Raw genomic sequence first — 72,089 nt, 5'->3', positions numbered from 1 at the left:
ATTGTTGCAAGACAAAACGGTAAGTTAGTGGTTATAAACCTGTCCTCCATATAAATTACCTAATCAAGAGATCCTGGTGGTAATATAAATTGGGGCAGTCATTTGTCTTCAATGGCCTGTATGTACATATAAACCCACAACGACAGTCATATACTTCAGTGGAACAGAGACCTGCATCACTGTTTACAGAGTTCAGAGAGAAAATGGATGACTTCTTGCATGCTCAATCAACTGTGAAATGTACATTTAATCATCCTGAGAAAGCCCCTCGGTTTATTTGTGTTGCAGCAGGGATTTACATTTCCAAACATCCCCCATATTAATCATTACTTCATCACTTCCCCTGTGTGACAAGGCGAATAAACTCCTCAGTGTGTGAGGCCTGAATGTGTGCTTAATCACACCCAAGAAAAAAAAAAATGCTGAACTTTTATTCACTTCAACCTTCAGTCAGACCGACAGAAACACAGCATTATGCAGACAGAACTCGGCTCGTTCATTCATGATTTTTTTTTAACGTAGCACTTTTTGAAATATCTCTTTTTAAGAGAAGCCAAACACCAATCGTTCTTTTCAGATGGAAATGTTTTAATGTGGGAAGGTCTGTTCTCTCATAAGGACTGGTGTCACCTGGAAGTTCCTCCCAGAAGTTGAATGATTGACGACTTCAGAAACACATGAAACAGAAGATGAAAAAGCGCTTTCACTTGAACTGTGTAAGAACCATATATCTTCCCAAAAACTCCTTGCCGTGTTTTGAAAATAAGTCAGAAGCTCATATAAAAAAGACAAGGTGAAATTGAGCGATCCTTTCTGCAATGACACCCGTCCCAACCTGCTGTTGACATGTACCGTTCACACCACAATGAGATCATGAGTGATTCCTCCAAGGCAGACCTGTTTTACATATTCCACTTTGCTCATTATAATGATTTGCAGAACATCTTGCCATCAACAATGAATTCTTCATAAGAGTATGAAGTGTAACTTTGTCACCCCGGATGAAGAACATGCTACACTTGCCAGTTTAAACAAGATTAATGGGTCACTCAGACATTTACATCCTCATACATTTTTATGAATGCACCATGAAGTGAATTTGATGTATCAGTAACAAGATAAATGATGGGTAAAAAAGCTTTGGCAGTCCCAACTTTAAATAATCTTTCATTTGATGCCACATTTTTTTTTTTTTTTTTTTTACCTTTATGAGAAGTTCAGGAACTCTTTGACGTGCCAGAGCTATTTGCCAGGAAGGCCTGTCAGGCTAAGAGCTATTTGGTTCGTGTTGTGTCAGTGCTTGAGACACACCTTAACCTCAGACTGACATTTCATGTGTATTTTAGCACTGATTGGCAATCACGTCCTCAGCATAACCACAAGAACATTTTTCGCTCCTCAGTCAGTCATTAAATTGCCAAAATCTACATTATGCACAAGCATGAAAAGCAGCTGAAAGCTTCTCTTTGCAGTTGCCAGGCCTGCTCATGAATTTCTGGAGAATGAAGCATGCATTTTGGCCAGGCGTCTCAGCTGAGAAGGGATTGGGAAACAGAGTCAGTGGCAGGAAATACTCCCTGTCATAGAATAATCAGGAATGGTAAATTGATCTGTCAGAGTCCTCAGAGTGATTGGGGCTGGGAAGACTTTGCCTCTCTGCTGTAATAGATTTACAACTTGCACTAGAGGTAAGTTCAGAAATATTTCAGCCGACAAATTTATCTGCAGCAGACAGGTAAACGGACACTTTTCCTCATCTCTAGTCCGGATTAAAAATGTGCAGGTTGGGACTTCAGGAGACAGATCCCTATGGAGGCCTCCGTCTCAATGTCATCATCGGCTCATGCAGCTTTGTGCTTGTGGGTTACAAACAGAAAGCCATGCCAACACTGCCCACTGATGTGTGTTTTGAAGTGAATTTATTCGACTAGCTTATTCATATATACCTATTTATATCCCATCTTTTCACTTCGAACAAGTACAAAACAAGGGCACTTATACTGAGGAATGTTCCTAGATCTGGCTGGGTTACTGCACAGTATCACAGAATTCTAGCTGCCTGCATGACATGACATTTTGAATTGAGTGCCATGCAGACAATGCACCCAAATGCATGCATGTGTGTAAGCTTTGTTTAAGGGGTGAAGTCATCTTTTGTGGAGCAGGGTTTAGGGAAAGACCAACAGGGAGCTGAACAGTGGGCCCTTGTCTGTCAACCCCATGACAAGGCCTTTCATTTCCAGCCTAATGGCCAAGAAAGGCAACGCCAGACCACGCTCGAACCCTTCACGGAAAACAAAACTTTTGTTTCCAAATGTCTTGGATGGAGCTAACCACTCCAGACTCCTATGATTAATGACTCATGGCCACATTGTGTGGAAGCTGCTAATTAACTGCAGACTGATTAAAGACATGTAAACTTTGCTGATAACCTGCATTTTCTCTCCCCCTCTTGATCCCGCTCTCTCTCTTTCCCACTTATTTTCTCTCTCACACAAACTTGGCATGTGGAAGCTCTTACTGCCAAAGTGGTTAGAAGCAGACCAAAGCTGAGTATGATGAATGTACTCTCCAACAGGCATATACAGGCTCTAATTTAGAACTATTTAGTGTGTGACATACAGACATGGTCTTCTCATTTTCACTTTACTCATACTTTTGGTTTACAAATCATATTTTTGGCACTGTTGGTTCTTTTTTTTAGATGTGGATTATAAGTAGTACAATTTTAAATATATAAGCTATGCCTGTGTCAAAACAGTGTATTGCTCAATGTACCAGTTATAGCTAGTGTCAAACTGTAACTGTACCTCAGTCATCAGGTACAAAGTTACAAATAGCCTAGAGATCTGTCACCAAGTGTCAGTTAGGTAAATTATGAGAATGACACATTCATTTGGCAGCACCACAAAAACACATTCCAGTGACTGATTATCAACTTGTCATGTCTGTGCTATTAGTTATTATTTACTTTTTTCTTTTCACTTTTATTTATCAAACACATGCCATGACAATTTTGTCTTTGCAGTTAGCATAAAACTGTAACAACAACAAATCAATCATATTCTTCTTCACTAAATCCTGATAAAGCAAGATGGCTGCAAGTACTATCCTATACTGTATAGTGGGCATGATGTAAAGGAAACATCAGACTACTGGTACAAATGTAACACTAATCTTGCTGCAAAGAAATATTACCAGCATTATACTGTCTACATGGGTGCGGCAAGTCTGCCTTAGGGACTTAATCAAATAACTAAATCTGGGCCAAGTGAAGAATGAGCTGTGAAATTCATGTATTTGTGAGGTGAAAGGAGCGGTAGAGAGAAAGACAGAGAGAGAGAGAGAGAGAGAGAGAGAGAGAGAGAGAGAGAGAGAGAGAGAGAGAGAGAGAGAGAAAGAGAGGTGTAGGGTGACAGGAGTTCTTCCCAATCCAGTCGGGTCAGCCAGCATAGACGATCTTGTGATCAGCCTGAGGCGCCTCCTCCTCTCCTCTTCTATAATTAGGTTGGTTAACTTACTGCCATGTATGCAGACATGTTGACTGGGAACTTAATCAAGTTACTATTGAGTTCTTCTCGCCTCTTGCCCTGGGTGACGGTTTTAGTTGCAGAGTTATAGCAGTGACCTATAAGAGGAAATTAGCCACAGATACAAGTTTGTTCTATTCCTCCATTCATGTATAAAAATATTTAGCAAATTGGTGACAAGAATGAAAAATAGAAGGAAACAATTCTTGTACGTTATTATGAAACATAAAAAATGTAGCAAGGGCACATAGTGGTTGGGCATGTTTTTTGTGGGTTGGCAGTCCATTAGGTGAGAGAGACATTTCACTTACCTAAGTCAAATATAAGAGTCTAGTATTCATTAATATAAGGAGGGGGCTGCTGAATCAAACCTACCATCTGGTTAAAACGACAGAATAATCTACAACTCATGATTAGGTCTAAGGAGTGGAATTTCACTTTAATCTTTTTCAGGGTTTGAAATTTCCATCTGCACAGTACGGCACATCATTTTTCTTCAAGACAAATGCGCTGTTTTTCGTGTTCCAAAATTAGATCAGAAGAGAACGATTAATCATGTCATGGCCTGGGAAAGGAAACAAAGATCTGATTTTCTTCCTCTCTCTCTCTCCTCCCTCTCTGTTTCTTGTTCCTTCTCCAGCTTCAGCCTGTGGTGCATGCTCCTTCCATTTTTTTGCCCTTCTGTGTTGTCATGGTTTTCCTTTTCGTTCAAGCTGACTTCAAAGATAAGATACGTGGTCCGAGGTGATTAATATGAAATGACAATGTGTCTTCAATTAGCCCGGTCACTTCTTCCTTTTCTCTGAGCCCCTAGCACCCAACAGCAGATGGTGACCTGTTTGTATGTGACACCATAACCAAATCTAAACTCAGGGAAAGCAAGTCACCGGGGCTGCAAATTAGTGCGACCACACAACTGTCAGGTGCTGGCCTCCTCTGACAGTTGTAGCCCATTACAGGGACATTGATGTTTTCACAGTGTGACAAAAAGGAATCCTTTTTTTCTGTACCAGAAGAACTGTCTGTCAGCTGGCTCTCAAGTCATAACAAATCACTGGCACTCAGCTGAGGCAGAACACTCTGCGCGTCAGGGGGAAGATAAATGACCTGCAGGCCTTTGAAGTGCTTTGGCAGTTCAGATGGGTCCGCGGCGCTGACAGAGAAATATACACAACAGCGCAACCAATAATGAGAACATTAAACATTCCTGCCTCCTGACAGGCTGACAGGATTGCCTGGCCTGACATCAATCATCTTCTGAGGCTTAACCTTGACAATTAGTCTCCTTACTGATATTGGGCCTAACTCCACCCAGCACCTCTCTTATACCTAACAATCTAACTCACATGTGCTGCAAACAATCCAGTCGATACAATGATTTATTCAGGATTTATTCATACTCTTTACTGTACAAAAGTTTGACGTGTGAATAAGGCTTACTTCAGAGCCTTGTGTAAGTTTTACATTTATCATTATTTCCTCTCTTTATTTAGCCAGCTTTTTTTTTGTCAGCAGGAGAAGAAGAAAAAAAAAAGGTGTCTCTGAGCAATAAGCAACAAGGCAAACATAAAGTCATTAGCCTGAGAAAATATGTAGATGCCTAAGCACTGAAATCAGAAGTGCGCCCTGCATATATTTTAGATCTCTGAATATGGGCATTAATGATGCCCTTCAGGCATTTTGGAACCATATAAATATTTCCATTTGAGACACCCTTCACATTTCAGTGCTAGTGATTCAAAAGAAGGGGGGGCAAGGGGTGGGCGCAGGCAGGCAAAGCTGCAAAACATAATGTGTCACGAGTCCTAATAACTCTGCTTAACAAGACTTCATGCATTACAGACTCAACTAAATGGTTCCTCTTAATTTGACATTAAATCACATGGTTTCAATCGGAATGGATACGCAGGGGAAAACACAATCATTTTTTATAGAGATGATGCTAGTAAAACAAGTCACAACTTATAACAAGCACATTCATCCCTTAAATTTATAATCACAACCATGAGCCACTGCAAAAAAGGGGAAAAGAGAAAGAATAAGAGAGCAAGTGAGGAAGGGAAGAGAGAAAATGAAAGCTTGAATATTAAGTTTAAGGAAGTTTTACTCTGCAGACTGTGTTTTTCTGGACCATGTTTGTGAATTTTGCAAGTTAATGTTATGAAAAAATTACCCCAGAATAACTATCTGATGCAGAAATTATATATTAATAGATGTGAGGAATATACACAAGATTTGATAATTACTAAAAATTACAATGCATAATATCATCAAGAGGTGACAGTAGTGTATCTCTTTTTCTTCACTGTGTTCACTCCTCCTCATTCTGTTTTGTCCTGGCATTAACTAAGCCACAGTAAATCAATGGAGACAAGCTGACCTCCGCTATGTGTCTCCTCTCAGGTTTCCAGCACTTGTGCAGAGGCTTTTGCTGAACGCTTCGTTACAGCATGAAAAATGAGTTATGTGGAATGAAGACATTTCCCCTTTGACTAGCACATTTGCAAAAAGGTATGTCAGGGATGCGAGGAGAGGGCTGTGGGCAACCTTTCAAGAGAGTATTTTTTACTTGCTTATTGGAGGAGCAATAAATATCAGGCCGACAGGCCCTTCTCACTGTTACAAAGCCCTACCTGCAACTGAGCTGGATAATTAGCAGCCTTGAAGATGATATATGACTTTCATTACCCTTTGGGACTGGAGAGACTAAATGAGGACAGAGCTAATTGCCATGCAAAGCAGTTTGGCATGAATGAAAAAAAAATGCATGGCCAGATTCCAGCCAAAAAAGGACCCTGTTGCCGCGCTGGTCTCCAACTTGCTTTTTTGCCTGCAGGAGTTCACTTGGTGTCCATAAATCATGGGCTGCTTACAGCCGAAACTGCCCTGAGTCATCAACATGCAATAAGCTGAGTGACAGATTCCATCCCCACTACATTAGGGCCCCACTTCAAACATAGCTCTTTTTCTCTTTCTTTATCTCTCTGCTAAGCTCACTCAACTCTTCCTATTCCACCTTCTCTATATATCCCTCCCTCTTTCTCTCTCTCTCTCTCTCTCTCTCTCTCTCTCTCTCTCTCTCTCTCTCTCTCTCTCTCTCTTTCTCTCTCTTTCTCTCTCTCTTTTTTTTCACTGCTATAAGTGCACTCTGTGTATATCCTGCAGTTAACTGTAAATGAAACCCAGATGGTCCAGGCTGGATTACAATGTAAAACAAAAGCTGCTAGTCACGTGACTATCATAACTGCCAACTGAGCAAGAGAGATGGCGGGCCAATAAAGAGAGAGGGGAAAAGGGGGAGAATGTACCAGGGGCAACAGGTGGGGGTGGAGAGGTGCTTCCAGGGCTAGTTTTCTCATGAGTGCCAATGCTAGTAGCTAAGGCTTTAAATGGTAAGGTTAAGTATGCCGGCATCCAGAACAGGGACAAAGCATTGCTCCCCTGCTGACATGTCAATTCAATTTAAGCAGTGCTCTGCTTGTCAGGATAAAGTGAGGGGAGGGCTTGAGGCTCACAGCTTCACAAGGCTTTTTTCGACAGAGCCGGGATACTAGGAAAAAAATTCCTGGTAGGATTTTTCGACAAAACCACTTGACATTGGACTTCCTTCCTAGGCTTACCAGTGTCTTTTGATGTTTGGTCCACTTAAATAAAAGTAGAGACTTATCCACGAGTGCAACGAGACAACTGTGGCTGTGCTTTTGTGGCAGGAAACACAAAAAAAGGAAAAGCAACTTGTTGCTGCCATGTTTTGGTGTGCTGCCTTGTATTATCATTCCACTGCTGGAGTGCAACCAAAACAAATTCAGTTTCCCTGGACTTGCTTGCACATCAAGGTCCTCCTCAGAGCCAAATTATTCACCTTCGTGACAATGATAAAACTGCTGCCTTTCTGCCGGGTGCTCTCTCCAGCCTCAGTCTGCTTTCTCATCTCTCCTCAGTTTGGTGTGGCCTGTCTCTCTGGCGTGTGACAGCCTTAACGAGCATTGGCTGAAAAGCCTTCGTTCCCAGCAGAGGCTGCAGTGAGAGGAAATGCGGGTGTTTTTGGACAGGTACAGAGCATCTTGTGCTGCCTCCACAGAGGCCGATGTGGGTAACAGGGACCTGAGGGAGGCAAGGAGAAGAGCTCATTCACTTGCATGCATGAATATGGTGCAAAGATTGCAGGACTCACTGATGAAAACCTGCAAATGCATTTTCGGATTAACAGTTTTTTATAAAATTTCCATCTTAGGTGTAAATATACAACTATGTTAACAATCCTCAATATCAGAAAGAAAGAATAAATAAAAATGTGATTGATTATCCTGCCAAAAAGATTTATTGTCACATATGTAGCACATCTGCTCTCTGCAACCTGAAAATTTCCATCATTCAAAAAGAATCCAAAGATATGCCATGCCAAGAAAGGGATTAAGCTCTTTTACATAGTTCCTCCTATCTCTGAGCCATTCTGTCAGCCATGAACTTAATTTAGTTCCATCCAAAGCCTTATAACACCAGCTCAGCATGGGAGCAACCCCTTTTAAAAAAGATCTCACCTATTACTAATGAAGCAATTTCTTTACAATGTGCCAACTTATAATGCCGTACAGGCTTAAAAAAAAACAAAACAACAAAAGACACAAAAGGGTTTTGTAGTGTCAGGAGACCTTTTTTTGCTATTTTCTTTTTTTTTTTGTCATTAATCATCTAGCACAGCACTGCAACTGAGACACAAACAAACATGTGTGATAAAACAGCATTCAGAATTATTCCAATAAACAAAAATTATTATATGACATTCTCAAAATATGCCCTTATGAAATAATGAATGTGTGTACAGCTATACACAACCCTATTTAGTGGTTGCGGAACACATGGATCATTTATACATTTAAGTGAGCTGTGTAGGATTGAATATCAAGGGGTTCCTATTCTAAAATATCAATTATTTTCATTATTAGAAAGACTTAAAGTACAACATAAGTGTTGCTATATTTTATTTTCAATGTGTATAATATTTAATATACATTGTAAAAATAGTACCATTAATATTATTAATAATAGATACCTTGAAGTAACTGAAATACCACTAAACAGTGTGTGCATGAGCGAGAGCGAGAGAGAGAGAGAGAGAGAGAGAGAGAGAGAGAGAGAGAGAGAGAGAGATGGTCCTTTGGGTGGAGCCCAGCAGTATAGACCCTGGTACTGCTATATTTCTTTCAAGGTGAGAATTGTTTTTGTTCTCACAATTCACACTGCATCTTTTCTCTCCTAGATTTGAGGACAAACATTAGTTGAGGCGTGCCTCACACTGCCGAATAAGTGTGTAGTACATGTGTGAGCGAGTAGGTTCTGCATTGGGAAGCGCTCTCCACGGCTGTAAAGGTGTTTAAAATCCCATTTGGCTCACTAAATAGACAAAGCCTGGAGAATTTGCTCTGCTGCATTCCCTCACCTCTTTACTGCTTCCCGCCATTGATCAGAGGAAACAGGAAGTGCAATGGCTATGCACTCAGCCAGCTCCCTCTGGAATAATAATCAGACTCCATTTTCTCTGCTTGTTCCCTACAGCACAGATAACTCCCCCAGCTACACCCTATCCTAGACTGTGTACTCACACTATGACGTGCAATGGCCAGGATTGTTGCACAACCACTAGCACTCCTGCACAGGATTAAAAGAAGTCAAAGTCATGCTTAATGAAAATATATAGGCGAGAAATGGTGTTTTAGATTGACTGCTCAACTTCTTTATGTTAGAAGGATTCGTCCCTATGAAAAATGCATGGTAGTTAAAAACAATGCAAACACTTCCATCTTGATATCTAACTAAGCATGCTAATATCTAGATTTTGTATTTTCAGTGTTTTTGTTGCTGTTGTTATTACCGCTACTTAAAATGCCCTGCTTAATGCAGGTGCAGTAAAATGTAAATTTTTCATCTAGCATGATACTGACAGAATTACTAATCATGATACCATTGTGGAACTGGAGTACTTAGGGCCAGCAAAATTTTAGTCAAATATACTGCATTTCTCTCTATCTCCATGTATGCTTCCATTAGCTTCTTGGTTGGGTGGTTTTCTATTTTCTTTTTTCCCCCTGATTAATACTTTACCTTTAAATTTGTCAACGGCATGTTTTGAGCACATTGGTGTTCATTGTTTTAGGTATGTTTTCTAACAAACTCTGCTATACATGAACAGGTTTATTTATATAGAGCTCATGTGATACTTTTTTTACACACAATGGACATATTTTTGCAAACTATTAGCTATTTTGTGTGGATTGGTGACATAAAATCCAGGTTGGAGTGGTAGATGTTGTAACCCTGCAAAAAGTTAAATGAAGTAAAAAACTTCTATGTAATGTGTACAAACTATATAACAGTCTGCATGGTGATTAGCATAATTAGGATTGTGGGCTCTCTGCAACTAGCTAACTACCAAACATGCTAACTATCGGACATAAAAATACACCATGTAGTTGTCATTTTATCTTCCTGTAAACATTTCTGATTTTGGTACCTTAAAGTTGTATTATATTTATTTCTCAGACCACAAGGGGGCCCACTGCATGACTGTCAGGCTCACTGACCCATTGTGCATTAAGAGAAAAAAAAGACAAACTTTGAGGGACCGCTTGGTGGTCTGGAAACCCTACGTGACTGCTTACAGCATTTATATCAAGACATAGCCCTGAATATAAATATACAAAAAAAAAGCTAAGTGCACAAACATATTCAATATGTGTTGTGCAAATTATTGTTTTTTTCTGCCAGAATTTTGGGCCTGGTGTTGAAATTAAAGTGGTGGACTTTAAAATTGAAGCTGACAAGTACCAATAAATCAACCTAAATCACAAATCAATAACAAATACCTTCTAAATTATGACTAATGGCATAGCAGTCATAAACTAACACCAACACAACTCAGCAGGCCATTAATTTTGTGGCAATGCAAAATAAACAGACACATTTCTTTCACAACCCTAATAAATTTCCCCCCAAAACTCAAAGAACCATCCATCTGCTTCCAATAATTTTTAATTTCCTTTTCTGTCCCATTCCCATTAGGTATTCCACTGAGATATTTGTGAAATACTTTCATTTACCTCCTCCCATCTGCATTCAATTACTATATTCCCAAACAGGGTATGGATTTGCTCTGCACACCCCTCCACAACCCCAAACACCCCCTCACCCACCTGTACCTTAAGCAAACTTTATGCATGTTTTATTATCTGTGAGAGGCCATGAGTCATTCCTGCTCAATTGCACGCTGGTGCTGGAGCTGGACGGGAATCTGGTTTTGATGTTTTTTGGCTTGGGCAGAAAACACCTGCACCTATTCTCTGAGCTAATCTATTAGCTTGGTAAATGGTGGAGCAGATGTTCTCAGATCAGCAGGGACTCCAGGCATGTCTTTATGACTGCTTCCCCTGTTAACCCGCAGCCGCTGAACCCAGAACAGAGAACAATTATAGCCATGCTAAAGTTTTTTTTCCGCAGTAAATCATATTTTCATAAAGGGAGTCCCCAGGCGGTAATCAATAACCTTTACTGGTACTGGCTGCCCCTGGCTGCCCCTGGCTGCTGGGTATCTGCATTCCAAAAGCATGCTTTGCAATTCTCCTGATTTTTCAGTACCTGCCTGCCTCAGGATACATTTTAAGGAGTGAATCTGCAATAAAATTGCAGTGATTAGACAAAAACAGAGGTTTCCCAATGGCCACGCTTTGTTCAGCAGGTTTTAGTGGCATCAGCTGGACTCTAAAGCCAAGTACTTAAGTGAACACAAGCACAATGCTCTCAGATTAACACAGTCCATAACCTTCACACTTCTGTTGGTTCTTTAGCAGGCGCCGAGGTCATCTGCCATTAAAATGCTTGTATTGTGTCTCATGACAAATGCACAGGCAGGCTTAACAACGTGATCTGACAACTAGCGCTTTTACAGACATTTCCAGCCAATCGCATACAAAAGGTCTTTTCTTTAAGTATACAGAGTCTTTCCTTGAGTACCATGCAACAACAAAGTTAAGATCACTCACTTTGACACAGTGCTGGTCTTTCATTGGAAGTCGGAAGTTTGACAAATATGGGGATGGTAATTTACACACATTCCTATGCCCACTATTAATAACTGACTGTTTTACTGCACAGCAAGTCATGCAGTTCTTACAGACTGACAGAACACGTTGTCACTGGTGTTTTCAAGCAATGCAACACTAAACAGTGAGCTCTGAGAGCTATCAATAGCAGCAGCATATGACTGCAATTTCCACTAACCCTGTTTCCATGCTCTGGCCTTACAAATTAGCACCACAACTGGTACATTTGGGCTTTATCACAGCCAAATGGCACCCAGCTACGAATTACAATTTTAGTAAAAAAAAAAAAAAAAAAAAGACCAACAGTTCAAGGTAGCTGTATTGTAATTTCATTCAGCAAAGCCCTAAAAAAAAAAAAAAAGTCTTGCGTAAGAGGTTTCGTTAATGGCATTTATTCTTTGTTAAAAGAATAACTAATTAATCTCCAGAGTCTTTACTCTCAATCCAGGCTTTTTGCATACACATCACATTTACATAATTACTCCAGACTCTCTGGTTTCCTCCCAAAACCTGCTCTTAGGTGTGCCAATGTGTGCATGGTGCTCTAAGATAGTAAGGGTTCTCATCCAAAGTATGTTCTTAACTCACAGTTTTCCTGAGTATCCCAAAACCCAGTTACTAAATGATATGTATGAGATCTTATCTTGTATATGTTGAACTTAATTAATGATTGAGATGTTTGTCAAATCACATAATGTTTACAGTATGATAAAGATAAAAGGCACTGGGCTGAAGAAACTGTAACTGCTTTTTAGAACCATGGTAGTTTGACTGACCTCTAAACACTAAGCAAGATTTTATTTTTAATTTTTTCGATGTTTGAAAAACTGCTAACAACTTCTCCAGTCATGCTAAAGTGCATTTTAATAATAAAAAGAATCTGTCCATTTATTTGCTAAATGTCTAAGGCACCTGGCCTTCTGTTTCACTACATTGATAGTGATACTATCTTGATACTATAGTACTTCGATCTGAAGAGAGATAGAGTTTTTGTGATCGTAAAATCGCTTCTTATCAATTATTTAATAATTATTTAATATAGAAAATCCATAATGACCATAGCACCTATAGTAACTAACATTGTCGACAGTTATACAATATAAATAGCATATAAAATATATAAAAATATACACTATACAAAAATATCTTAATACATGTTCGTAATGCAACAATGACTGGGATTTTATAGAATAAGAAAGCCAGCAGATTTGGGAAAAATTCAAGACCAAGATTAATTTAGATTGACAGTCATTGTTTAAAAAACAACATAAAAAATTTACTCAGTGAAGAAACTTGCAATGATAACAGGCCATCATTATCAACCACCCTTAAATATTGTGATAAATATTGACTGACTGAACCTCCATCTCCGGCCCCCAAATTTGAAATAAGATAATTTGATAATCTGAGACTCATTTTATCCCTAATCTTATCTGTCTGCTCAACAGATAAAGATATTTGGAGGGTATCCCCAGCGGTGCCTTCAGCACCATTGAGGGCACAAATCCAAATCCTTGGCATTCCTCTCTGCTTTGTAGGGCACTTAGTACCCTGAGGTGTGGCAGCCTAGCTGTCAGAGCAGCAACAAAACAGATGGGTGGAAAGTTGTGGCCAGTAGGCTCATGTGTGTTAAGTCCATGTATTACAGTGGAAAAACACAACCATTTTCATGCCTCTTTATGTTCCACTAAGAGTGCTCACATTCTACTGCTAAGTGCTAGTTTATGTGATCCCAAGTATGTGTGAAAGGCTAATAGGTTTTTGTCCTGATATGAGAAACCGAACCTGTTTGAAGGATTTCGGTGGCAATCATCATAATAGCTCTATTGAGAAATTACATTCTCTAAAGACAGTTACTGTTGTCCCAGTGTAATTGTATGAGTATTATATTCATATGAGAAATCAACTTTACAGTGGCTTTACTCCCAGTTTAAAGGCAAGACCAGATTGGATGTAGAAATGGGGATTTTCATCTCCTAAGTACAGCACTGATCAAGTTGATTCATATTTACCACTATATATCATTAATATTCTGTAAAGACTGATTGTTTGTGAGTTTGCTGATGTCACATGTTGTTTTTCCTATTTATTACTTCTACTTGGAAAAAGGCAGGCAGCAGCTGAATGTTAATGTAGTCCAGAGCTGATGAAGATATACGAGCTCTCAGACTTGTTTTTCCTATTGGCCAAGCATCTGGAAGGAATGGATAGCCCAGAGTTCCTTGAGTGAAATATAACCTCTTCATCACAGGTGAATTAGGCCTGACCATAGACAGCATACTCGGCCATGATGAGGAAAACGATATCTTCTTTGATATTTAAAGCCTGGTTGGATTTATTTACCACACCTCAAAGGTTAAACACACTTATCTCTTATCTAACGTATCAGTTAAAATAGTACTTAGTAAGGAGCAGTTGATGTGAGTCTAGAAAGACACTTGTGCATGCCTCGCACTAGATCCTGTTGCCCCTCTGCATGACTCAAGCTGCCAACATGACAGCTCCACCTGGCCACAGCAGACAGCCAGCTGGCCTGGCCTATGATTTACGGCCTGCGTAAACGTACTCAGCGGTACCTCCAACACATTTGTGCTTTCACTCACACATCGAAGTGTTACATGATGCTAAGAGGCATTAATACCAAGGGTCCACCGAGACTGAGTGACAGCAGTAAATGTTTAGAGCCATACTTATCACTTTTCAAAAGTGAGCTCCTTGTCCATCTGGATGACTCTAGAAATCACTGAAGCAGATTTATGAAGTATGCAGAAAATTACATCAACCTGGCCCTTAGATCTGCATTTTATTCTCAATGCTATCAGCCTATAAAATGTAGAATCCTCTAGAGTATTATGATACCTTGTGCAATTTTCTTTCTTCAAGGCTAGTGTATTCATCTTTTGGCATGATTCAAAATTCATTTCAAGGAAACTTTTTTCTTTTTTTTAAAGGTTGCATGCTCTCTACCTTTTACTGTTACAAGGTCTTCCACTTAAATATTAATAATGCTACAAACCACATATTACTCTGAACCCTGCAGTCAAGTAACACCTAGTTTGTTGCAGGATTGCGGGTATGTCTATAGTAATGGTCCTATCTCTCTTATGCACAGTGGTGTTATACATGCAAACTGCGAAATGACAAAATAAACCTGTCTGCTTGAAATATGATGCCAATAAAGAGAATGAATGAATTTCTGCAAAGGGCAGTGCTGAGGGTTTAGCTGTGACTAATACCATGACTTTTGTTATTGAGGTTAATTTCTAGCACATCCATTTCTGAACACATACTTTTGCTGAATGCTCCTTACACATTTATAAATTATGAACTGATCTTATTCTGATATTGACATAAAACAAACAACAAAAAATTATTTATTATAACAAAACTCTTTGGAGATTTTGCATCTGTGAATGGATACGAGGCAATTTTTAAACTGAAGGCTTTGGGACTGGAATCAAGTAAATAAAACCACCAAACCACTGAACTGCTTCAGAGGCACTCATACATCAGAGATCCTCCATCTTCCCCAGCACTTTTATTTTCCCCATTATATCCGTGTTAATGAATCGTTCTTACCAGCAGAGCTAATATATAGGGGCTGTGCATCCCAACAACCGATAAAAAGAGACGGGCATTATCACTTTGGACGCCTGTTAATTTGAGTGTGCTGGATGGTCTGTGAAGTAGGAGATAAATAGGAGTCGGTTCTCAACAATGTCATTTATTTAGTGGGGTAAAATGGAGTCTGGGGAAACTTCACAGGGATGTTAGTATTCACCTTAGAGCTCCTAGGTAAGGTTTTTTTTAGCTACAGGGTATACTATATGACCAGATCCAATTAATTTCCATACCCATTCATATTACTCTTTTATGTAAGTGGCAAGTTTTCTAATTGCATTCATCACCAAACCCGGCTTAAGTTCTTGTAGTATATTTATTACTACGCTAACTGCTACTAAATTATTAAACCTAATGATGTGAGCACCAAAAATATGTTGTCCTTTATTTTCTCTACAGAGAATCAATGTTATGCATTAGCAGTATAAATTAAGTAATACTTTACCTAGGCATGTTGCTGCTTTCCAAGCATTAGCTTAGTAAGATGTATTCTCGCAGCTGAGCACCCCCAAGGCTACTTGGAGAAAGGATGATATAGTTGATTCTAATGAAAGAGCTTGCAACTGGTAATGGCCTAAATGAAGCATTTGTGCTAAAGGAAATGTGTCTGGGAGATCCAACCAGAGTGTGATTATTCTGTAGCTAACAATGATGTGATATCACAAGAAATGTGTTATTTGCTTTTCAATTTAAAACATTATTATTATTATTATTATTATTATTATTATTAATTATTATTATTATTTTTATTATTATTATTATTATTATTATTATTATTATTATTATTATTATTATTATTTATATTTTTTATTATTATCATAGAAATAGTCAGGGTAGCTGTAATTTTATGTTTGCACTACAGATACCTTTTAATATAAAGGCTGCTGTTTGCTAAAACATTTTACCATACCTTAATGGTTTAAAATAGCTCAGTTTTATAACACATTATAAAACACTATTTAAATAATATATTAAACCCTTAAACAATTCAAGAACAAATATCCAGAACCTTTCTATAAGGCTGCAAATAATGCAATTTAAAATCCCTGTAGTATTTAGTACCATAAATATCTGCTTCATTTCATTTCATCTACTGTTTTTCTCTGGGTGAAGATTATATCTTACTGTGTATCGTCTTGATTAAAATTTTGCGAACATCTTCCTAAGAACGGATAGGGTGAAGAAAATGGCTCCTCTGAGTGGCTGCATGCTTATAGTGATTGGTAGTCTCATCTGCTGAATCCATTGCATTAGTATCTGCTCCGGCAATCTTAAAATGGCCTCCGCTACACTACAGGCCAAAGAGCACTCACTCGAAGAGGAAGATAAACTAAGATTACTCCTCTATCCCATTCCAAAAGTGCCATCCATCACTGGGCCCTCCATGTGACTTCAATTACATTAACGAGCTTAATGTTGGTGTTAAAACACAGTTAAGGACAGACCAGGGGCCATGGCTGAGCCAGGTGCCTATGACTAATGACTAGCCTGTCTTAAAGACAAAAGAAAATTCCTTTCGGTAAGGTAGATATTTGAGAAGAGTTAAGATAATGCCTTTTTTTTTTTAATACTTATCTCATGATCTCTGTTCCGCAATCACTAATTGTGTGATTCTTCTTGTCGAGTTCAACTTATTCCAGACAGGTTATTTCAGCTTGTTATAGGGAAAGCATTTATCCACTTGGAATTATTACTTTGCAAGGCCCTCCCACAGGAAAATAAACAGTAATGAATCTTTAAGAGTTATGGTAAAGCCTTACCTCATTAGATGGCCAATCGACTGAGGGAGAAAAAGCCCCAATTCCAGCTTTTATTGAGTGTAAAGGAGAGCCAGACTGACATTTACATCTCCTGGTTCTTCATGACTGGCTGGCTGGGAAATCGCCTCATAGATCTCTCTTTTGAGGACAGGACGCTAAAGCTAAAGTGTAGGCCATGGCTTATGATTTCAGCAAGAGGCTTACATTTCTGTTAAGAGATTTCATTATAATGGGATAATATTGACAATGAAGTAGTATACTGTAATTATACTAAAGTTTAAAACAAGTTTTTAATAGATAGGTGTTTATACAGTACATATATCACAGATATACAATATTAAAATGAATACCCTCACCAGCTTTTGAGGATAATGAGAATAAATCCTCCTCATATACAAATCAAAATTCTAAGTGCAAACACTGTAATGAAAAAAACTTCTTCAGCAGTTAGCTTTCAGTTTGCAGATCTATTGTTAAGTAAAATATCTGGAACAACACAGCAGGCTAGTCAAATATTACCACAAAGTAATTCATGAAAATTACTTATTTACTTTTATTGGTCTGCTTTCCTCGAAGAATACAGTTCTTTAAGTTCTACTTGTGTATAGTTATTGTTTCTCTCAAAAGACTTATTTACCAGTAGAACCAAATGTGGTCATTGTGCATGCAACAATAGAGCACTCCTGTGATCTTTGCTGACTGTGCTAGTGTAGTGCCTCAAACATTCATAATGTACCAGTGTCCCTTCACAACTATGGTGCATGGTGCAACAAAGTGCTTTGCATACATCTGTAGGTTTGCTCTTTTCATTTTCTACAGCAATTACACTTTCACTCTCACAGACGGAGGAGGCATCCGGATGCCTTAACAATGTCACAGAGGAACTCTTGCCTCCAAACTATGGTTCCAATTAGGCCTGAAATATGATAACTGCTGCACTCATTATTGTGCGATCCAAAAGAGAGAGCAGACAGAGAAGCTGAAGGTTAGGCTTGGCTTTCAGGAATGATGGCTGGTGTGTAAGGACTTGTGCTTACACTGCAGAAAAACAGTCCAATGATGAGGGACAGAGAGGCATGGTCACACGATAATAAATAAGTCTTCTAAGATGGATTTTTCTCTTGGGGCTATATATCAAACTACTCACAAATACAACAGAAACGATCAGTGTCTTGCAGAATGAGTGGGCACTCAAAAATCATGGGATGTCTCATTAAAACCTACTCTATGCTCTATACTAATTATAAGATATGCTATAAGATAAACCTAAGTTTACTGTATGAGTAAATTTATTGTATTTTACAATAAACAAGTTTATTTTTTGTAAATCTTTCCCTGGTTTAACCAAAAAGAAAGCTTGGGTTTATAGCTACATCACTATAATGATCTGCATGAGAAAAAGTCATGAAGTGAAGGTTGATCAATGCAAACCTCACTAGTGAAACATTTAGAGCAGTCACTATGTATTGGCAAAGTAATGATGTTTTCTTCCGTTTCTCAAAACCAGAGATAAATTCCTTCTCTGAAGCAACCAATCATAATTGTGGGTACCTGGTGGAAATTCTAGTATTCAGAGCTGTCCTCTCAGACATAGTGCCATAGTGTCCTTTCTGCCTCATAAATGTAACATGCAACACTACCGTTGGCTCATTGGACAGGTAATGACAATCATATTTAAGATATAATGACTTCAATGAAGCTTTTTTGACCATTTTCAAGGTGTCCTCTGAATAATGAATTCCTGGTCAATGATATTGATATGTATTCATTTATCTAGCAGGGATACTATCCACTATGTATTGACAGGAGATTAATTCACGAGAACACGAAGAAGCAGGTCAGATTTATCTGATCAGCAAGGTTTTCAACAATCACTGGTAAAGTGAAATCTGTGCCATATTTATAAATCATTGTGTTTTATAGGCCATTAGAATCTCTAGAGAAAGGCAGCATCGAGAGTGTGGCCTGTCGAAATTAAAATGTCAGGGAAAAAGAAGTAGAACAAAACAGAGAATCTGCAATTAATTACATGAACATAAAAATTCAATAATCACATGGCAGTGCTCCTCTCTGGCACAGCAGTCTCTGATTGCAGCAATGTGAAATAGCATGCATTCAACTCTGCAAATTAGATTTGTAAAAGGATTTTGAAAAAGGATACATTAGCTTACATGTTCTCTGTGCTGAAAACATTTAATGAACTGGCTACTTTTTAATATAGTAATTACTAGCAACTTGGTTCTAAATAAACTGGTTTTAAATGTAAAGGATTGATAACGTCAATTCAATAAAAAAAAATGTATAAATCTGTTGCTATGTACTTTATGCATTTAGGGTGGATTACTATATAGAGATACATGATTGGTGAAGTTTATACATAAACATGTTAGTGTTCTATATACATATTTATATAGTGCTTAAAAAAACACACGACTGACCTATTATCAACCAACCACCATTTTACTAACTAACCCACACTATCCTAACCAGTCTGACATGCTAGTGTGAAGCTTTGACCCACTGATACACTCCTATTCCAAATAACACTTAGGTAACAAATACTTAAATCTATTAATATTATTCACCCAGATTGCTACATTATTTCCAAGAGCATGGTGTTTAATGTATATGTCGGTTGGGCAAAAGCTAAGATAATTGCTTCTAATGATTTGCCAAATAATATGGGGCCCAAGGACATCAATAGAAATTCAATAGTGTAAGTGTCGTTAATGTAAAAGAAGATGCAGTGTTATGTGGCCTTCATTGACTTCTACATCAGTTGGTGTAGACAGAAACCTACTTGCTATGTATCTGTCAGTGCAGTAGTTAGGAGTAAAAGTCCATCAGACTGATATTGGACTGAGAGAGTGGTATTGACTAAAAGAGATTTCTTACTCATGGGCACCATTTTACAAACATGGTTGCTTTACTATGTGTATTCATCCTGCTTAATGTAAAAGCGTACATAGTAATTGATCTTGTGCTGAATAGTAAAATGGCACTAATTTACTGGGACAATTTTAGCAATTCTGCATCAACTGTATTGTGGTACTATTTTCTTTTGGACTATGCCTTGCTTTTGTGCTGAAACCACAACATTTCTGTGTGGAAAGGATGTGAAGGACACAAGTGTGCATTTAAAGTGTATTTGTTAAAGGAAATCCAATAAGCATAACCAAAGACAAATGCTAGGGTCACAACACAGGCAGAAGGACATAAAACAGGGTAATCCATACTCATAATCCATAGTGACGGTAATAATGAAATGTTCACCACCGAGTCGCAAACTGTTTAAACCAGTTCTTTTAGGTTTCTAAAACAAACATATATAAAAAAAAAACCTAATACATTCTCTTGCTCTAAATTCATCATTGCTCCCCAATGCTATTAATCCCATACTGGTTAATCCCAAACCATGTAATATCAACAAAGCAATGACTTAGAGCATCATACAGATTTAAAGCAAGGTCTAGTGAGAATGCCAAGTTACATATTTGTCTCTCATTTGTGTGTGACTGAGGCAGGATGACCGAAGAGAATCTGACTGCAATGCTTGTTATAATGATTTATATAGTGTAGTGCATTAAGGAGGTGAACAGTTATCAGGAGAAATGGACAGGGATCTTGGAGTTCTACTTTAATGGAAATAAAACACAGCAGGCACAATAACATTAATGCAAAAATGTTTATTGTGTTTGAGAAAGCAAATGTGTTTTAATACAGTAACAAGCACAATGCCGGGCATCACATTATTTTGTCAAGCAATGGAAAGGTAAGAAAAAAAAAAACACCTTTGGGTTGTTTTAGATGAAGCCACCAAGGAGCTTTTATTAACTTGAGCCTACTGCTCTGCTGCCAGAATTTCTATCACTAATAGGCAGACCAGGGTCAAAGAGCAGAAAACCCTAAATTACTTGCACCAGCAAGGCCCAGTATAGCATGGAAAACTACCTATGGCCGCACACACACATGCATGGAATACATCACACCCAAACAAGCAGCCACAGAGGTTATAAATAGACAGGCTAATTACAGGAAGACAAGGGACAGGTGTGACTAATTATCTACTTAGACAACAGATAACAAATGCAGGAAGCACAGACCATATAAAGAAAGTGGAAAGCAAAATGAAATAAATAGGAAAGGAAAACTCTGAGAGAGGAACACGACAGGGACAGGATATAAACACTGCCTAAACATTAAGTTCAAACCAGTACCTTTTAATATATAGTCTAAAATTTTAGTAGGATAAATACACAGACCAGGCATAACATTTTAACATTATGAGCAGTGAGTGAATAACACTGATTATCTCTTCATCATGGCACCTGTTACTGGGTGGAATATATCAGGCAGCAAGTGAACATTTGTCCTCAATGTTGATGTGTTAGAGGCAGGAAAAATGGGCAAGACTAAGGATTTGAGGGAGTTTGACGAGGGCCAAATTGTGATGGCTGGACGACTGGTCAGAGCTTCTCCAAAACTGCAGCTTTTGTAAAGTGTTTCCTGGTCTGCAGTGGTCAGTATCTATCAAAAGTGCTCCAAGGAAGGAAAATTGGTGAACCGGCGACAGGGTAATGGGCGGCCAAGGCGCATTGATGCACATGGGAGTGAATGCTGGCGCGTGTGGTCCGATCCAACAGACGAAATACTGTAGCTCAAATTGCTGAAGTAGTTCATGCCGTTAATGTTTGACGGGTCAGAACTGTTTTGGCAGCAAAAGGGGAACTGACACAATATTAGGCAGGTAGTCAAAATGTTATGCCTGATTGATGGTCATAAAGTTATGCATTGTTCCACATCTTAAATAAAATCCTGTTTAGTAATCTGTATCAGCTTTTTTGAGGTCATTGAGTGCTTGATGTCGTAGGCCTGGCAGATCAGCATCCAGTAATGGAGCCAGTTTTATTTCTGGCTTTTTATTAATAGGATATTCAGTCTTTTCTAAGTGCTTTTCTTTGTAGGGTTCAGATCAGGTGAATGACAAGGCAAGTGAAGAACAATGAAAAGTGTAGTTACTTTAATATGTTTTGGGTTAACGTACTGCTGCTAGATTAAGTTATTTAGTTTGGTCTGGAAAGATACTATTGTGATTTCATAGTTTGTTCCACTTCTGCCAGCAATATAATCAATTAAAACATCTGATGCCCTGTGACAGACTGGTGTCCCATCCAGAATAAATTCCACTGCCCTTTACCCGCTTTTTTATGATCTCACGATCCACTGCAACAATGACCAGGAAAAAAGTGAAGTTATGAAACACAAATGAATGATGACTGAAATAATATGAAGTACACAGTACATGCTACTACAATATGTTTTTCCTATTAGATATTGTTATTACTGAGTGTCACAATGCCCTGTTTTACTAGCATTAATAAACGAAAACTGTATAATTGGCTAACTGCTTATAGTACATGTATACTGTATATCCGATCCAGGGCATCAGCAGTCTGTCTTTGCACTTTTGACCACGAAGATATAAGCAGAATAAATGATGGTAATCTATTTGTGCTTGCTCCTTAGATTGCAAGTGTGTCATGTTCACTCCACTGGGGATTTCTATAGACTGTCCTGTGGTAGTTTCTCCTCTCTTCAGCTCAAAATCTGAATGGAGTTGACAGTGAAAAAGAGTGAGCACATTCTCCTGAGACAGCCTGAGCCACACTGCATACAGGGCAGGAGATTCAATTCAACCCAAAGCCTTTCTCATACCTTTCCCATAAATATCCCTCATGTAATAGATCAAAAGCCCTTTCAGTGTCGTGTGTGTGTGTGTGTGTGTGTGTGTGTGTGTGTGTGTGTGTGTGTGTAGAGGAAAGAGAGTGAATAAAAAATGGGTGCCGGCATCAAGAAGACTGTCTGCACTGTGAATTATATACTGTAATGTGCACAAATTATTACTAGCTAACTGCCTCTAATGAATCCATCCAGATCAAAATGGATTACACTCCCACTGAGAGCATCCATTTCACCCAGTAGCAGTGTGACCTGGTTCTACATAAGGAAGTGGGCCCAGGAGAAAATTTAAGCCTACATCTATCTGCAGCAAATACATTTGGAACAGTATTCACTTATCTAATCTGAGGATTTGCAACGTAACCAAATTCCTATGCAGAAATGAAAACTCAGTCAACATGACTTTGGCACTGATTTTTCTTTATAATGCTATTTAACTGATTTGACAATTCTTCAATTAGCCGCCAAATGCCACCTGCCTTGATAATCCCTCTTTTTTTAATCAGTAGGCAAAGAATTAAATTTTCCTACTGCCGTCATTTCTGACTATACTGACATGAAGTATAACAAGACAGCTCCCTCTCTCTGTTTGTTATAGTTCATAACATGAGAGGGTGGTTAGCCTTTTAATTATTGAACACAGTCTGACACACTAATAAGTAGAATCTACACTTCTTGTCTCATAGTGGGAGAGAAATTGGGTTGCACATGAAGTGGTGAATTTATTCCTTCATATTTCTTATAAAGGTGCAGCCCCAGTTAAATCAAATTTAACAATTCATTTCATTTATTGCCCATGAAAAATCAAAATGAGATATTGGACTATTTCTATCGATTTTTCGTTCCATTCAAGAGAAACAGCAGTTCCTTAGATTTTCCAGCATTATTCAGGATCTAATTATAGGATATATACACATAAAATGTGCTGCATTTGCCTTATTGCTTTCCTGAAATACTGCATCCTCAATATATTACTGAAGGCTGATTCAAATCTGTACATACAGTAAAGTCACTATTCAACTGTAGTCCATATTTTGTTTTTTATCAGTCTCTGAGCTTGCAAAATCTGTAGAAGCAGATTGTGTCCAGACACACACAGACTGAAAGCGCTGCACTTTTCTCCCAAGTGTATGACTGAAAGGACTTTTAATTCCGAGAATGCTGCAGAGCCATATTTTCACCTCATCCTGTTGTCATGCGTTATTTTGGTAAACATCCCAGGTACTAATTTAATATATTGTAAAGCAGGCTGTTCGCCATCCGACTTGCCGTGTGATTGATGAATGACTGGAAGATAAAGCAGTGACTGAGATTTATGGGCTGCCGGCTCACAGAATATGTATGATTATCAGCAGCGTGCTGAAAGGCCCTGCTTTTGAGTGATAGCCAGAGGGAGAGTGATCAAGCAAATGAGTGCATCTGTGCGGCGAGAGGGAGGGGCTAAGCATGCTCATTTGTATCTCTGTTGTAGTCCTGAGATTCTCATAGCAAGCAGTGTTGTCCTGCAGATGGTGTGCAGAGTTATAGAGCTCATCTCCTTCAGCCACACAGGACTGTCCTCCTGCTTACATCCTGTTATTTTATTTCACTTGCTGTAGAGCACTTTACTTTTCAAGACCTTTGTGTTGTGCTGCAACAAAGTGCCATCAAATTGCTGTGCTAAGTCATGCTGAAAGTTTCTCCCCTTCAGCTGTGTTTGTCTCACCTCTGATTTGGGTATAATGCCCATTGGCATTTCTGAGCACTTAAAATGAGTTCATTCCTATTTGACTGATGGCACATTGTCATAAATCCTAAAACCTGGTGGAGTTTATTGATCCTGCAGGAGAGCTTGAGCCTCTCAGCATATGTCACTGCACTCTCTCATAGGCAGCTAAGTAGAAGCGATATTTTACAGTCAGGGCATTATCATATGCACACTATGCCCACTGTTATCTGCATCAGTGATTTAATGTGCGGCAGCATGACTAGCATGGTACCCTGGAGAGGACTTGATTTGGTACGTGGCCCAATTTATATATTTACATGTCAGCATAAATAACATTAATGCACCTCAGAGGATTGCTGTAAGTAATTGTTTATCCACGTCCTAGCAAATGTGCTTGACAATATTCTTGATGAACAGCCCCTAGCTGTCTTTTAAAGAGCTGCACTTTGGCTGCAGCGTTAGAGACAACTGCTTAACGGAGGTCTCGGGTTCTGCTGATTACCCTGCCCTGCATTTCCAATCCACATTCTCTGGCTCTGACAGCAAGCTGGTCAACACAAATATACAGCCAGAGAGCCATCCTTCAGTTCCAGATGAGCCACTTCAGTCTATCTGCAGTGAGGTTGCCTTAGGGAAACACTGTAAGTGTCTTTCGCCCTTGACTCGTTTCCAGGACACTTGAATAAAGGGTACATTCATGTGATGCTGCAGTTTGGTCGTTCTGGTGCTCTCATAATAGAAGTAAGTCGGGTTGGTTAAACTAGACAGGCTTTGGATTGAGTAGCAGTGGTGGAATAGGTGGCAGGTAGGAGATTTTGCCCCCAGGAGATCGGTTGCACAGAGTTCCTTCTGTGCCGTTCAATGAAAAAAGAGATGACGGTAGGAACTGCATTACAGAATAAAAGAGGAAAAACAGGCCTCATTAACCCCCAGAGGCAGAGGCCTGTAAGGAGCCATAAATCCTCAGCATGTGTAGAGCAAAGGTAGAATCGTTCCCTTTTATGTGAGTATATGGGTAACATGGACTTTTCCCAGCTGTGATGCATAACCTGACAGCAACAAAACACCCAAAACATTTGAGCGTGCACTTCAAGTGTTCAGTACTATGAATAACATCAGGATTAAAGCGTGTAGATGTGTTAATAGCCAGTCGGGTTTTACTAGGCCCACTGCAGCAAGATATGACTATCACAAGGCTGAAGTATAAGCACCCATGAGGTTCAAACATTGCAAGTGGGATTAAACATAGCAGGGGCTTGAACTGTCACTGTGACCCTCTCTCACTCTCTTCTCTCCTGCTGTTGATGTATTGCAGTGGCCTGGCAGGAGGAGCTCCACTAAAACCTCTGTACATGCCAAAATACGTTTTACAAGCTGTGCCCTAATCAGCTAGCAGCCAGTGGTCCATAAATCGAGGCATGTCTGTCGAGCATGGTCACGGCCAGGGGAGTAAGCACTGGATATACTGCAGAGCGTGCAACCAGACCAGGCCTGAGACTAGTGCCAGAAATATTTGTAAAGCAAAGGGAGGGACCAAAGTGTTCAACTCATAAGGTCAATATTGCAGTGCTATAATTTATGACAGCGTTTTAATCCAGCAAAGTGGATGCACAAATAACTTTGTATGTGGATCACTATGCATGTTTTATGTCATACTATATGCATGCGTCTTTCTTGGGGAGAAATTGCAGACAGTGTCATGCCTTGTGGAAGTGCCATTACATCAGAGCACACAATCAGCTGGAAGCATGACCTGTGTTAACAATCTACAACAATTCATTCAATCTTTCATCTTTACTATGGCTTTTTCCTGGTCAGGTCATGGTCAGCCTGTCTCTGGGATTAGTGGGAATACACCTTTGATAGGATGGCAGTTAATTCCATCATTCGCTTAGAGGAAAATTAGGGTTACTAATCCAGGTACCAGAATTTTTTTATGTATGGGAGAAAACTGGAGAACACAGAGGAAACCCATGGACTTATGGAAATACGCTGTTACTCCTCAGATAAGAGGACTAATAGTGCAGAGGTTTGTTACAAGCCTTAAAAGAAACAAGTCAATATAATACTACGAAGTAAGCAGCTTCAAAGTCAAAATTACTTAATGACTTATGTGTGTGCACAAAACAGACACCCACATTTCATTTATCATTCAGTACTATAATAACATTTCTTTTTTTACCTATTTTGTAATTTTACCTATTCATGTAATTCCCTTTTATAATCATTGCTTATATGTGTCCACATTTGCAAAACCGAAAATGAATGTAGACATATTCTCAACTAGGCTTGTGTCATGTTCTTTAAAGGCTATGGTTCTGCTGTTGTTATATTTGTTTTCCATTAGATGGCAGCACTGAGGTCTGTGACTGTTGTGGAAAATTTGAACCATCCACTAGATCATATTTACTTCATATTTAGGTCAAATATACTCTAAGAGAATCTTATTACATTCTGAAGCTGAAAATATGAAAGGGGTCATAAATAATGATCAGATATGATCATTATAAAGCCTGCATTAAGTTTACAAAAAGCTTTTTAGGTCAAAAAGCTCTTTAATCATTAAGAGTTGCTGTATATGTGTAGGCATATACATAAAAGCACCAAAGAAAGTGAATTATTGTTTTTTTGTCAGGAAACTCCTGTTTGAACACTTCTTCCTAATACACCATCTCTGGCAGGCTGTGACCAGCGCTGTGTTTACTGTTAAAGGCTCTTATTTACAGGACTTTTGTTGCCTTTGACATTTATCATTGCTCCAGGGCCATGAACTTCATGCAAACGGAATTGAAGCATTCAGTAGGCAAGGCTTTAGGCCTCATCCTGTTGGGGTATTATCACAAGTCTTTTCATGCTGAGATAAATCATTTCCACTGCACCCAGCAGTGAAGAACTAAAAAGAGGGAGCCAGGGTGGGGGAATGAGTGTAAAAGGAGTATCTTCAAGATTAGGTCAGGCAGCCAAGGACAAGGCCTTGGTTTTCTTTTCTTGACTAATTGTTTGGGGGTTTAATACTAACTTCACTCACTGTTACCGAAAAGAATGTTGTTGTTTTTTTTTGCGGATGCCAGAGGTTACCTGATCTATGGGCTTTCTTATAGGTCATAAGCCAAATTTATCTCTGATCACAATATTCCAACAAAGAGCAACCAGGAAAAACAAGCTTTGGCAGTTTCATAAACATAACAGAAAAGCTTGGATAGACTTTAATTGCATGTTTAGAATTTATATTAAAATAAATTCTAAAAAAAATGCTAAATACTAAAACTATGTTTTCTGATCACTGTACTAATGTGCCCTTCTTTATTTCCACAGATACTACCATTAGGAGAAATGTAATATTCTTTAGATTTTGCCAAATATTTAATGTTTATCTAAAAGACTTCTATCTAAAAGAATTCTGACTACTACATTATAGTATTTATACAAAAGCTATTTTCTTTTTGTTAATGTAAAATATAGTGTTATATTACATTTTAAAACTCACACATGCATCCAGGCACAGTAACATGTTAAAGCCTTGTTCTATAAACAGAAAGAGCCTGGTGTTTCTCATAACATGAACAGTGGCAGGGCTTGAGATCATGCGTCGAGGGCAGAATGATGTACGAGCTCACAGACCCACCAAATCCTCCTGGTTTCATTGCCCATATTTCCTGCTGCAGTCAGCCTCCAATTATAAATCAGCTGTCTCTCAATTCTGTAAGTGATTCATTATTATTTGTCGCCGATAATTTACAGAAGTGGTTTCCGATGCTTTTTTTCATGGTAATTTATGAGTGAGGGGGGAAAAAAAACAATATAACTATATTCTCTCTCTCAGTGGTAAAGCTGTCTGCAAACAAAAGGATGAATTGAATAGGTAGTGAAGTACCATTGATTACAATGGTTGATGCTTTCAAGAGGAAGCACACACACATACACACAAATGAATAAAAGTCATGAAATCTCCTATTTAGAAGAAGTCAAATTATAAATCCTCCTGTCACGTGTATTGAACAGTGATGTAGGAATGTAATGTACTATTCCTTGAAAATAATGTACTAAAACCTTGAGAGGTTTCAGGCTAACAGTGGCTATTGCATTTCATATAGTGTGCTGGCCTTCATGTTATTAAATGTGTACGCATGTGTATACAAGGCCTTGAAGCAGATGGTCTGTGTGGATTTGTGGCCTATGTTCCCATTCATCATGCAGATGTGTGGATCTCCACAGCTATTTCCGGAGTGCCGTGATGACAACGTCAACTGGAATTTTCTTCATGGTGAAAGGTCAAGGGAAATTAAAGTCTGCATGATTGTGCAGAAAAGCCCCATGTCCTCAGACATTAGCTTAAACGCCAATGCTGATTTGCCTGACAACTACTGTAGCTCAACCACTTAACTACTTAAGCCTTCTTTTCTCCCTGAAGTGTGTGCGGTCAGTTCTTTCTATGTTTTCTTTCAGTGTGTCATTAAAGTGCACTGTGAGAGAATTAATTAATTACACAGCTAAATGGCTATCAGCAGTAAATATGATTTAATCATATCCCCTTGTATTTTTTGAGTCAAGCTGCAGTATATTGGGCCTGTGTGTAGCCTGCCTGGGGGTCTGGCTCAGTCAAGCAGCAGAAAAAGAAATGAGCAGGTACATGGAGCTGTTTGGATTGCCCTCTCTCTCTTCTGAACGCAGCTTCGTGATTGGCAAGCCTCTGACCATTCCAAATACAACATGACAAGGTTTTCATTCACACTTTCATTTTCTCACTCAAGAGAGATGCATGCAGACTGTAACCTGAAGAAACTGAGCTCCACACACGAGCAGTGAGACATTTCTAATATCAGACTGATTTAGGTTTTATTGGCGCATACGTTTATGACAGTTCCTAATCACTCCAGGTGACACTTCACTAATTCAGGTGGGGGTTTGCATTGTGACTGCCACACTTAGCTGTTTAACAAGTGCCTGAGTTTTGTTTAATGGCACCACTTCTGTGCACCTGTTTTTCCTCTATGTGACACATATTGATAAGACATCACATATAACGGTGTTGTTTATGGAGATTGAAGGCATATCTGTGGCCAAGTAGTGTTACACTAACTCACTGCAATGTGTTCAGTGTGACACCTGAGCTATACTGCGGCTTTTTAGAGGCTTGAATGTCAGCATGTTAAACAGCTTTTAACTTGCAACACATCTCCCTTATGCACTGCAGATCAGTAACCAGAGTAAACCAAATCATCTAGTGGAAACAACATGTAAGTATTAGATAGTAATAGTGACACACAGCCAACCCTAAAAACTGTCAAATAAACTTTTACACAAACAGAGACCTTAAACAACTGGTATCAAAAACAAATATTGGAAGTACATGTGCCAATTGATGTGTATGGACTGTCACTTTTATGTATGTTGAAATGAAGGAAGCAGACACCCTTTCCCCTCTGTAAAGCTGAATCAAACCCAGAGCTCAATAATTATAACATAGCAGAACCTTCTGGGGGCGAAAAAATCAATAGCCTAAGGACAAAGAACCTATAGCCATCACTTAATTCTCTTATCACACTGATTTAGTGCAGGAGGAGGATGTTAAATAACTGTAAATCTTTATCTATGACTTTGAGGGTGCTTTATGGCAGTTCTAACAGCAGTTCTGAGACAGAATGTCTATACGTTCTGCAAGACACACAATTTATAGCTTTATTACCCTTTGTCTTAAAGAGCAGAGAGACATAGCGGGAGGAAGGAGATAGCAGCCGCTGAAGTGGGAAAGGTGGGGGGGAATCGGATGCCATCATAGCAAGAGACATATCTCTGTGACAGGTTTATAGGCAAGTAGGCCGCTTCTATTTTAGGCCCCCCTCGTCCTCCCCTGCTTCACCCTACATCACATGAAATGAATGAGATTCAATTTTCTGATTTATCTGCAGAGCGATCAGATTTACCTTAGCATTCCCACACCCCCTACTCATCCCCGTGTAAAGTGTGAGGTCACAGAGAGGACTTTGACAGGAGACTCTGGGCTTCTATTGTTTTGTTTCGTTTAGTTTTTTTCTTTTCACACTGGAAAGTCATGAGTTCCTATGGCCTCAAGACACTACCTCATATTTTGTAAGCCTACTGACAACTGGCTTATTGTTTAGCTTTAAAAGGATACAGTGTTCCCAGTAATAGGAATTAGGGAAATGATATGAGACCGAATCAGTAGATAGTAGTAGATTCTCATGAATGCTAAGAAGGCCATAACAATTTGAACTATTAAAAAAGTAAACCATGTTTGTCTTAAACCAATATGGAGTTCATTATGTTCATTCTGAATAAAAAATTTAATAATTTACAAATCTCTATCCTGCAAGTAACTAAAATTACATATTTACATAAAAAATACATAAAAAATTGTTTTGTTAACAGTGTCAATAAACTAATTTACTGTACCAACATAGGTAGCTTCAGAGTAGCTTTGCAGCGTCATAAATACCGCAAAGCAGATATCTTCCATAGTTTTCAATTGTTTAGATTTTCTGGTTGACCAGTGTGCATTCACCTTCATCTTAGACCCAGATGTTAAAAAAAATTAATGTAGCAAGAGGCATGTGTCCTTGTTCACTGGTCATAGTATTACATTTTTTTTTTAAAGTTAACACTGAATATATTCTTACAAATCCTCTGTTCAATACTTTTGGCACAAATTTAACTCCATTGCCCAACTACAGATGCAGAGAAGAGCACAAACTTGAGCCAGTGAGATTAAAGTGACAAGTGAAGGAGATAACATGCTGTTCACAAGGTTAAAAAAAGAAAGGCTTGACTGATTCATACCATTCGGTTAAACATAAACAGTCATCCGGTCATCCGCAGCGGTTTTAATTAGAGGAACTAACAGAGTAAGACAAATGCATTTCTCCCAGGCAGTTTGAGTTATGGTTCCCAGCTGTCCAGATAAAGTTAGGCCTATGGGCAGAATGTTCCACAGTGAGGAGAACACAGGAAGAGCAGGAGATTATTGTGTCATAACACCAAACTCCTCCCAAATGAAGATGACAGTATGACGGGTGGAGGAGCAGACCATAGAGCAAGGCTGTGCTCGGGGTACAACCAGTACACACACTTGCTCCAACACAGTTTGATCACAACTCTTGACTGTCAGTGAAGCAACACAGGGGAAGTTTGCTGGAAGTGTGCATGATGTTGTGTTTGGGCAACAGCAATACACGTGGTCTAATCATTTTATTTGTTCTAATACTGAAGGAGAGGTAAAGATGATGCTAATTTTCATATGAAGAACAAAAATTATTAATGTAGATAAAGAAATGTGTTGTACATTTTGTATAATGTCACAATTTCGAAATGGTGGAATCTTGTTAGAGGTGGCATTTTCTTTCAGATTTCAAAGCATCTCATAGATTTTTTTCTTTAAGGAAACTACATGGACACAAGAAGAGGTGTGTAAACAAACATATCATGGACTGTACCTTTCTGAACTTTCTGTACTACTTTTTAGCTTAGGCCCATGAGCATAAGGGCTGTCAGGTTTGTTATTTCCAAAACTTTTTCATGTGTACACTTTGGTGACTGTTAGTGCTACAGCAAACTTTTGCACTATAATGTTTAATAAACAACAACAGCCCTCTTTTATAACATTAAAATGATCATTGCAATAGGGTAGGACAAGAGGAGCCCTGAGAGCAAAAAAAAAAAAGAAACTCTGATAGGCCAGTCATATGCTAATGGCTATGTTGCATTAGTGGTTTGTTTGAATGGATGTAAAGGAAAGGACAATTTAGTCACACTTCCCTCCCTATGGCGCTGGAATATATTAGCTGCCATTTTAAGGGCGTTTGAAATAATTACTTACTGGGGCCATGTGACACTTTCAATAAATTAACCGCCCTCCTTAAGTTTTAAAGGCAAATGCATATTGTAGCCATCACTAAATGTCTGCTCTCCCTTGGAGAAGACATAATTTGCTGTAAGAAAGTGTTAGTGCAGTTCAGTAACTAGACCCAGCAGCCCCATACAGCTCAGCAAGCAAGGTGCCAGTGACCACAGAAATAAATGAGTTTATTAACAGCAGCACCCATACCTTCACAATTAATAAATTCCACCTCATCAAGCAGCAGTCTAATTATGAATAATGAATTTGTTCACCATGAAACATTTATGCACATTATTAACAGAATCAGAAACTAGGATTTGAGTATATAACAATTACTTAAATAAACATGTTTCCAATTCTGCACAGTCCCATTTTAAAACACAAACTGATTGTAAGCCCAACAAATGAAATAATGATATGATAACTGGCAAAATAAGTAATAGGAGTAACTGTTTGTGAGGCACACTGAGGGCCGATACTTCATCTTACTTCATCAAATTCATTGCTTAAGCAGCTGTGAGTACTGAAGAGATAATGGCATTGTTCAATAAAACATGCATTGAATATGCGGCAAGTTATACATCACACAGCAGCGTTCCCTGGGACTGATAATAGTTACTTATTTAACCACATTAATCATTAAGCTTAAGCATAAAGTGCTATAGTCCTGTAAATCTATGATTTTTCTTTAAGTCAAACACTAAGCTGTTAATATATTAAGACAAAAGCAATACAAAAGGCCAAATCTCATGTTAGTCAATATAACATACTTCAAACAGAACATTTGAAATAATTTAACTTACTTAATGACTCGAATGCTTTGGATTAACATGACTACAGGATTTCTTTAGACCTCTCAATATTCCATAAAATTGATAAAATAATTTTTGTTCATCTGTCCTTAAACAGAGCACTATTTGCCACTGATTCACCCCTTACAAGAAATAAAGTCTCTATATCCAAATATCCATTGAGTTTCCATGGAATTTGGCCTATTAATGCTTTGGCTTTCCTTTTCCACACAACAGTCCCATTTAAACTACAGCCTGACATTATGCATGGCAGCAAAAAAGCAGAGCGCTCCAACTCTAACTCCTGTTTACATGGCTCCCAAATAGGCCCAGCGCTAAACTAGGCCATCCATCTTCTTGGTGTAAATGCCAATCCACACTTTTGAGTACAGTATATATGCTGCGCTGTGTTTTGATTGGCCACTCTATACCCAGGGGCATTTTTAATTGCACAGTATTTTCTGTAGGTTAGAGGTGAGCTGATAACTCCTCAATAATCAAGTAAAAGTGTCAACCCAAGGGGCTGAGAGAGAGAGAGAACGAGAGGGAAAGAGAGAGAGAGAGAGAGAGAGAGAGAGAGAGAGAGAGAGAGAGAGAGAGAGAGAGAGAGAGGTGTCACATAGTGGTGAGAGGCTAGGAGCAACGGTTCAATATACACACGTATATACACACACACACACACACACACACACACACACACACACACACAAGCACTGCTCATCTTCCTCGGGCAGGCCTGACAATTACTCCCTCATGAGGATTCATGGAGCCACCCTTTTTCTCATTAACTATATTAAGAGGCCATTGCTCTGGCTGCTAAAGGGAGAAATGGGATATTTCCCCAGTGCCCCCCTCTCTGCAGCACACTGTTGCCAACCGAGTCGGCTTCAGTGCTGCAAGATATGGCAGGCAGGGGGAAATGTAAAGCAGTCAGATGAGTTACAGCACCGATCCTAACTTCAAAGGCCAGCACGCACTGAGACTGAGGAGCTGAAAAAGCTGGACAAGGAGGTGCTATATCTGAAGTCCCAGCTGCTGGCAATAAGTCTTACATGAGAAGTGCAAGTGAGCAGAAGGTGACTGACAACCTGAATTCAAATAGACCCACAGCTTTGGTTATGTGATTGAAAAATAATTGTTTTGTGTAGTCGTTCAAATCCAACAGGTGGCTGCTTGATGAAATGTACAGTACTGTAAAAAATTCTTTCGCACCCTGATTTCTCATTTTATTATAGATGTCATTAGTAAGCATACAAACATTTTAGATTTCAAACTTTACTTTATTAACAAAAGAGATGATGTATGCCAGTAAACAGGGTAACATTACATAATATAACACCACTCAGACATATATGATAATGCAGTCTGTTGTGATTTACCTACAAAAACTAAAGCAAATTTGACGGACAAAATCTCAAGAAATACTGTTGCAGATTCTCTAAGATACTCACCAGTTCATTTTCTTATGAAACTGCACAAAGTGTACCTGAGACTACTGGTGCATTTTTTTTTAAAACCAATGAGTTGTCATACAAAATATTGTTGTTTTTTTTTATATGACAGTTTGTTTATTACTGTGTACAGCTCTAGATCCTTTCTGGCATGCATTCTTAAAAAATAAATACCTCCGTTTTATATTTTTATCGGTTTAGAACAAATGATCTGTTAATCCAGAATATTAAATTCCTATGTGGTTACTTTCCTACTTTGTTTTGCTTAGATTTGGCTTGTCATTTTATTGGACATGATGTAAAGTGGGGTTTTGCCCTTATAAATCAACAAGATTCACAATATTTTTCACACACACTCTCACACACACACACACACACACACACACACACACACACACACACACACACACATATATATATATATATATATATATATATATATATATATATATATATATATATATATATATATATATATATATATATATACAGTCACTTCTGTATACATAGAGCTTCATTTTAAAGTGTTGATTAATTTGTTAAGGGAAAATATATAACGTTTTTTTCTGAAGTTCAGTTGCAAATACTGTCAAAATAAGCAAGCAGAGGGCATTTTGGGATGCAGACATTGGTTGCTTGGTTGCTTGATGAAACCTCACAATATAACTGAGCAATTGAGACTTGCATTAGGATATTAGGGATTAGGGTTTTAATGAGTAATGAGTAATCTGCTTTTGTGTGTCTCTGTGAGTGTGTTTGTACCAGAGCTCCCTGTCTCATGTGACAAAAAAAATGCCAGCATGATCTCTCAGACACACGACCACTTTAAGGACACTAATTAAGAATATAACAATGGCTATTACACAAGCATTAGTTCAGGTCCACTAATTTGATTAAGCAAGCAGCATTTCAACAGAGCTTGTGTTTAGTGTAACAGCACTGGAATATACCACTGTATCATTCCACTCGTATTTGTTGCACTTCTTGTGATAGTTCTAAACAGTTACTACAATAATAGTGACGTCGGCAGAGATATGGTAATCGGGGCCTTTTATGAAAATGTAACTAATGAATATAAATAAAGCAACAGAATAGCATTATTGCTCTGTCATCTGAAGATTGAAAGTTTGAATGCTGACGATGTCAGTCATCCATGGCTGGGAAGCCAAAAGAACAAAACTGTTTTAAAAAGAGAGCTCCTTTCAATTAAACTGACACCAGCCATTCATGGGCAACTGTGAGCAAACGTATGATGAAAGATTGTAGATAGCATATATCATATTATATATTTAGCATATTACACCATCCGATTACATTGCATGGAAGCAGTTTTTAAAAATCTTCGTCTATTTTGACGTGATCTTCCAAGGTCCTACAGGGTCCTCCTGGTCTGGATGGTAGCTGTTGTGTGATAGGGGATAACTGACCTATGGATTGAGAATTACCCATTACTATATCAGGAAAAAAAACGGGGAAAATACCCCACAAAAAATAAAAGCTTGCCAGAAAGGGAAGTCTGTTTCACCACCTTTAACAGGATTGTCCAAATCAATATGATGTGCAAATCAATAGGACGAGCCATAAAGTGAATGAAGATTCTTTTGTGATCTAGTTCCCCTAGAGAGCAAAAATAAACAAAACATTTGCCTCTATTGTGTCTAGAAATGTCAGTTATTCAATATTAATTTCTTGCTTATAGAATTGCTGTATGAAATTTGTACGTAGCTTTATGTAGCAGTTACATAAAGATATTCATTTATAGTGAATATCAGCAGACAATTGTGGCCTCATGTCTACAAACGAATCACAACCGGGCCGATATTCAATTTAAACGCACACTCGCTCTTGTAATATTGCTTAAATGTAATATAAAGAAAGTCATCTTGAGGGCATAAATGAAATTGGAAATTGACCAGACTAACTAACTGACTCTGTGTAAGCACATTATGTATGTAATTACATGGTGGTTCTTTAAAAAAAAAATTTTTAGCCACAAATTAATATAATGAGACCATGAGATATATATCAAGACAAAGAGATAATACTTGGCAATTACTGTATTTTAAAATGTGTGAGACTATAAGAAATTTATGTCCAAACCTTAGCATGGTGATGATTTGTGTCATGAGACATGATTAGGATAAAATTTGCTGCATCAAAATATTAACTACTGACCTCAATGCATTCATTTCTGATTATACCTAATGGCAAAATACCCAACATTCCACCTAAGTGGCTCTGTAGCACATTTATACAATAGGTGCAATTTCCTTCAAAAGATAAAGACTAGCTCTGACACATTTTGAATAGAAAGTATTTGTTTTTGGAGTATCAGTTAACACTGACAGCCTTATGATTGACATATTTGTTCTCACTCTGGGCCTTTCACTTTTAAGAATAGCTATAAGATGTCGATAGACAGTACTCAATCAAGGAGTTTATAAGGAGAAACTGACTCCATTTTAGTGCACATATATGTTTAAATGAATATGTAAACTTGAAAAATTATTTATAATGTCTTATTTTTAAAGACAATTTCAGCCAAGGGGAAACGGTGTGGGCAAGAAATAGATGTAGTCACGTTTCAGGCTATAATTTTTTACAAACTTCCGTTACTGCATCTTCCTTTAATGCACACACAAGCACTTATGTACGTCTCAGAGTCTTCCATGACTACCATTCTAGTTCCATCATAACCAAAAAAACAGATCTGCTGATGACAGCCTCACTCCGCCCCTCAACCAGGGACACGCATGTGTGTATGTTTGCGTGTGTGTGTGTGTGTGTGTGTGTTTCCTCAGCAGCACTGAGGAAAGCAGAGTAGAGCCGGGAGCTGCTGTGGAGGCAGCCATGAAGCCTGTCAAGCAGCAGCTGTCAGCTGGTTCTTTCTGATGCCATCATCTTATCAGCAGGCCTGTCAGTCTTACAGACAGACAGCTATCTAAGGTTCCGCTGACAACGGCTAACATGGGGATGGGAGCAGATCCACACATCCCCCATTTACACAAACACACAGCCTAGCTTCTCTATAAAAGCCCTAAAGCTGATAAACTTTTGGAAAGATGATATTGATCCAGCTGCCTCCACCTTTACTCCAGTACCCTGTGGTTAAATTTTTTTTCCAGGCATTAGCAGTCGAGTACAATAATGAAAAGTAGTAATTTCAAGGCGTAATATAGTATTTGTTGTCATAATATCAATCAAGATGAGTTTGCCGATTAGAATATAGCCTTTAGCGATATATTTGTTTGCTCTATCAGAGAGACACCAGGGACTTATGCTCTTTTATTTCCTTTTAAATGGGAGGTTGAGTGCTTCGACTGCCAAGAACTTGTTTCTGTTTTTCTTGCCCTGTCTAAGTACTGTCTATCAAGCAAACATATGGCTCGCCATATGCGAAGATGTCAGAGGTGTCTTGTTCAGTGCTCTTCCTGACAGGTTTCTTTCTGTAGCTGACTTTATGAACTACAGTCAATAAAGAGTGTTATAGCTGACCCCCCCCCCCCCCCCCCGCATTATTTGATTTGATACATCTAAACATTAATGATGTTTACGTTCTGCCTGCATAAGTGTATTTGTAATTTTCTTTTTCTAAACATCTCTTTCAGCAATATAACCAATCCAGGGTGCATGTCTAAGATGGTTTGACAGAGTGTTCATCATAAAACACATTGAATACTAAATTAAGTTAAACAAATCTGTGTTATAATAACCGGAAGGTAAAACAACGCAGATAAATATGCAGTATTTGCCATAATAGATGGCCTAAAGCCCAGAGGGACTCTTCGCAAGTAATATAGCTTTATAAACAGACTACAAGTGCGGCTATCTTCATTCCTCCTCTCTGGGATGCTAAGTGCTTAAGTAATATATTGCTTTCATAAGAGCATGCAAGATGTGTTTGCTGTTTGGAAATATGCCTCAATCCTTTGGGCAGTGTGATTAGGAATAAAATACTGAGTGCATTACTTCAGAATAAATTCCAGTAGTGACACTGCAAAAAAAAAAAAAGAAAGAAGGAAAGAATAAAATAAAATAAATAAATAAAAATGTTAGTTTTCTCCAGGAAATGTAGACTCAGGCCTGACAAAAAAGGGTGAGTAGTTGAAGCATCTATTCCTAGAACAGTGTCCCCATGGCACACTAATGTATTACCTTTGGATTACTGTAATATCTATCTGATGTATGTGTGCTGAGCAAAGCGCTGGGAATGAAGGCCTGAGCAGATGCAGAAAGTCTTGTCCCTGGAGCCACATAAGTCCACTGGCTGGAGCCATGCAGTGTTCTCCACCTCCCCTCAGTGCTGGAGCCAGGCAAAGTTAATACAGCGCAAGTGTGCTGGTCCAACAGCGGCTCCACAGAGCTCCCGAGACCCACTACAGCCTGCAGGAGCTGATAAGTCAGGCAGCCATTCGTGAGCCCAAATAAAGGCAGTAAAGTTGACTGGTGAGAATGCCGCACAGCCTGGGGTTGGCAGACTGCTCCTCTGAGAAGAAGCGCTGCGACACTCCTTCCAAACACACTCTCACACACACATACATGCACATACGACCCAGAGGATGCATCAACTTTATTCTCTTTCCGTCTCACGTGCACATACAAATATTTATTTTTTCTTGATTTTCCCCCCTATTTCTTTCAACTGAAAAGTAAAAAAAAAAATCACACCTCTCCCTCTCCCCATCTCATGCCAAAATAATCAATGGCTTCCCAGAGCGGCCCGGCAAAGCTGACGAGCAAGGGAGGATACAGACATGGCTCCAGGGCACGGCTACAGATAATAAGTGAGGAACAGTCCTTGGGTATGTTTTACAGCTATCAAGACTCATCATATTTGACATGCATTGTGGTGTTTACTGAGTCCCAGTAAAACCTCCAGCTATACACTTAACAGGGCGAGGCGCACAAGTTCTGAAAACGTTCTGCAAGAGAAAATACAACTATGCTCTTATGAATGTCCCTTTTCTTATTCACGGCACTATTCTCAGTGTTAACACCTGTCAGCTGACTGACTTCTCGTTCCCGGTGGCTTATGAAAAAATTATGGTTATCTGGTTCAGAGTCAACACTCCCATCAATATAAATTCACCATGGTCTTCATGGAACATTAGGTGGATTTCTGTTTTCCCTTCAAAGTACTGCGCCGCAACCGCTGATACATGCTGCAAATAAAGGGAGGGGGTGAAGTAAAAAACACCAAAATGGCTCCTTTAAAGAATAGTTTTTCACTCCTGAATAACACAGCTGTAAATAGGCCATGAAACATTTATTTCAGAGTGTAGCACTCTGAAATGGCATTTTGCGTAATAAAATAAACGTTATTCCATTCATAAATCATGCCAAATTACAATGCATTAGTCAATAGTTTGAACTTTGCTTAATATTTTAGTCCAAAATATGGAGGGATATGTTTGGGATATCTTACATTATAGTATTTTATACAGCTACAGTTTTCATTCTCCCTTATGTATAGAAATCATGGTTTTGCAATAATGTGAAACAGATGACAATAAGGCGTTTTCTTTTTTATTATTGGGTTAAATTCAGATCCGGCAGTATCAGCCTGATCTTCTATATTCTGGCTCTTGCCTTTAAACTAGAACACTTCAGACTTACTCTGTACCCACACAAAAATAATCTAATGAGAACTCTCTTTCTATCTCTCCCTCTTTCTCTCTATCCTGCCCTCTCGGTCAGTCTTGGCAAGCCTCAGGACACACAGGCTTAATAATCAACTCAATTAAGTAGGGCCAATTGCCATAGCAAATTGATCCAGGTTATAACATTATCATTAGCACTTCAAGTATGGCAATTATTGGACATTCACAAGCAGAGGCATGAATAAGAATAGGACAAATTAGTGACTTTGGACAAAAAAGGACATCCGTTTCAGACGCACTAGGTGGTGTAAATAGCCCTGGTGTCAGCATTATGGAGATAAAAGTACTGAAACATCCTATCACGTGTGTCAGCTTCTCTCTCCCTGTGGTTAAGCTGCACAATCCATCAGCAGACAAATGAGTGGTGCATAATATTTTTTTATTTTTGTTCTTTTTTATTATTCTTAACTAGTCACCTTAGCTGGATATCTGTGCATGAAACTCTGACTGTCAAATTCACACTAAATCACTTCAGGTACAGAAAACTAGTGACAATTATTTTTAATGCTGACTATGTAGGTGGAAGTGTTAGCATGTTAATGTCACAAAAATGTGAAACAAAATCACACAAGAGTGTGTGCGCGCGTGTGTGTGTGTGTGTGTGTGTGTGTGTGTGTGTGTGTGTGTGTGTGTGTGTGTGTGTGTGTGTGTGTGTGTACTGTAGAGCTGTGACTGACAAGAACAGGCAGCCGTCAGTAGTGAGTGATATACACACTGAAACAGCACTGCCAAGCAGACAACCTGAGACAGCCACGACATAGCAGTGGAAGCCTTCCTTTCCTCCCTAATTGTTTCTGGAAAAAAAAAATGACATTTGTCTTTTTTTTTTCCACCTTGGTTCAGGTGTCAGTGCCTTTCAGATTAGAAGGCTTGCAAAGGCATGATTGCCCCCAAGCACCTTATTTGATATTTTGAGGAGTGTCATTTCTTCTTGTGCCTCTATAGAAATTGAAATCTGTGTTTATTTTCACACAAGGTTAATAGAAAAAGATGCCTAAGTGCACCTGCCACTCTAATGTAAATTTATGCAGACATGTGTAGTGCAGCTGTACAATACAGAAGAGGTATAAGGGCAGGATCATATAATGTATCATAAATCAGATTATCAAACTGAGCCAGCATGCCATTCTATTTCCAAAACAAGTGTACAATTTTTTTTTAAGAGGTAACATTTCATTTTCATTTATAGTGCTAAATAATAATAATAATAATAATAATAATAATAATAATAATAATAATAATAATAATAATAATAATAATAATGCAGGGTTTTTTTTAACTCCTGGTAAAGAACAGAAAATTAATAACAATGGTGATGTTTTCAAAATGCTTAAAACACACCACATACAATTGCTTTTAATTATTTAATCTTACCATTCATATACTCATTAGTATACATGTACTATATATACATTATATAGACATGTTTGTTTTTTTTAACATGAAGTGCAACAAAAACAGTTCTTGGACAGTAATGGTGGCGTGGAACAGGAGGCCAACTGTACACTAAAATGTGTTATTATGTAGACAACACTGCCACTTGGTGCAAAACAACAAGAAAAGCATTTTCCACTGCCTCATTCTTTACCAGTGTATTTAACAATCTGCTTTTTATATTTGTAGCAGGGCATGTAGCACTATTATCATTTTAATATAAGATCTCTGTCATAAGCATACATATGTATATATTATATATATATATATATATATATATATATATATATATATATATATATATATATATATATATATATATATATATATATATATATATATAGTCAATTTTAGAAATTGATGAGGTACAAATCAAGATAAAAAAAAAAAAGAACAAAGAGCATGACAAATATATTTACATTTACACTTACATTTTCTCACTGTAAATGTATGGTAATAAGCTTAATATTTTGAAAAAGAAAGAAAAAGGAACCCCAAAAGAAAAAAAACAAACAAAGTGCTTTCTGTAAGTGCAAGAACACCAGCTTTAAGAATATTTGATGTGTTTGTTTCTCTCTTAGGCATATGAATTCAACTTTGCCTGTGTTGCTGAGGTGGAAAATAATCCAAAAATCAGATTCGTAAACTTTGTGAGAAAAACTGTGTGTATGTATATATATATATATATATATATATAATTGACAGTGTAATGCTGTAAAAGAGAAAATTGTTTAATGCATAAATATACCCAACAGAATCCATGGTGCTTTTACACAGTAAATATTTTCCATGTTACAAAGGTAGCACCATTTCTATTATCTTTATTTACTTCATGTTGATATCAACTTGCTCTAGGATACATTCCATTAAATCCATACCATAAGCTTATAATCATATTCATAATATTTGATTATACAGTTGTCTGAAAGAGTTGTATAGCTCTTACAGTAGTACCTGCTATTTTATGATACAGGAAAATTAAATTGAAGTGTCATAAACAAACAGCTCATGTATATATATTTAATAAAAAGAGATAATTCCCTTCACAAACTGCTTGCCAATATGAGCGTGACACCTTGACAGGTAATGGGTAATGCCACACCAAACAAAGTTAGGTATTAGGAAGGAAGGCACAGTCCCCAGGTGGCAAGATCATGTCTTCAGGCCTTTAGGAGGTCTGTAAAGGAGCACATGGACAAAGCCATATCTATACAATGTGCCACTGAACACTAGCTGCTTGGAACAAGGAGCAGAAACAATTAGCGTCACATAAGCAGCCGGGAGCAGTGAGGAAGAAGAGGGAGAGAGGATGTGAAAACAGAGCATCTTATTTTCACCCAGCGGACGTGAGCGACACACACACACATACAGTGGCAGCTCCATCCCTCCTCCCCTCCCTCAGTCATCACAGGAGGCACGGGCAAGTTTCAGAGACAGCAGCAGTCACGGCTCATTTCACTGATACCTACGTGTGGGCAGGGGGATTTGTTTGCATCCGCGCATACCTAATTAGAGAAGCGGTGAAGGAAGTATGCCGCTCCTCCGAGAGTGCCCCACCATCCCACCTCCAACACTGGGAATATTTTACTGACATCCCGCTCCTGCTTTCGCGCACAGACTCACACGCAGACGAACTCTGAGTCGCGCACACACAGTCTTAGCTTGTTTTGGACTGTGAGTAATGAGACGAAGTAAACAACTTTTCATGGAGGTGCACACACTTTGGAGACTGACAGCAAGAACTTCACCGTCATATGTGGGAAGATGATCCACAGGCACTATTGTACCTGTGGCCAATATTACACGGTGCTAATAAATTAAATCGATTTTACGATGAGACTTTAGTTTAGCACCGGTTTAGAATTGCGTTCAAATCTGTAAACAGTATAATTTAGAGTCAGTCATTAGGCGGTAGTAAAAGTTATTATTTTTTTTAAAGCATGAGAAATCCTCATTATTTACAATGCAATAGAGAGGTCTTGTCCAATAGGGGGCAGTATAGTAATATATTTGCAATATAGCTCACAATTAATCAACAGTCTGAGCTCCAGTCTCAGGTCTGCCGACTACATTTGTTCTGACAGAAGAAATCTTTTTTTGGCAGTAATGTGATTTTTGTATACAACCACAACAACCACAAATTGCACAGTGTGTCGTTTTCTTTTTTGATAGATCAGGTGATCTATACACATTGGGTCTACAACAGAAAATCTGTCCAGAATCTTTGTTATTAATCTGTTTATATGTTATAGATCATTTTTCTGCATCTAAAAAATTCCACATGTATTTTATAGAAATTTTAGCACTGTTCCTAAACTACAAAGCATTCCATTAAACATTTGTATTTTTATTCGATTTCCTATATAAATTATTGCCCTTAATAAAATTGCATGAAATGCCTTTAAGACTCTAGAAAGGAAATAAGAATTGACTATGTTGGTATAGGAAGATAATTGAAGCCATTTTTTTTTTCTCATAAATGCATGCCTTGAAGTACTTGTTAACAATGAATTCATTTATCAAAAAAAATATGTCATCATTTTAAACTATTATCTATTAGTAGATACAATTAACATTGAACATACAGGGAAAATATATATATAATTATAAATTAAATCCATACATAAAGTGCAGCTCAAAACTTTTAGCAGTAAGCTTCCACTTTCCTTAAATAATTCACACAGATACAGCCTAGTTTTGTAAAAATCTATATTTCGATGCTTTATTAAAAACTAGGGTGTTTTCCAGCATCCTACCTACTTTGACATATAAACATTTTTAAAACAGTTCCAGTCAACTAATTTGTTTAACTTAAACTCAGCTGAAAGTATCACTCCACTTGTCTTCCACTTGTCTGTGTTCACTATGTAATTTTTTTGTTCTGTACAGTAGAGTAAGTGACATCATCAGCAGGCATGGTGGAACAATTTTTTCATGACTATAACTTCTGACTTGAAATGTAAATGTGCATCAAAAAAAGTTGAAAAAGAACAAATAAGTGAATTCCATCAGCTACACTATTAACAGGAATGCACAAATTGTTGTAAACAGCCTAGCCAGCTGTGTATAGTCCGTAGTGTATCCAAAATATTAATTCATTTATTTCATGATTAATAATCTTCTTATTTATAAAGAATCCAAACAGAAAAGTGTTTACACTCTCAGCAGAACATCATAAGATCTTATCAAATCAAGAGAACATCAAATCAAGAGAGTGACACAGCCATCCATGCCCAGGAGCTCAAGAGAACAAAACTGGGCATGATATCAGTGAGGGAGGGGTGGCATACTCTCTGTCCCCTGTCAATCAAAGTGGCACTAGCCAATTACAACCTCTGTGAGCTCTAGGATGCAGAAGGGAGTTGATAGTGCTCTGAGTGTGTTACTCCCCCCTCAACATTACATGAGCATTCGACTGGCTTCACTCGGAGAAACCATGTGATAGCTTTCACTCTCTCGGGTTGGTAGCTGTCATGTGACAGGAGAAAGCTGCTGATGGGTGGGAATTGGACAAGACTAAATTAGGGGGAAATTGGGGGAAAATCCAAACAAACAAACAAACAAAAAATTCAACAGTTGTGGTGTAAGCAAGTGCAATGTTTGCACTGATTTCACCTCCAGCTATTTCACTGCTGGCAACACTGCTGATTTTTACCCACTCACTCATAACGGAGTCAGAGTCCTGGAAATTCCAAATGTAGCTCACATATAAATAACACAAGCAATGGAATTCCCTAAATATTAGACTAAATGTTATATAAAGGCAAAAATCTACTCTATGGAAACGTTGTCATAGTACACAAGTGTATATCTCTAAAAAACTCTAAATCAGTTTCAAGCATTGTGTATTTATTTAGCACCCTAATATTACATACATGACAGCTTTTGCAATGCATGCAATAATATGAGTGGCTATTTATTATAATATGTCAGCTGCTTATATATTTTATTTTGGATTTTTTGATCAAAGTTTATGACTTTGCACAACTCCTGGATATTATTTCAACATCACCAAAATTATGCACTTTCACAACAGATGTTCCTGTTTACCTGGAATAGAACAAACATGCAATCGACCTTTGCTTGTGTGCATGTTTGATATATAAATAACTCATGCACTGACTAGTCACCGGACTAAGGCACCTGCTGAAAACATTAAAAGAAGCTTCAAAATGATTTTTAAGATTGTTTTCCTAGTTTCCCTTTTGCAGGCGTTATCAGGTAAGCCTTAAACATGATAGATAGAACAGAGAGATTTTAATAAGACTTAAGAAAGGTTGATTCTACATTTGCAATAATATTACATTAATATTATAATTAATATTTACATTTGAACAGCTGTGTCAAATAAGTGATCAACCTTTAATATCAACATCAACGTCAATATTACTCACACATTTATATGTATTACTTGCGAATGATCGTTACTGAAAAATCATTGTGCTTTAGCATTTTGCAAATTCAAATAATTTTCAGTTTTTCAGTTTAAATTTCTCGTTATAAACCTTATACGGTATGACATCTATTACAGATGCACTAGAATTTAACATAGGTTGTGTAAATGCAACAATTTCAAAATGTTACTAAGATAGCATTAAAAACTATCCATCTGTACAGATTTTTAGATAATGTACTGTGAGTAAATATTTTATATATTTATATAATGAAATAAAAAAAGGACTATTATACTGCAGAAATTGCCTATTGAGGTCTTTCAAAAAAACATTTCCCATTGCCCACATCCTGCCAGTCATTTTAGATTAAATGTAGTTACACTGTTGTGTTTTGTAGTAAAATAACTTATCAGCAGTTTGGAGTTTGAAGCTCATATATTTCTCTGGTCACTTCTGGGACTATGAAGAAAAGTATTACTTTGTAGTACTGTAATCAAGAGATAAAAGACAAAGGAAAGCTGTACTTTAAATATCAGAATTGAAGCACTTTCTATCCAAATCTCTGAACAAATAATATTGCTCATTTATAAGTTTTCATATTTTGCTAAATGTTTGCAAAAAGGTGTGTAGCATTAATAATAATTGTTATTTAACATTATTGTGTTTTAAGGAGCTGGACCAATCAGTTTTATCGGCAAAAGTCACAAAGGAGATAATCAACTGCTCAATTATGTGGTGAAAAATTCTCTAAGGGAGCATTCAGTGCTGAATAAAGTGTACCAGGTACATGTACTCACATACAAATACTCAAATTGCTAATTTTCTCTTCATCCCTTTAACAAAATTACAAAAATCACCAAGATAAAAACACAGAATTACACACACACTTAATTCTTCAAGCCTGTTTGATATTAGACACTAGAAGCCAGTAAAATTTACCCTGAGATCTAACAAACAAATGATAAGAAATTGCATGTGCATCGCATCTTTATCTATGTTGCCCAATGCATTATTTTTTTTTTTAAATAATCTTTATATATAATTCACAAAGAACAATGGAAGATCCCTGGAACCTTATGATGGTGTCACGAGAACAAGCTCAGCTCATGGCTAATCTAATAAAACTGATTAAAGGCAACAAAACCATTGAAATAGGTGAGAATACAAGATCACATTAAGAGCTTATATTACTAGACACTCAAGTAAATAACCAATGCATGTCTCTGATAAAGTGAATCTGGTTCCTTTTCTCAGGCATGTATACTGGATACAACACCCTGAGTATGGCTTTGGTTATTCCTGAGGATGGCCGTGTGGTGGCATGTGAAATCAATGATACTTATGTGAAAATTGCCAAGCCGTTTTTTTAAAGAGGTTTGTAAACATAAGCTACATAAAGCTTGTAAAAAAAAAAAATGTATATTCTCTGCTACTTTGAAGATCTTTCAGGAGCTGGACAAATAACACACAAAACAAAATCTAGTAAGATTTAAAAAAGAACATAAATTTTTTTATATATATATTGTTTGAAGATTACTGCTCTATTTTAAAGAACTGCAAGGTAGTGAGCCAGATTGATTTTCTCCAATCCCCTGGTGGACAGACTAAATGTAGCCTAATTACCTGGAAATTGAAGAGATGCCGAAATGTCTATCAGAGATGAGAGAATGCTGACTGTAGTAGTTGTTGCTGTCAGCTTCGGTGTTGGTGTCGACACAGCTTGCAAAGTCAAGCATCACGGTGTTTTGCTTTATCTGTGTTTTTGCATCCCAAGGGCAGAAGGGCAGCTATTGTACAGCACAACTATTACACAAATCAAGAGTAAAATTGACTAGTGCAAACTTCTTTTTTTCCAGGCAGGAGTAGAAAATAAAATTGACATCAGGCATTAAAATGCACTTAGAACCTTGGGTAATGTTGCTATATTTCTGCTTTACACATTACTTTTTTTTTCACTCTATGCAGAGAAAACCTACATGTGTACATGTTTTGATCTTTGTACAGATGACCTCCTAGAGGCTGGTGAAGCTGAAACCTATGACTTTGTATTCATTGATGCAGACAAGAAAAATGTAGACAATTACTATGAGAGATCCCTCCAGCTTATTCGTAAAGGTGGCATAATAGCTATTGATAATGTAAGTATTATGTAAATAAATAACTGTATGTGCCTGCTTAATGAATACAACATAATCAACAAAGATAACAATGTCCTCAATGACATGCCACAAACATACACACACAAACACACACTGATCTAGCATCCATGCACTCCTCAGGTCCTTTGGGGAGGGAAAGTCATAAACCCTGACAAAGATGACGTCACCACCCAGGTCATTGACAAGCTGAATAAGAAACTCCACAAAGACCAGCGAGTGGATCTGAGCATGCTCACTGTGGGTGACGGCCTCACATTGGCTATTAAATTATAATTGTTATAGCCATGTAAAAGACCTTGTATAAATGTTAATGATAAAAAAATTCAATCATATATTATGTGACTGTTTGACTCATAATTCACACAGACATAATTCAGCAACTTACTGGTCTCTTCTTCTTGGCTTGAGAAATGTTGAATAAATTGAAAATTCAGTCTTTTCTCTTTAACCACATACTTTTTAAAAAATCTGAGTGGATTTTGTAGCCGTATAATTGCAGCTGAATGCCTGCAGACTGAAGGTTTTTAGTGGTTATTTTTCATATGGAGATAGTTACATTTGTACTCCAGCTGAATGGGTTTTTACTGTTAAATTACATAAACAGTATTTCCAGGCAAACCACAAAAAGCAAAAATGATATTTACCTTTGCTACTTTGATAAAGAGATAGATAGATAGATAGATAGATAGATAGATAGATAGATAGATAGATAGATAGATAGATAGATAGATAGATAGATAGATAGATAGATAGATAGATAGATAGATAGATAGATAGATAGATAGATAGAACTTTATTGTCATTGCATAGTACAGGTACATAGCAACGAAATGCAGTTTGGCATCTACCAGAAGTGCAAAATGTAGCAGTCATGCAAAAGTGCAAATAAATATATGGCATATTTACAGCAAGTTATAGTGATAATTTTTAAACATATGTAAAGTAAATAAATACAAAGGCAGTAACAGTGCAGAGATGTGTGGACATCAATTTAGAGTACAATTATGTATGTTACACAAACTTTTTTTGCTTGTTCCACAGGTTTTTTCTTTGTTTGTTTTCGGGTTTTTTGCTTGTTCCGTTATTTACTTTTACTTGAAAAAGTTACTTGTGTTTGTGTATTATTTGTATTGCATTTGCATATAACAGTAATGCGTTTGTGTGGAAAAAATGGCCACTAGATGGTGCCAACAGTCCGTTCTTGTCGCTTGTCAGGCGACCTTCAACAGTGTCTTTTTAACTAATATATCCCTTTATTCTAAACATAATTATTAACACAATCATGCGTATGAGTGAAGATTCAGTGTAAAACATTAAATAACGTTCACCTCAAATGTCTGTAGTTAATTTTTTTCCATGACTGTGTCCAGGCGTGACAGGAATTCTGGGCTTGTACACGTGGAAAATCAAGTTTCGATTATGTTTTTGCAGAAATAGAAAGTGAAACCTAAGTCAGCTCTCTGGCACTGGCTTTACTCTACTAACTCTTCACCAGTGGTTTTCACATAACAGTTTTTTTAAGGGTTTGCAGTACAAATCATCAGACAGTGAGTAGCTATATATTTTACACACTATTATAATGCATGTTCACTACCAGAAGTTAAAAACCTGAGAATGAAAATGATGTAAAAGCTGATTGTCTAATGTTTTATATATATATATATATATATATATATATATATATATATATATATATATATATATATATATATATATATATATATATATATATAGTGTGATGCTTGTAATTGTAATTTTATTGGTTTTAGTGGAAACTGCTAATTTGTTGCCATGTGACTGGTGAAATTTTATGTTTAGTGGGCCAATAGTACGCCTTTAGTAATGTCTACTGACATTGGACACAATGAGAGACCATTTAGACATCATTAGGCATCCAGGTTCCAATAGGTTTCTACAGTATTTTCTTTGGTTTGATAGCAATTTAACACATTATGCCATAAAAAAGATTTGGTAATGGTTTGAATTGTTACCAGATATTGTGGTGAAAACCATTGGAATTCCTGTGATGTTTTGTATTTTTAAGCAGGCTTTTATTTGCTGTCTACAGAAAAATGCTTGAGGAGGAACTTAAGAAACTGGAGTGCCACTTCACTTGGGACTTACAGAAGGAGGATGCTGATCTCAATTACCTGGAGATCAAATTCACAGAGAGTCTGTCAGCCCAAACCGATCATGGAGGGAAGTCTAGACAGAGAGAGTTAAATTTTTGTGCTTACATTTATCACTTGCAGGGTTTCAGTGACAAGGCACGTGCAAGTTTGGAAAAAGCGAAGGAAACACAACATGAGAATTCCTACAATATTGTCATGTATGGAAATTTAGCCTGGTTATGCCATCTAATGGCTGATGATACTATGGCCAAAGTGTATTTGGAGAAACTGGCACAAATCTCTGGAGAATTCTCTTCTCCAGCAGGAGAGTTGCACCGTGAGGTCTTGAGTGAAAAGGCGTGGTCTCTTCTACGTTTCTCAAAAAAGCACTACGTCACGGCAAAAGAAATCTTTAATGCGGCTCTACAGAAAGAACCAGAGGACAAGGAGTGGAACACTGGCTATGCCTTCGCTCTTTTTCACCTGGAGGGCTTGGAGATCAGGGAGGAAAAGCGCATACCTTTTGAAGAGTCGCCTGCAGTGAAGCAACTAAAGAGGACCCTAAAACTTGCCCCAGACAATGCCATGATCCATGTCTTCATTGGCCTCAAGTGCTACAAGAATAAGAGAAATGCAGAGGCATGGGTGCACATAAAGCAAGCACTAGACATAGCTCCATATGATCTGAGTGTTGTTCTGAGTGTTGCTAAATTCATGAAGAAAGAGCAGTGCTATGACATGGCATTGGGGGTGCTGACAAAAATGTTGGAAAAAGCTCCTGACTCCTCACGTTTGCATCATGAAATCGCTAATAATTACCGCTGGAAAGCCATGCAGATGGGTGACATGCACAATCCAAAGCTCCTGAGCTTTTGCATACATCACTTAGAACAGGGAGCTCGCCTAAATCCAGATTTCTTTTACCCGCAGATTGAATTAGCAATAAGGTATGCTGAAGTTGGGAGCTACGCTAAAGCAAAGCAAATGTTCCAAGAGCTGTTCGCACGCCCCAACCTGCAACCTGCAGATCTCCAGGCTTGGCACCGTTTCTATGGAGATTTCAATTTGTATCATCTGGGCTCAGAGGCAACAGCAGTTAAATATTACAAAGAGGGTATGGCACTGCAAAAAGTATCCACTGAATGGAAGATCTGCAAAAACAGACTCTACAAAGTCCTTCGCAATACTAGAAACGATGTGTACCAGATTCGAGATTTCATGAACTCTTTAGGAGAAAATAGGAAGAATTAAAATGAGCATTTTGTTAGCAAAAAGATAAACCTTGATATCAAATCACATAGATTTTTCACTAATCATAATTAATGTAAAGTATATTTCTATAGGAGCACTGCTTAATAGTGTATGTGATTTTAAACAGATTTGCTTATTATCTGTTGCATGATTTTAAGAGAATGGTGGCAATTATTTATGCTTTGCATAAAGTTTGCTTTTTAAAGAAAACTGTTGAAGTTATTCGGACTGATTGCATTTATGCTATGATTCCATTATTTTATTTTTTTAAACCTATTGTAGATTTTAGACTGACACTCCACCATTATCAAATCACCCTTTCTGTCCTTTGAAAAAATGACATTTTCTAGAAGCATGTAGAATCTCAGTAGAAGCTGTTCTGGTGGTTTATAGTGGCCCATAGTGGTCATGTATCATTTACATGATCATATTAGGAATGATTTTATGTATATATGCATGTTTATGTGTTTTATATGTTGCACAGATGCATTAAGATTGATTTAAAAGTCTTTTTCATAGATCTATGTCACTTTATTTACTGTTATTATATTTATAAATAATCAGCTGGGCTTCTCTGTAGTTTTAAATATGCCACATATAGGTGGTTGTTAACTGTGTATCACGAAATACATTTATCTGAAGGCATCTGCACTCATTTAAAAACTATTTTATTTAATTATTTCCTTTAATGTACATGTGCTAACAGTTTTTAGGTTTTAGTTTACTATTTAGTTATCTAGAACTTTTCACAGCATTGTTAAAACAAAGACTTTTTGGTAACTGCAAGTTAACTGAGCACATAATTGTCCATATCCCTTAATTCGCTGTAACGTGTGTACTGTTTGGTGTGTGTGTGTGTGTGTGTGTGTGTGTGTGTGTGTGTGTGTGTGTGTGTGTGTGTGTGTGTGTGTCCCTCTCAATTACTCACTCTCTGACTGTTTTGCATGACTGTAACCACAATCCAGGCCAAATAAAGAAAAAGTTTTAAATGCTTTAAGTGAAAGGTATATATGTTGCCTGAAAGAGAGATTGGCAAGTCCAGTTTCCTGTGAATCTTTTTTTGCTTACTACTGATCTAACTGGCCAGCTATACCCTCTTGTGTATTATTGAAAAGCTGACAGTGGGTCCCAAGGGCTGAAGTTTTCATTCTAATGAGGTATACACACAGCAGAAAACTAGCTAACTCACGTTAGGGTAATACTGGCCTTCACCATCAAAACCTACACAAGCTCCGTTTGTTATGACAATAAAACTATGCTATTGCAAACTATGTTTTCACATTATGCAAAGTAAAGTTTAAAGTGAAGTTAATGCTGTACACCAGTACAAAAGGCAAACTGCACTAATATTTTCTGGGAGTTAATAGCAACACATTCCAGTCAGAGTATTGGTTAAAGCTGGACAGCAGACTAAGATGAACTAAAGTGAGAGAGTATATTGTATTATAACCTATAGAAGGAACTAAATGAATTGAAAACCAACAGTTAATGAATGTAGCCACTACAGCCAGACTACAGCTACAGGAAAACCAGAGTAGTGTTATTCTAATTCCAGCCTGATCAACCTGCACATCATTTAGTCACTTGTGCACATCATAAAAGCAATTTTTTTTTGCTTTGATCAAATGCTTTTGTACATTCATTTAATCGATTGTGTAAAATTTTCTACTTTTTCCTGCATTATCAGTTGTTTATGTCATGCTGATCAAAATATATCTTAACCCCAAAAACTGTTTATTGTTTAAGTCATTGAATGTAAAATGGTTAATCCAGTTGTCAGAATCTGTCAAGTTTAAATTCTTGTTGAAAACTTTTTCAAATCTGTCTTGAATTGATGAATTGTGCAGATGAATCTTGAGTTTCAATAATGTAGGTAAGTAAATAGCATCAGATCAACCAATGATCAACTAGTTCTCTAAAACAGGTCAAAGGTGAATCTCGTGAACCTTCGATTGGCCAGCGTGTACAGACAGAGCAAAACCAAAAATTACTATTTCTGAATATGGATCAACCACCGAGAAAATAACGGACACTATTACAATACATTAAAAGTTTGAATACTTTCTGGTCTCTTGCAAACAATATAAATCAAATACGCAATAAAATCAATTCATTCGTGGTGTTGAAATTCATATATACCATAAAGAAAAAAAGCTTTTCAATCATTGTAATTCAAACCATAGTTTATACAGAATACAGAAATTACAGAATACAGAAATTGTGCGGTGCCATACTGACAACATGATTAAACATTTTGATGATTTTGTTTGTGAACAATGACAAATGGACTTTTTATTCTGATGGGAAAGACATGTTCGGTGACACAAATACTTTTGAGAGATGAATTTAGGATTTTGAGAAAAGTACCGGCTTTTGCAAGAAATCCAATGTGTTATGCTGTTTGTACAAATTGTTTTGAAAATGCACTTACTGGTCTGCAAATATTAACAATGATTCAAAATTCTGTCGCTAATTGAATGTTCATAGGATTCACCTTTGACCTGTTTTAGAGAACTAGTTGATCATTGGTTGATCTGATGCCATACACTCGCCTTCATTACTGGCATTTAAGATTTATCTGAACAATTAATTAATTTAAAGTCTTTTCAATTTACAAAATAAAAAGTTCATTAGAAATTTTAGATGACAGATGATGACAACTGGTTTAACCATTTTGCATTCAATGACTTATGCAATGCTGAAATGTTTTTGGGGTTAAGACTATTTGGGTGAAACCAGTATAATATATTTTGACATAAACAACTGATAATGCATGAAACAGCAGACAATTGAACACACTCAACTAAATAAAAATAAAATAAAAGCATTCACAATTTGATCAAAGCAACAAGAAATAGTTTTATAATGTGCACAAGTGACTAAATGATGAGGAAGTAGAACAGGTAGTTTTGAAACTTCCATTTTTGATCTGAGAAATGCTCTAAAGCAACTGAGAAAAATTGTAAGTAAAAGAGAGAATTTCTTTTTTTTTCTGAAGCTTGGTGGGTCAGCTGTGTCCTTTTCAGAAGCAGTGCTCATTTATCACTGAGCTGTTGCAGAGTACCTCTTCTTTTTTAATGAGTATCATAAACATTACATAACCTACAAAGCCAGCTAGCTTCCTAATATATAAGTTCTGATTGATGACTACAAACGGAGTTACTCTGCTGTATTTTCACAGTACATTGTTCAGCACTGTACCGTAATTTAAAGCTTTTCCCCAAAGCTACATGTATCTTCAAGCCCAATGGGTGTTATAGTATTAGCCAATTATGTCTAACTACATGAAATACAGTGTATTAAACAATACTATCACATCATATCATCACAAGACCCAGATGAAATACATATACCAAATAAATAAAAAAAAAAACTTTTCACTGGCTGTTGTTATCTTTTTATTAAAACAAACTCAGAGTTAGGTAGTTATACAAACTGCACAATAAGCTAAACCTAAATGACTAGAGAACAATTAATAACATCTACCTGTTCAGCAACAAAACACACAACACTCAATAATATCTCATTCAACACCTCAGGTTTTCTTTCATTAATTAGCTTTATTGGACTCTAATTTGCTTTTTCTTTCTTCTTTTTCCTCTTTCACTCTCCTCATTGACTACATGTGCTTTCCACAGTATAGTCAACATCTTTTCTTAAGTCTGTATGTTTGGGATGAGCTGCATGGTGTTTCATCATATGCATACAACTTTCCTACCAATTCTGACCGAAAACCCTGCCATTGCACTGACTATCAATTACTATACAGTGTACAGTTGGTTGTGACTTGCAGATAGATAGATAGATAGATAGATAGATAGATAGATAGATAGATAGATAGATAGATAGATAGATAGATAGATAGATAGACAGACAGACAGACAGACAGACAGACAGACAGACAGACAGACAGACAGACAGACAGACACACTTCTAGTTATGTCTTTAGTTTTTTACAATCAAGGTGGATGGATTTTATGACGTCAGACTGAGCGCGCCCGCCGGCGCTGCTGCTGCTGCTGATGATGATGCTGAGCTGCTCATTCTGTGCGTTACTGACACCTCAGTTCTGCAAGCTTAACACATCGCGCAGTATATAAAACCCCGGCAACTCTGCGAAGGGAAATCAGTACGCCTCTCAGCATGGATCGTCTACTACATGGACCCAGCTGGAGACGCGAGGAGCAGCGCTATCAGCCAGCTCCATCCTCTCAGCGCCTCGCAAGGACACCTGCGCTCAGCCGAGCCGGCGGCAACGCGGGACCAGCTCCGAAACCAGGCCACAGCTCGCGCCACTTCTCTCCTGAGCTGCCTTTGATGATGACGAACGAGAAGGAGCTACTCCGCGGCCTGAACGACCGTTTCGCGGGCTTTATTGAGACAGTGCACCGCCTGGAAAGCCAAAACAGAGCACTGGAGAAGGAGATCGAGGAGATCCGACTGAAAGCAAAGTCGAACACGGCTCTGGCCAAGCAGTATGAGCCGGAGCTGCAGGACCTGAGGAGGCAGGCGCATGACATGGCCATGCAGAAGCATCAGATTGAGCTGGAGCAGAAGCGCGTGGAGGACGAGTTTAACGCGCTGAGGGAGAAATGCGAGCAGGAGGCGCGCAGCAGAGCTGAAGCCGAGGAGAGCATCGCTGCGCTCAAGAAATACATCGACAACGCGTATTTAGCCAAAGAAGAGATGGACAGGAAGGCGACGGCTCTCGAGGACGAGATCGAGTTCCTCAAGAGAAACCACGAGGCTGAAGTGGCTGAGATGTTGACCCAAATGAAGGAGACGCGCGTTCCTGTGGAGGTGAAGGGTTTCGGGAAAGGAGAGCTCACCGCGGCGCTCAGGGAGATCCGGGCACAGCTGGAAGGTCGCGCTTTCTGTCCAGACAGCCACAATGAGCAACGCTTCAACAATCAGTTGGCCAAACTCACCAAAGCTGCCGAGACAGACAGAGAGGCTCTGATTGCCACCAAAGCTGAAATCAGCCAATACAGAAAGCAGCTGCAGAGCAAGAACGTGGAGCTCGATTCAGTCAGAGGAATGAGAGAAGCGCTGGAGAGACAGCTGTATGACCTCGAGCAAAGACATACCGCGGAAATCCATCACTACCAGGTCAGTCTTTCATTACACCTGGAAAGCCAGTGTAGCACATAACAACCGTGATGCAGAAACTGTATCAGCTTAGGTCCAGTCTTAATCCTGCCATGTTACATACTTGTTACATCATATGTACAGTATTAAGTGCAGCCATTTGTTAGTTAAAAGCTGCAGGATTTAGTTTAATTACATTTTATTTCTATAGCGCTTTTAACAATTGACATTGGTCCAAAGCAGCTTTACAGAGGAAAAGGTTATACAATTTCTATTTATATGTTAGTCCCTATTAGTATAGCACTTATAGTAGAAAGGACCTTGAGATGATCCAGACTCAGAAGAGAACCCATCCTAATCCGGATATGCTCACCAGTGACCTAAATAAAAATATTTTATTGGACACGCTAAATCTTTTTCATTTTTTTCTGTTTAAAAAAAAAAGTTTATTCTGCAGTTTCTGTCTATTCAGTTTCTTTTTCTGCTGTGTGATTTTTAACAGGACACCATTAGAGAGCTGGAACAGGAGCTGAAAAACACCAAATATGACATGAGCAGCCATGTGCAAGAGTATCACGGTCTGCTGAATGTAAAAATGGCACTGGATGCTGAAATCTATTCATACAGGTGAGGATCACAATACCAATATGTTTTCAATTAAATGAAAAATGCGTCGAACAGCTGGTTAAAATCATGTTGTCCTTATGTCCTCCTGCAGAAAATTGCTGGAGAGTGAGGAGTCAAGATTCTCCACTCTTTCTGATGCACAGATACCAGTGCCGTATGTTTACAGGCAGTCACCCATCTATACTCTGCCTAGTGTCCCAAGGGTGGGCGGAGTGACTCGAAAAGTAGAGCCACAGTACAAATTCGTCGAGGAGATTATAACAGAAACAACCAGTGAAGACATTGAGATTTCAGACACAGGGTCTGAGGATGCTGAAGAACAAAGGGAGGGTGAGAAAGTGTGTAGTGAGAAAGAGAATGCAGATATACCAGAGCCAGGTAAAGAAGACTTAGTGGAAGAAAAGACCCAAGAGTCAGAAACACAGGATAAAACAGAACGACCGGATGAAGAAAAGCCAACAGGAAATGTAGAGGAAGAACAATCACTAAAAGAGTCAACAGGTGTTTCTACAGAGCTTAAGGAAGGTGAGATTAACACTGAACCAGCACAAAACAATGTAACTACACCAGAACAAACTGAAGAGAAAGAAACAGATCAAGCAGACAAAGAAAGTGATCCAGACTCCAAAACACAGGAGCCAGATTTAGATATAAAACCAGAACAAACTCAAGCAGAAACAAGCACCAATGAAGATGTAGAAATGGTAGCTCTCGACACCGAAAAACAGAAACAGGATATAGCAAAAGAAATAAATCAGGCCAGTATGGAACAACCAGAGCCAAAAGAGCAAACAGCTACCCAGGAAGTTATTACAGAGCCAGGAAAAACTACTATGGAAGAGATACCTCCAAAATCCGAGAATGAAAAGGCAAAAGAAAAGACAGAACATGTAGCTGAGCCTGAGGATTCCTCTACTGGAAAAATGATGGAGAAAGACAGAGAAAGTGATCAGTTGAAATCTGTGGAGGTGGACGCATCCACTGCTGACCCACAGCCTGTATCTCAAAAAGCTGAGGCAGGAGAAGAGACACGTCCTAACAGCGAAGCAGATTCAAAGCAGACTGTAGAAACTTCAGAAGCTGATGTACTCGATACTACTAAAGCAGCAAGTGCGCAGGATAATGCAGTAGAGGTGCAAAAAGAGCTGGCAGAGAAAGTGAAGACAGATGCACCGCTAAAAAGTGAGGTAGTTAAGGAAAAACCTGAGGAGAAAAAAATGGACAGCAAACCCGAGGTTGACACAGAAACTAATAAACCAGGAAAGGGAGACAGTCTCCAGTCTACAGAGGCACACATTTCAAAAGAGGATGTTTCCAAACCTGCTGCCAAAGAAACTAACGTTGAAACATCCGAGCCATCTGAAAAGAAGGAGATTCAGACAAAGGACGTGATGGACAGTGCAAAAAAGGAGGAAAGTACTGAAGCAAAGAAAACGGAGAAAAAGGTGGAACAAATGCAAATCAAGGAAGAGCCGGAAAAACCAAGGATTGAGACAAAATCAGAGGGAGAGGCTCCGAAAAATGCAGATGATGCTAAAGAAGATATTGTAGACAAAGATCTTAAAACAGAGGAAAAGGTAACAACAAAAACATCTGAGATACTGAAAGATGACCTCCAGAAGGATACAGAGACAAAATCTGATGAAAAGGAAACAAAAGATGAGCAAAAAACAGAGAAAACACAGAAACCAGAGAAACCAGAGAGAGGTCCAGAGGAGCATATACCGGTGACTTCCGAGGACATCAAAAAGACGGATACAATCAAGCCTGAGGTGAAAGAGATAGACAGTAAAACCTCTAAAGATGTGCAGCCTGAGTATAGTGTTCCAAAGATCTCACCGGAAAAAGAGCAAAGTAAAGAAGAGACCATTACAGAGAAAGATTCACAAGTTATCAAAGACACAAAAATTGAGAAACTGGATCAGACAGACAGCAGCGAGGTGAAGCAACCAAGTGTCAAGGTGGACGTGACAAAAAGTCTTCAGGAGGATCCTACACCCCTAAAAGATTCCGAAAAACCTGAGCCTACAGATAAAGGTCAAGCTTTCTCTGAGAAAGGGCAGGACAACAGCATGAAAGCAGATCTGCAAAAAGAAAGAGACATGCCAGCAGTAACTGAGAATGGAGTTAAAATATGAAAGACTTTCAGAGACACCTTCACAGAATATTAGCAATGCAAAGTATACAAGTAATTAGCGGTTTAAATAAATCCTGTGTATGTTGCATAAATGCTTAAAAAAACTGCATGAAAAGATAAATAACTGCATGAAAAAACAACGAGTGACCTGCAGTGTTGACCTACATGCACCATAAGAGCTGATATATGCAAGTGTGCTGCTATTTAGGTTAAAGCTAGATTGATGAATTAAAATATATACACATATATATGTATACAGTACAAAACAGAATGTATATGTTTAAATGAAAATATTTTGCTATACCACAACTGCTTGTTAGGTGAATGTGTATATTTAACAGAATGCTCTATATTGGCAGAATAAATATTGTTTCAGCATACTACATTTGGTTTTTGGTGTGACTACTACTTTTCCCTCCTGCCTGTCTAACAGAAGTTCACAACAAACATTTTTATATGGTGCAGATATAAAATATGAAAGTATGACTCTATGGATGGATAGCAAGAGTCAGATACATGATAAGCATTTTAGTGTTAAAAACAGGTCTATGGAGTGCATTACGGACGAAGAAGTGTTTTGTATCTATGGTGAAACTAATATTAATATAAAGAATAAGACATACACCGAACAGGTAAAACATTATGACCACCTTACTAAAATTGTGTTTGCTGCAAAAACAGTTGTAACCCTTCGAGCTTTAACAGCATTAACCTCTTCAGCAGATTGAGCTTCAGGACTGTTGGATCGGACCACACGCACCTGCATTCACTCCCACCTGCATCAATGAGCCTTGGCCGCCCATGACCCTGTTGCTGGTTCACCACTGTTCCTTCCTTGGAACACTTTTGATAGATACTGACCACTGCAGACCAGGAAACACCTCTGAGCCAATCCTTTAGCCCTCTCAATTTGATTACTCAAACTCACTCAATTTTTTTTTTTTTTTTGTTTCTAACAAATCAACCGTTCATTTGCTGCATATTCTACCCACTAACAGGTGCCATGATTTAAAGATAATGTTATTGTTATGTTGTCAATGTTATGCCTGATCGGTGATTTGATCCTTTAATAGTTAAAATTAATGTGGGCAGTGTGCAACAACCGTTGCTCTTCTTCATCCTGCAAGTAAATAGGACCAAAGAAATGCAGAAATTTTCATGTCAGGAACGCTACAAATCTGTCATTCAAACGTCTGTGAATTGACTTGAAATGAAGCCGTATGAGTGCAAAATCCTGTGATTTGCTTTCCAGCAGGAATTACTTTAAAATCAGTGTTTCATGTTCAAGATAACCAGAGCCAACTAGCAAACCCATGGGAATCACTACATAAAACAAAAAAGCCCAAAGCAAATGACAAATCAAAAAGAAGTGCTGAATGGAATAATTGTTTGGAGCAAATTTTAAATGAAGTATCAAAAGGGCCAGGGTTGTTTAGATGTGTAATGAGGACAGACACTTACCTATTTTCCCAAGAGAAATCTCCTCTAATAGGTTAGTGTATATTTTATATATATCGCTATCTATCAAGGTTTAAATAATATTTTGTATACACATTATTTTTTCATTAATGTAGATTGCATTCATATGTTTAACTTACTAATTGAAACTACATTCTTGCTTAAAAATAATCACAAAACAATCAAACGGGGCTCAAAGACTTTATTGAAAAGTTTACACACACAAGGACCTCTATGGTTTTGTGTACACATGACCTCAGCAAGTCAGGTTCATAAAGGTGAGACTAAAAGCTTTAGATACTGAACTCACATCCATTTTGGCATTACCTTAAGCTTCACCTAGTCATCTTTGCAGAAAGAAAAAAACAAAGCAAAAACAAAAAACCACAAAGCCAGCCATACTCCCAAACTGGTTCTTAAATCGCTTTCATTCATCCATTTAGGCCACCCAAAAACTGCTCAGTTTAAGGGCAGGTTTCAAGTACAAGTGCATCTCAAATCCTAGTGGCTGACAAATGGTACTATGGAGCAAGTATTTTCTGTGTATGTGGACAAAAAAAAAAAGCATTGTTTAAATAAGCAGATATGAACTTTAAAATGTAGTTAATGTTTGCACACATTATTTTTAGATGACTAAGGAATACTAGGTAAACAAGCATCACATTCTCCCAATACCTCAATAACTTACTGCAGAGAATATTCAACATGCAGACTTAAACACACATTGGTATGCAAGTAGAGATCATTAAATAGCCAACGGAGTGTGAGTTTCAGATAAGAAATCAAATTTAGCAGCAGAACCAATAAGTGACTATGTTTAGGAGCACTATTAACCAAAAAAACAGACACCACAGGGGGAAAGAATGAGCAGTACTGCAATGGTTACTAAAAATGTTTGTTGGAGTCTTTGAACACATCCCTTCCCATCCAGAATTCCCCTGCTGGTTAAGATTTAAGGCCAGATTCCTCTGATATTCCCTTGTCCCTGATGTGAGCGAGTGCAGGACTTCTAGGCTTCCAGCTCCAGCCCCAAACCCAGCTTATGGCCACCTGAATTGATGCTCTTTCCATCAACCAGGGCAGACAGGGTCAGCTTCACACCTGCACAAAACCATTACAGCGTTGTTACAAGAAGGCTCCAGGTTTGCTTTAAGCATGACATTATTTTACACAGAACGGGAACATGAAATGTGCGTTTGAAAGTCGATGTGTAAAAGCTAAGAAGGATCTCTCCAGACCTTTAGTTACAGCCCATATGTTTGTGTGTATGATCATTCCCATAATATAAAAATTATTGCTTTTCATAAACATTTAACTGAAAGAAAGACCACCACCATACCTGGTCTCAGAGTCTGTGTGTATCCAACACCCACTAGGCTGGTATTGTTCACTTTGGCCTGCAAAGATGATATTTAAATCCCAAAAATTATAAAATCACTCTTCACAATGCTCATAGAAACAAAAATACACTACAAAATGATGTACCGTGTAAACTGCTCATGGCACAATATAAAATTATATAATATAATTAATTGTCCAAGTTACCTCAGAACATTTCTGAGAAAAGATCATGGACTCACACTAATGGAGGCATCCTTGTCCAGCTGGTACTTTGCACCGATACCAAAGCGTGTGCTGTTACTGCCTGCGGTCCAGGCCAGGTTCACCGCCGTCTCCATCTTATCACTCACTTTCTGGTAGATCGAGCCACCAAACTCTGAGCCATCATTACTGCAGAGAGCAGGACTACAGTCTTAGCGCCAACAATGTGCGTACGGTTTACTTCACTATATAATGACAGATATTATGATACACAATGACACTATTACTGTGTGCACTCATTAGACAGGCTGTACTTACACATTAGTGTGCAGCTGGAAGTCACCAGTCTTGTAGCCTACAGCAAAGTTGTTCTGGGTCATCTTGGACTTGGCTGTATCGAAGGACATCTGGTAGCCAGCAAGCCATCCTTCATAACCAACCACACCAGCGGCATGGATAGTTGGACCAGCAAAGTCGAAGTCAACATCGCAGCCCAAATTGACATATTCCCGTTTGTAGGCTGTCTTGACTTTTCCACTTTTCTTGCTAATAAAAAGAATTGTTTTTGACAAATGAACATTCTGTAACAGAATTTTCCAGGGCAGAATTATAATTATAATAAATGACAGTAAAACCCTGTTGTACAAGCAACTAATAGTACGAGCAAACGGAGACACAAACTTGCTCTGTTTCACGAGCAAATTTCGAAGGCACGAGCAAACCCACGCTGCCGGATCCCCGTTTTCAGCCGAGGGAAGTATCAGTTGCTTAGTTGATGACGTATCACTCGGTCGCTCTCGTTGTTCAGTGCAGCAAAAACAAACTTTTTTTTAGCGTTATATTTTTATTTCACTAGAAGTCTTGAAAAAATATCTCCTAAGAAAATCAGTGATGGTGCTGTGAAAACGAAATTAAATAGAATTACCATGGAAACCAAGGAGGTTACGAGCATGGTGTGCGTCTTACACTCGCAATCAACCACTACCACATGGGCAAGCATTAAATTATGTTTACATTACGGTAATTTGTGGTGTATTTATTTGTTAAAATAGGCTACAAATACTTTAAGTGCAGAAATCTCGGCACGAATTAAATTGCTTTTACATTCATTCCTATGTGGAAAATTAGTTTGAACGTACGAGCAAATGGACCTACGAGCAATTTTCAAGAACGAATTATGCTCGTACAACGGGGTTTTACTGTATAAAAGCAGTAAAGAAATGAACCATCACAGCCATGGGCTATCACACCTATATGTATGAGAAGAACCAATCCTGCATAAACAATGCAGGTCAACTAAAGATTAAAAAGATTACTAGACATTCATGGGAAGTGTTATAGTAAACCTACTAACCCCACTGCAGAATAAACCTATATGCACTTCAGCAATATCTAAAATAAGGGTTTTAAACACGAATGCTTGACAATGCTGGTGGAGAGAATAATGGATTTCTCTCAACCTGCACAATAAATCAGGCCATTCATTTGGCTGTAGTCAGCATAAATACTGCTATTTTAGCAGGCCAACATTTTAAAATAACTACAGGAAGTGGCACAGGAATAGCGCAACTATAGGGAAATTGCTGGGTTTTTATTCAAATAAATACTACTTCTACATTATTGCACAATGCAATAAAAAATGCAAAGGGCCACCATTTAACTCGCAACAACTAACAAAAGTATTTACAATTTTCTAATGATGCAATTTTCAATAAAATGTAATCCTAACAATCCCAACAAACTTTATCTTCACTCATGAATCACACTGGAATCTAGTATATGTCGTCAGATTCTAAAATACTATTTGTAAAATGGCAAAAAATGCGACAACAGTGGAAAAGGGTACAATCAAACCAAAAAAGTTGTAGCAAACACTCGAAGCATTTTGCATAGATTTCGTTCACAGTGCATTAATGAGAAACCCGTGTCCATCAAAACAAGCCTTATGCTGTGCTAGACAGTTGTTAATGCAGGAAGCAAAGATGTCAATAAATTAGTTTTTAGGTCTTTCATATTTCGAAAAGCTAAAATTATTGATGCACTACATTTTTCATTTTTTTTTTTCTTTTTAAATACATGGAACCTATTTATGCCTCTGCCACTGATGTGTAAAATCATTTTAGAATCAATCCAAACAGGCTCAAGGTCACAGCAAGGTCAAATGAATTAGTTTTTATCAGCAGTATTGATTTGAAGTTCTTTTATGGCACACGTTAGCATCAGGAATGACAAGACTTGATATCCGGGACATCCCTGCTGATACAGTAAGCATCAAGTTCTATTTGTTTTAATGCATATTGTGCTCATGTCATCAAACCTATCCCAGAGAGATAGTTTGCCTAGAAACAGGCAAAAATCCCAGCTAAACAGCCTCGCATTACATAGAAAACAAAAGTGCAATAAAAAAAACAATACAGTAACCATAATTTGGGTGTAATTTGTGACCTTTTCCGAAGTTGACCTTATGACTTGCAGGAAGCCAAACACAAAACAAATAAATTTTCTAAATGGGTTTTCTAGGCACATTTGGCTTTTGCTAAACACACACGCCACAGATAATTTCTACCTAAAAAAAATTGACATTTCTATACAAAAAGAACACCACACACTGAACGGTGTTTTCTTTATGTTTTAGCTTGAAATTATCCCAAACTTTGTTGTTTTCTTTGGCCTGAATCTATGGAAGCCTATTTCCACCACATTAAAAAAATGGTTTGCCTAATTCCAACTTTTTTCCTCGCAATTGTGACTATTTCTTGTAAACAGTCAACATTTTTGGTGCATCCACCGATAACCATGATGTCGGTCTGACGTTTGAAGCGGCTGTTTTAACAAGGCCTCCTCTACTTGATCTGTCTTGTTCCGTCTCCCCCAGGAATCAGAGGCTTATTTAAATGGACTAAACGAAACATTAAGGCAAATAATTTGCCTCGTTGATTTGTTGTATTCAAATTACCTGAGGGATTGTTTCAGCCCTACTGTCAAGTGGCTTCTTGCTTGAAAGGTATGATAGGTGGCCGTACGCATTGCAATTTCTCCTTTCACCTGATGGTGGCAGCAGAATATATAAAATGCACAGGTCTTTTCCTTCTGACTACACTGGCATGTTAATTACCATGTTGAATCATACTTGTTCATGGCTACAGCCCAAATTCATTCAATTAACAGCAGCAATTGCAGCAATTTATTTCACAGTTCGAACAATTTAGATGCAAATTTAAATTGAAGCTAAATAAAAAAATAAAATAAAGTTTAAGCAAAAAAATAAATTTTATATATATATATATATATATATAAAATCTCTCTCACACACACGATACGCCTTGCTTCTGGGCTTACAGAATATAATGTCTGTGTGAGGGCCACACTGACCAAATACTCAACTCAAAGTGTATCAGGCATGTAGGGCTGGCCATGATTTAGCACTCCTGCAGAGCCATTAATCGCTGTCTGTGATGTAGGTGTCCACCATGTTTCTTCTAAAGACACACTAACCTTATGCACTGTAGGACCCAGAAAGTGTTTCTAAATAAGACAATCATGTCTAACCTGTCTTCAAGCTGCCACTGAGACTTACACAAATGTATTCGTTCATCAGCAAACTATAATTTCATAATAGTTAAATAGTTAAAGCCTTTACAGATTAAAATATTTACCCTGTGTTTGGTGAGAAAGTTGTATCAAAAGTCAGCTTCAGCCCTTTTGCAATCTAAAAAGTCAGACAGAAAAGCTGTTAGGAGAAATGAACCACTGAAATCCATCATACACACAAATCTTCCTCAATTTTGTGATTTTCTGCAATCAGACCTGGTCTTCAATGGTGATCTCTGTTCCTAGAGTGTTGTCAGTGTTCCATTTCTCAGTAAAGGTCAAGCCATACTCAGACCTCTTGTATTTCGTTTCTAGACTGCCCACCACTTTGCTGGTGTCGGTGTTGGAGGAACCTGAAGTCTTGAACTCCTGCACAGAAAATAGAATACGCACAACATTTTACCCCACAGTTTCAAATTTCACAGTAATTGAATAACAACTTCATTGAAACTGTAAATACAACAGACCTAGTCCGTGCCATGTAATTTAATCTACATTTTAAACCCCCCTAAAAGATAATGGCACATAATTTATAATTAATTCATCATGATTAATTTATTCTAAATATGAAATTACCAAACATTTCCATTCAGAGTAATGCATGCACAAGACAATGAAAATGTACTTATATAATCAAAAAAACTCAAAAGTGAAGCATCATGCACTTACCACTCCACTGGCTGATTTTGTCTTCACATCAAGTTTCACCAGACCAAAGCCTTTGAACAAATAAAACAAATTACAACAAGGACCAACACAAAAATTACAACAAAAAATTACTGATTTTACTCGTTCTGTTAGCGAGTCACATTACCATATCCCTTGTTAAAGATGTCCTTGGCAGATTTTCCAAGATCGGCGTAAGCTGGGGGGACTGCCATTGTCTGTGAAAGAATACAGAAAGAACAATAGTCAAATGACAAAAAAACCCCACCAATCATAAGTAGATCACACCCATAACATAAAACACAAAACACACCAACTGCTAATTGGCATGAGTACAACATTCTTAAAAGAGGCGTGAATAAATGCCCATAAAACACTATCTCTGGTTTGCCATGTTTCCTGTCAAAGGTGCAGTACTATTTTCCTATTGCACACACACACACACACACACGGGCGGTGTGACAACAGCAGGCCACACCTTCACGAGTCCTTCGAGAAAAAGTGAACACAATCAAATACACTGACGGTCTGTAATACTGGAACATATCCCTGTCTGTATATGAGGTACCATATTCCGTTAGGCATATACTTCATGCTTAAGGCCTGGTTGACCCATCATGTCCTTGCAACCCTAATGGTCCAGTGTTTCAAAGGATACCTTTGCAATATGTTCTGTTTTAGTATTAAACCACAGATGGACAGCAGACTGTATGTGAATAGGGTTTGTCCAGTCGATTTGGGTGTGTGTGTGTGGGGGGGGATTATGGGGGGGGGGAATTATTTAGCTTTTTAATTAGTTACTAAACCTGACTCGATTTTCATTTCCTTACACCATCAATACCATATAAACGAACTAAACTAAAGGGATAAAAGGAAAATAATGAGAGGATGCATGGACAAGGTTAAAAGTGGAAGCCATCTTGGCCAGAGACCGGCGGCTCACACTGACGTGCTGCAGTTGTATACCGGCAGATCCCCACCCCCTGACCATGCGCTAATCAGCACGTTTCACCCTCGCCCTTACACATTTATAGTTTAATTTACGATATTCACAGTTTGGTCCAGCTTTCGCTAAGATTGTGACACGATGTTCTGGAAGGTTGTGCAATTCCACCCCCAAAAAAACTGAATTTCAATTAGCTAAACTGTTAGCTTGCTAGTTATTCTCCAGCTAATCAAAAAAGCCGCAAACCGGAACTCATCCATGAAGGACTTTTACTTTCTTTCCTATTAAAGAATGTTGATAAATAGGCGCATAATCCAGGTTTTCTTCTTGCATGTGCCTGCTGGAAGCCTCACTACCACTACTCCTCCACCTTTAACCAGGTGGAAAAAGTCACTCACTCTTACTCACGTTAGCAAGCAGCACGCCTGTCATTGAGCAGGCTACAGCCACGAGCTGCTCTCAGCACACCGACAAACCCTCACAAAGCTTTAACCACGTCACACACGGACTCTGACTGAATGCCGCTTTATATTTTTCACTGAAACCCCTAAACCCCGGCTCCAATATCTACATGTATCTAATAATGGCTGCAGAGCCCAGGCTGTCATGTAGCCATTGCTAGCTTAGCTATCCTGCTAACTAGCGCGAGCGTGCTAACAAAGTGTAACCCAGGGTTATACAAGTTCCAAAACGGCGACTACCAAGAAGCGTGCAGGTATATATGATATTTTAGATCTCCCCTGTAACTCACCTGCTAATAGATGGATATGTGGATTGACTTCAATAAGTTAAATTAAATGAACCCCAGCGCTGAGCAGCCACGGAGATCCGAAAGGGTTGGAGGGCGAGCTGAAGGAGACTGTACAGCACAGATATCTGGCGCAAACCGATATGCCGCCCCTGCCCAGTCGGAATTGCGCATGCGCGCCTCTAACACGCATGCGCACAACAAAACCAGGCAGGGGTGGCTAGGACTAAATTCAAACCAACTCCAAAATAGTGCACTAAATAAAGTCACAAAATCTGTGTTATATTGACTAAATAGTGCTCTTATATAGGGAATTAAGAGCTATATGAAAGGGTGGTTTCCAAACCTTTTACCTTCCATGAAGACATAGTGTCAGTCTGTAGTGTAAACATATATAATATAATGATATAATAATGTAATTGTGGTGTTTTATTTTCCAAACACACCAACAAAAAATGCCATCAAAATGTTTTGCATGCGTGTCCAGGATACAGTAATACTAATACTGAGTCACTTCCTGTACAATATTGGAGTCATTTATAAGGTGATCTTGGTCCTCCATGCAGGACCTTCATGCTCCTGCATTTACTTCTGTTTGTATATGTGAGTGTCTCTCTAATCCAGATTGCAGGTCGTCTTTCTTACAAAGATTCAAAGAAAGTTACTAGTGTTTAACAGTTGATTTTGAAAGCACAAGAAATCGTCTGATTTGTGCACTTCTACACATGAGAGAGTGTTTGCACTAATTTGTCTTAGGCCCTGGCAAATTTCAATACATTTCATTCGGTTAAACAGAGTATTAAATAAGTAGAATGCACAAACCATCAGCAAGTATGTGACTATTGAATCTACAGACACAGGTTCGAAACTCCTGAGTCTGAAATATGTTTGTTGCGCATGTTCTGGAACATACAAGGAAAGCACGTGAAACCACACAGACAGTAACCTGAGCTTAGATTTACACCAACCCTGGAGCTGTGAGGCAGAAATACTCCCTGCTTCAACACTGGGTCATCTAAACTCATTCACTATTGAAGGAGTTTTGGGTTTGAGGTATCTCATTCATAATTTGCTTGCTGATTCTATTCAGGTAGTATTTTTAATCAACAGTTTAACAATAGCTCATAACGGATTTAAATGTGTCAACTAAAGTAGTTAAACTACTATTTATACTGTTTTCTCGAAATAAATTATTCACAAATGCAACCTATTTTGTATTTAATTTGTAGGCTTTTGCAAGTGTACTTGCTGAAAATCCTATTTCAGATATGATCCCCTTCTGCTGTTATAATAACCTCCACACGACTGAGAAAGTTTTCCACTAGATTCTGCAGCCTACATGTGAGGATTTCTGCTCATTCGACAATAAGAGCATTAGTAAGGTCAGAGTCTGATTTTGGATTTTCTAAAGGTTCATTAAAGTTCATCCTTTTGATTCGGTTGAGGTTAGGGCTCTGTGCTGGATACTTCAGTTTCATCCAATCCCTTTGGCAAACCATGTCTTTCAGTTTTTCTGAGCTGCTTTGAAACATTTCTCGAATTATTATTAATACAGTATTTGCAAACCAGTAAGTGCATTCTCAAAACAATTTGTACAAACAGCACAAAACATTGGATTTCTTGTAGAAGCCTGTACTTACCAGGCAAGATTCACACTTTTACTGTACTGTACTAGTCTTCGTTCATTTTTTAGTTGTTCATTCATTTTCAGAATGTATAATTGTTTGTTTTGCTCTGTCTGTTTACTCTCCAATTGAAGGGTCACAAGATTCACCTTTGACCTGTTCTAGAGAACTAGTTGATTATTGGTTGATCTGATGCCGTACACTCTCCTTCATTAGTGACATTCAAGATTCATCTGCACAATTCATCAATCCCCCTTTCCCAAAAAATATAAAAATAAATTTTAGATGACAGATGATGACAACTGGTTTAACCATTTTGCATTGAATGACTTATACAATGAACTGATGCTGAGGTGTTTTGGGGGTTAAGACTATTCAGGTGAAACCAGTATAATGTATTTTCATCAACATGACAAACAACTGATATTGTAGAAAACAGCAGACATTTGTACACAATCAACTAATTGAATATATAAAATTCAATTTCAATGAATTCAAAAATTCTAATCTAATTGTTCATTATGCAATTTCAGGTCTACGTGACTTGTTTTTTTGGTGTACTCTGTGTTCAAAACCAGTTTTTATATATATATTTATCTGGTATTTATTAAGTTATTTATGTATTTTGCAAGCTGCACATGGTCTGAGTTGAGTTTGTCACAACTCATTGCAGAAAAACAACGAGTACTTTAGAATTTTTAAATGTATTTTATGTTGACAGATATCAGCTATGCACCCCAGAAACAAACACACAAAATATGTGGTGGTTATTTGTTTAAGGCATTTGTAAAAAATTTGCTCAGTTAAAAACATTTGCTTCGAACCGTAAATAAAAGTGGTTACAGGCATATCTGTGTACTGCTAAAATAAAATACAACTCCTAATCAGAACACTCGCTTGCCATCTTCTGGTCAAAGTATACAATTGCAGACACACAGAGACACAGACACAGACACAAACAAACACAAGTAGATTTTAACAAGTCAAGAATTATTATTGTCCATATACAACCATATACAGTGCAGTATACATTAAAACGAAACTTTTCTCTAGGACCAAGGTGCTACATCAAACAACATAAATACTAAAAATGGAACATGGAACCAGACAGAACTCTAAACTATAAACACAAAATCATATGTGCAAAATTTAGTGCAAAAAAAAAGGCACGAGACAAGGAGACAGTAGACACAGTAACACTGTAGTGCCAACCAGTAGGCTACAGAAGGTTGTGCACATGAATTGTCTGTATATATATATATATATATATATATATATATATATATATATATATATATATATATATATATATATATATATATATATATATATATAAACAAATAAAAAAACCTGTACATGTAAACATTTGGTTCAATGTAAACATCAGGTACAACAAGTACAAAAATTCTTTGTTACTGTATTTAAGTAATTTTTTCTGTTATTAGTACTTTTCTTCATTATTTATTTTGCACTTTTTACTTTCACTCAATACATTTTTTTACACAAATACCTGTACTTTCTACCTCTTACATTTTCAAACCAGACTTGTTACTTTAGTTTTAATCTACAATGTTAAATACAGGTGCATTTCAATAAATTAGAATTTATTGTAGTAATTCAATACAAAAAGTCTAACTCGTATATTATATAAATACATCACACACAGACTGATATATTTCAAGTGTTTATTTCTTTTAATTTTGATGATTATGGCTTACAGCTAATGAAAACCCAAAATTCTCAGAAAATTACAATATTGTGAAAAAGTTAAATATTGGAGACTCGTGGTGTCACACTTTAATCAGCTCATTAAATCCAAACACCTGCAAAGGTTTCCTGAGCCTTTAAATTGTGTCTCAGTCTGGTTCAGGCTACACAATCATGGGGGAAGACTGCTGACTTGACAGTTGTCCAGAAGACGAGCATTGACACCCTGCACGCTGAATTGAGTAATTAAAGCAAAAGGAGCCCCTACCAAATATTGAGTACATATACAGTAAATCAAAATACTTTCCAGAAGGCCAACAATTCACTAAAAATGTTTTTTGATTGGTCTTATGTAGTATTTAAATTTTTTTAGATGTGTGAATTGGTGGGTTTT

General features: G+C 37.8%; 4 protein-coding genes and 1 long non-coding RNA gene across 7 annotated transcripts; 3 read left to right on the top strand and 2 right to left on the bottom strand.

Annotated features, from left to right (window-relative positions):
• Positions 1–4,903: 4,903 nt before the first annotated feature.
• On the bottom strand, positions 4,904–9,100 carry LOC310724895. The gene is made up of 2 exons (XR_014533196.1): positions 8,971–9,100; positions 4,904–7,634 (listed from the first exon to the last, which is right to left on the bottom strand). It is a non-coding gene; the product is annotated as an uncharacterized lncRNA (long non-coding RNA).
• A 36,606-nt stretch (positions 9,101–45,706) lies between these two features.
• Positions 45,707–48,533, top strand: comtd1 (catechol-O-methyltransferase domain containing 1). Its single transcript, XM_083539755.1, is given in 9 exon segments — positions 45,707–45,866; positions 46,710–46,822; positions 47,089–47,194; positions 47,294–47,400; positions 47,402–47,413; positions 47,896–47,928; positions 47,932–47,950; positions 48,044–48,177; positions 48,319–48,533. Coding segments are annotated over 9 exon segments (726 nt in total). The 5' UTR covers positions 45,707–45,817; the 3' UTR covers positions 48,472–48,533.
• A 660-nt stretch (positions 48,534–49,193) lies between these two features.
• Positions 49,194–52,551, top strand: ifit8 (interferon-induced protein with tetratricopeptide repeats 8). 3 transcript variants are annotated; one of them, XM_083539752.1, is made up of 2 exons: positions 49,194–49,745; positions 50,243–52,551. In XM_083539752.1, the coding sequence occupies exon 2, from the start codon at positions 50,271–50,273 to the stop codon at positions 51,558–51,560; it is 1,290 nt and encodes a 429-aa protein (XP_083395878.1). In that variant the 5' UTR covers positions 49,194–49,745; positions 50,243–50,270; the 3' UTR covers positions 51,561–52,551. The 3 variants fall into 3 exon arrangements, with proteins under 3 accessions (XP_083395878.1, XP_083395879.1, XP_083395880.1); XM_083539753.1 differs by having other exon boundaries at positions 49,624–49,745; positions 50,246–52,551; XM_083539754.1 differs by having other exon boundaries at positions 49,627–49,745; positions 50,267–52,551.
• A 2,753-nt stretch (positions 52,552–55,304) lies between these two features.
• On the top strand, positions 55,305–59,784 carry LOC310724872 (uncharacterized protein). The gene is made up of 3 exons (XM_083539277.1): positions 55,305–56,669; positions 57,151–57,275; positions 57,367–59,784. Exons 1-3 carry the CDS (start codon positions 55,704–55,706, stop codon positions 59,411–59,413), a joined length of 3,138 nt encoding a protein of 1,045 aa, XP_083395403.1. The 5' UTR covers positions 55,305–55,703; the 3' UTR covers positions 59,414–59,784.
• A 1,273-nt stretch (positions 59,785–61,057) lies between these two features.
• On the bottom strand, positions 61,058–68,570 carry vdac2 (voltage-dependent anion channel 2). Its single transcript, XM_083539319.1, has 9 exons — positions 68,367–68,570; positions 66,818–66,887; positions 66,673–66,722; positions 66,220–66,372; positions 66,069–66,121; positions 62,731–62,958; positions 62,451–62,601; positions 62,210–62,267; positions 61,058–61,971 (listed from the first exon to the last, which is right to left on the bottom strand). The coding sequence occupies exons 2-9, from the start codon at positions 66,882–66,884 to the stop codon at positions 61,880–61,882; spliced, it is 852 nt and encodes a 283-aa protein (XP_083395445.1). The 5' UTR covers positions 66,885–66,887; positions 68,367–68,570; the 3' UTR covers positions 61,058–61,879.
• Between the last annotated feature and the right edge of the window lie 3,519 nt (positions 68,571–72,089).

Source organism: Silurus aristotelis (genome assembly GCF_946808225.1).
Source record: "Silurus aristotelis genome assembly, chromosome: 4".
Taxonomy (NCBI): domain Eukaryota; kingdom Metazoa; phylum Chordata; class Actinopteri; order Siluriformes; family Siluridae; genus Silurus; species Silurus aristotelis.
This window is presented reverse-complemented; position numbering and strand designations above follow the sequence as displayed.

Excerpts from the sequence above, each read along its gene's own strand:
- ifit8 (XM_083539752.1), top strand. The coding sequence starts at position 50,271 with ATGCTTGAGGAGGAACTTAAGAAACTGGAGTGCCACTTCACTTGGGAC.
- LOC310724872 (XM_083539277.1), top strand. The coding sequence starts at position 55,704 with ATGGATCGTCTACTACATGGACCCAGCTGGAGACGCGAGGAGCAGCGC. Across the intron at positions 56,670-57,150 it reads CGGAAATCCATCACTACCAG|GACACCATTAGAGAGCTGGA; the intron begins GTCAGTCTTTCA and ends GATTTTTAACAG. Across the intron at positions 57,276-57,366 it reads GCTGAAATCTATTCATACAG|AAAATTGCTGGAGAGTGAGG; the intron begins GTGAGGATCACA and ends GTCCTCCTGCAG.
- vdac2 (XM_083539319.1), bottom strand. The coding sequence starts at position 66,884 with ATGGCAGTCCCCCCAGCTTACGCCGATCTTGGAAAATCTGCCAAGGAC. Across the intron at positions 66,373-66,672 it reads CAAAATCAGCCAGTGGAGTG|GAGTTCAAGACTTCAGGTTC; the intron begins GTAAGTGCATGA and ends TTTTCTGTGCAG. Across the intron at positions 62,602-62,730 it reads TTCCAGCTGCACACTAATGT|TAATGATGGCTCAGAGTTTG; the intron begins GTAAGTACAGCC and ends TGCTCTCTGCAG.